Source organism: Callionymus lyra, chromosome 5 (assembly GCF_982586985.1).
Source record: "Callionymus lyra chromosome 5, fCalLyr1.hap1.1, whole genome shotgun sequence".
Classification (NCBI taxonomy): domain Eukaryota; kingdom Metazoa; phylum Chordata; class Actinopteri; order Syngnathiformes; family Callionymidae; genus Callionymus; species Callionymus lyra.
In genome coordinates, this window is record NC_141822.1 from 4,982,658 (window position 1) to 5,040,879 (window position 58,222).

Here is a 58,222-nt window from a genome sequence, read left to right on the forward strand (position 1 = left end):
TATTAAAATATAAAAAAAACGTTTTTTCTTTGTTTTTTTAAACCTGCTATTCCTATTTGACCATCTAAAAACATAATAAAGTTTTTGATGGTTTAAATGATTTTAAAACCCACTCTCTCGACCTTTGACCCCGGGGTCGACCGTCTTCTGCGGTGGAATCTCAGGGACACACTCGGGGCTCTGTGAGCGGCTCATTAGCATACAGCTGAGGACCCCGGCTGCCGGGACAGAAAAGAACCTTTGGTTTTCGGCGACACTGCCTCGCTCTCCCTTCATTGTCCTCGTCACGTGAACTCCATATGTCCCCCTAGTGGCAGGTGTCCCTCCGTGACCTTTGACCCGGCATGAGGTTGCATTGTGTGCAGCGAAGGCTGTTGTCTAGACACGTATCACAACAATAACTCGCAGTACTTTTGCTTCAATCATTGTTCAAAAAGTGAAAGTACTGCAGCTGTTGCTAATGTTAGCTCGTAGCGATAGCATTTGCAAAACAAAAAAATGTTTTAAAGATGTAAAAAAGTCGTGTCATAGTTGTACTAATGGTTACACATACAAAATAAATCTACTCAACTGCTACAATTATTCATTACTGGATTGATCATATAATATCATATAATGTTAAAAGTTACAAAATACACTGTCACAACACCAGAGACAAGTACTGGACAATACTACACATATATACTTGTTACTACACTATCACAACACCAGAGTCAAGTACTGGACAATACTACACATATATACTTGTCACTACACTATCACAACACCAGAGTCAAGTACTGGACAATACTACACATATATACTTGTTACTACACTATCACAACACCAGAGTCAAGTACTGGACAATACTACACATATATACTTGTTACTACACTATCACAACACCAGAGTCAAGTACTGGACAATACTACACACATATACTTGTTGCTACACTATCACAACACCAGAGTCAAGTACTTGACAATACTACACATATATAATTGTTACTATACTATCACAACACCAGAGTCAAGTACTGAACAATACTATACATATATACTTGTTACTACACTATCACAACACCAGAGTCAAGTACTGAACAATACTATACATATATACTTGTTACTACACTATCACAACACCAGAGTCAAGTACTTGACAATACTATACATATATACTTGTTACTACACTATCACAACACCAGAGTCAAGTACTTGACAATACTACACATATATACTTGTTAATACACTATCACAACACCAGAGTCAAGTACTTGACAATACTACACATATATACATGTTACTACACTATCACAACACCAGAGTCAAGTACTGGACAATACTACACATATATACATGTTACTACACTATCACAACACCAGAGTCAAGTACTGGACAATACTACACATATATACTTGTTACTTCACTATCACAACACCAGAGTCAAGTACTGTACAATACTACAAATATATACTTGTTACTTCACTATCACAACACCAGAGTCAAGTACTGGACAATACTACACATATGTACTTGTTGCTACACTATCACAACACCAGAGTCAAGTACTTGACAATACTACACATATATACTTGTTGCTACACTATCACAACACCAGAGTCAAGTACTGGACAATACTACACATATATACTTGTTACTACACTATCACAACACCAGAGTCAAGTACTTGACAATACTACACATATATACTTGTTACTACACTATCACAACACCAGAGTCAAGTACTGGACAATACTACACATATATACCTGTTGCTACACTATCACAACACCAGAGTCAAGTACTGGACAATACTACACATATATACTTGTTACTACACTCTCACAACACCAGAGTCAAGTACTGGACAATACTACACATATATACTTGTTAGTACACTATCACAACACCAGAGTCAAGTACTGGACAATACTACACATATATACTTGTTGCTACACTATCACAACACCAGAGTCAAGTACTGGACAATACTACACATATATACTTGTTACTACACTATCACAACACCAGAGTCAAGTACTTGACAATACTACACATATATACTTGTTACTACACTATCACAACACCAGAGTCAAGTACTGGACAATACTACACATATATACCTGTTGCTACACTATCACAACACCAGAGTCAAGTACTGGACAATACTACACATATATACTTGTTACTACACTCTCACAACACCAGAGTCAAGTACTGGACAATACTACACATATATACTTGTTACTACACTATCACAACACCAGAGTCAAGTACTGGACAATACTACACATATATACTTGTTACTACACTATCACAACACCAGAGTCAAGTACTGGACAATACTACACATATATACTTGTTACTACACTATCACAACACCAGAGTCAAGTACTGGACAATACTACACATATATACTTGTTACTACACTATCACAACACCAGAGTCAAGTACTGGACAATACTACACATATATACTTGTTACTACACTATCACAACACCAGAGTCAAGTACTGGACAATACTACACATATATACTTGTTACTACACTATCACAACACCAGAGTCAAGTACTGGACTGAACTTACATTTCTCCGATCCATAAAACTCAAGACATTCTTATTCGTGCTTTTTCGTGACTTACTAAGACTCCTGTGTTTGTCTTATGCGTTTTGATATTTTAAGTATATATTTTAACTGTGTATTGTTTGTGATTGTTAAAGCGCTTTGTGACCCTGGCTCTCTAGAAATAACCATGACTTACTTACTTACATATATCCTCGTTACTACACTATCACTGTACATGTATCGTGAGATACTTGATAATACACATCCATAGTATTCACACACGGTAGTAACTCAGTGAGTGTCGTGAACAAACGAGACAAGAAAAGTGTTTCATTAAATAATGTTCTATTTATTTCCTTTCAAAATATTTTTGTTCTACAGACATCATTTCCAGAAGGAGGAGGAGGAGGAGGAGGAGGAGGAGGAGGAGGAGGAGGAGGAGGAGGAGGAAGAGGAAGAGGAAGAGGAGGAGGAAGAGGAGGAGGAGGAGGAGGAGAAGGATCCACAGACGGTTAAATTAAAAACACTGATGGAGACGCTTTAAAACGGATGAAGCAAAAGAAGGCAAACGTTTGTGGAACCAGACACGAGGACGCACGACTACAACCAAACAGTAGTTTCAGAACCGTGGGTCGGAACCGTGGGTCGGAACCGCGGGTCAGAACACGCGTCCGGGTTAGAACGGATTAAATAAGTCCGGACGCTCAGAACTGGCCGGTCGAAATGTCGACTCAAAATATTGATGCTTAACAAAGTAGAGGATGAAAAAGAAAAGAGAGAAAGAACCTCTTCTAGACTTTGGTTTAGCAGTTTGTATTTAAGATGTTTCCCTTTTTCCGAGAGTCCGATGAGCAAACGTGACACCAGAACAACCAACAACAATTTAAAAAAAGGAAAATAAAACACAGATGATTAAACGTCTCTTCCGTCGCATCTTTTCACACGACATGGTCAGAGTCCACAGCGTCGTCAGGTACGAGAATAACGTCCTTAAAGACCTCAGTGCACATCAAGGCTCGCAGTGTCAGTGGAAGATACTTGTTATCAAGGAACCAGAGAGTCGTTCGTTCAGGGAGGAAAACATACAGAAGAACATCAGTGAGATTCAAACATTATCACTATTAACATTGAACTTTTCAAATGTTGAAACTTGCATTTTATTGAATTATTTAACGAATTTAAATTGTTTATTTTTTAATCAATTGAATAAATAAATGTTGAAACTTGCATTTTATTGATTTAACGATTTTTTTTTTTTAATAAATTGAATAAATGTTAAAACTTGCATTTTATTGAATTATTTAACAAATTTAAATTATTTATTTTTTAATAAATTGAATAAATAAATGTTGAAACTTGCATTTTACTGAATTATTTAACAAATTTAATATATATTTTTAATAAATTGAATAAACGTTGAAACTTGTATTTTATTGAATTAAACTAATTTAATTTTTTTTTTAATAAATTGAATAAATGTTAAAACTTGCATTTCATTGATATATTTAACGAATTAAAATATTTTCTTTATAAATAAATTGAAGAAATGTTGAAACTTGCATTTTATTGAATTATTTAAAGAATTTAAATTTTGAAAAAAATAAATTAAATAAATGTTGAATCTGTTTTTAATTTAATTTCTAATAATATATTTATATATATTTTCAATTAGTTTTTCTTTTGGATAGAGTTCAGTATTATAATTCAAATAATTAAAGAAAATAATGTTCTGAATTCAAAAATATTGAATTGGTAGCATCTTAAATTCAGTATAAAAAGACTTTACCAACAGAGAGTAATTGAACTTAAAATATATATTTACTTACATATATTTTCAAATAGTTTTTCTATTACATACAGTTCGGTATTCCAATTCAAATAATTCGCTAAATAATGTTCTAAATTCAAATATATTGAATTGGTAGCATCTTAAATTCAGTATAAAAAGACTTTACCAACAGAGCACCGAGCTAATTAAAAACATTTATTTAGTTATTAGAATGTTTAAGTGTAAAATATACTTTGAAATGATTTCAATTATTAAAAAAAATAAATAAATAAAAAAATCCATTTTCATATTAAAAAAAACATTGAATTACATTGATTTTATAATTTTATTTTAATTTCTAACAAAGTTTTAATATTTGAAATGTTGAAACTTGCATTGTATTGAATTATTTAACGAATATACATTTTGAAAAATAAATTGAATAATTTATATATATGTTAAATCTGTTTGTCATTGAATTTAAAATGTATATTTATTTGTATACATTTCTTTTAGATAGATCAGTATTCTAATTCAAATAATTAAAAAATAATGTTAAATTGGTAGCATCTTAAAATCAATACACAAATGTTGGTACAATAGAGTCACCAGACATCATGGTGACACTATTATAAAAAATGTTTTATATTGAATTTAAATGTTATTAAAATCAAATTAATAGCATTTATTTTGGAATTAGAATGTCAAAGTGTAAAATAAATTCAATTATTAAAAAAATGTATATATTTATATAAAAAAAACATTGAATTACATTGTTAAAAAAAAAAAAAAAAAAGGATAAAATCAAAGTTTTAACATTAGAAATGTAACATGTTCTGAAGACACTGATAAACTTCCACACAATAGTTTGCATTCATTCAGGAAAAAAGAACAAAGATCTGCAGGATCAGAAATTCACCGTCAAACCACTGAAGCGCAGAAGACGATCTGAAGCGTGAAACGCGAGCGAAGAGTCAGTAGTTTAGTTTAAAAACAAGAAAAAATACTGTAATATCGTCGTAACAGACGCCGGACGGATCGCGAGCCGTTGACCTGAACTACAGGCGGAACCAGTGGCGAGACTCGTACAAAAGTTCAACACAGCCATAGTCGTCCTCGTCTCCTGCGGATCCAATAATAAGATGTGGAACGCGGGTCATGCTGACCCGCTTTTAGCAGCATGTTTGATAGACAGCCTGCATGCACAACACTGACCCACTGCAGTGTGTGGTGGAGGGTGAGGGGGGTGGGGGGGGGTATTGCTATCAATAAAAGAGATTTAAGCTTCTTTCAAACGCGTGATTGTACAAAGTGTGTTAACTTAACTCGTGTGTGAAGGTACGTTTGGTTTGTGTTACGTGCATGATTATTGCGCAACACTTGGCCGCACTTTTCGGGGGAAACGTCGACGAGTCTTTGCATAGAAGTGATGAGAGACGGAAATCAAAATGTTTGCCGAGCCAGTGTTTCGTCTCAAAGACTCTGACGAGGGAAGAACTAGAAAAGGTCAAATCATCGTAAACAAATATTGTGACGTTGTAATGTGTGATATTGCTTCGAGCTGGCAATAAATAAGTGTTTGTCGAGGAGAAATCAGTGTGATTGGCGTTAATAATAATAATAATAATAATAATAATAGACGTTTGGTCGAAACCACCCGCATTTATTTGTTGGTTCACTACGAGCCATTTTCACGTCGCAATAATCATGCATTAACCAACCAGTCGTATGAAAGTACATCAGTGTCATCACAATATTGTGTACAATTTAATAAAGTTTTTTTGAAATGTTTCACATTTAATTGTTTTTATTTATTTATTATAGATTAAATTAATAAATAATTGAATCAAATGTTGTTTATTTTACATTAAAAGGTTGAATTCACTGTTTTTTTTGTTGTTTTTTTTACACAGTTTCAGATTTTATTTTCAATTATTTGAATTTATTTGTAGAATTTTGAATTTGCAACATGCAGACAATCACGTGACGCGTCACATGACTATTATACCAATGTTGAAACTTGATCATTTTCTACTGCTTTATCCCTTGTGGGGAGACTGGAGTCTATCCCAGTTTCATAGGGCGAGAGGCAGGGGACACCCTGGACAGGACGCCACAAAGACAGACAACCATTCACACACACACTCATATCTATCTGTATGTTTTTGGACTGTGGGAGGAAACCGGAGTGTCCGGAGTAAACCCACACAACACGGGGAGAACACACTAACTACACACAGAAAGGTCACAAGTTGACCTGGAAGCGAACCAGCAACCGTCTCGTCTCTGTTGTTTTTAACATTTATTTTTTGAATTCAGTCATTTGTATATTGAAAGGTTGATTTTTTAAAATTTTTATGATTGAATTAAGAAAAATTGAATATTTCAAAGTGAATTAATTTATTTACACAGAGTTTGATTTTCCAATAACACAAAAACACATTCTCTAAATTCAATACGTTTTAAATCCAATATAAAAGCGTTAATATTGAGCCAGTCTTGCGAAGGCTCACATGATTGAATGCAGGTCGCAAATTCAAACTGACAAATTTAAAAAAAAAAAAACTACAGCGTTTGTCAATTTTTGTGCTGCAATGAGACTTCTGCCCTCTAGATGGCAGCAGTCATGACGTCCTCTGTAGCAAAAAGAAACCTAACGAGCTCCAGGTCGATGACTGAGGACGAGAGGATACAGTGACTCCAGCATCTTTGCACAGCGAAGTGTTTGCAATGTTTTTTTTTCCCTACGATGCAGTATCATGCTGTATATTTTTAGTATTGTTCAAGTAAATATTAACTTTAGAAAACATATTTCTTAATTGTTGGAATTTGAATATAAAACTCTACCTATAAAAATAAATTACTTTTGAAATGTATATGTATATATATATACAAACACATTTTAAAATTAAAACATAGAAAAACAAATTCAACCTCTCAATAAAGAAATGACTGAATTTAATAATTAAAAAACATAATTATACAAAAACAAAACATGTTAAAATTGGTTGAATATTCTGACGACACTGATATACTTCGATATATTCTCTTCATATAATAATGGAAATATTGCGGTGGCATTAAAAACGTGTTTTTATCGTCACGACGAGGCTCATTCGACAGGAATATTGTTTTAAAAAGCGAGAAAGTAAAAAGGGCTTCGACACACGTGGGTCAAACATTCCTCTCGAGCGTCCGAGTGATTCAAACCAGTGCTGCTGAGTCCGGACGTGGAGGAGGAGGAGGCTTGGGTCGAGGCCGCTCAAAGAAGGTACTTCTGTCCGGCGTCCTCGTCCAGCGTCAGGTCCACCACCTCCGGGGGCGACGCCCAGTTGTGCTGCGGGGAGTCCGAGGTCCACAGTTGTGCCGGAGCTGTGCTGTTGAGAGGATCCGCCGACGGATCCTTCCAGGTGGACACGCTCTTGATGACGCCGCCGCACGGGTGAGCACATCTGGAGGGCGAGAAGTGAGTTCAGTCACACGAGAGCTGCAAGATATTGGAAATATGTACGATACTCGTGTCTTGATTTGCGATATTGCGAGTGATTACTGTAGTGAAGGTCCGGGGGTTTAAAGAAGGAAAATGTTATGATATTTCCTTTTTCGTTTATTTCCGCGCTTCCGTGTCGACATGAAGGTAGAAAAATATCTCTTATAACGCTCAGTCTCGCGGGACTTGCATCGGTTTGCCGCGTAAACTGAGCGACATCAGAGAGGAGCCGCCGGCGCGTCGCGATATCACCAAATCAATAATAAATCCTTGTACACGCACACATAACACTTTATAAATGACGCCAACAACTTAGCTCGTTAGCATACGGTGAAGACGCACACATAACACTTTATAAATGACGCTTACAACTTAGCTCGTTAGCATATGGTGAATACGCACACATAACACTTTATAAATGACGCTAACAACTTAGCTCGTTAGCATACGGTGAAGACGGACACATAACACTTTATAAATGACGCTAACAACTTAGCTCGTTAGCATACGGTGAAGACGCACACATAACACTTTATAAATGACGCTAACAACTTAGCTCGTTAGCATACGGTGAAGACGCACACATAACACTTTATAAAGACGCTAACAACTTAGCTCGTTAGCATACGGTGAAGACGCACACATAACACTTTATAAACGACGCTAACAACTTAGCTCGTTAACATACGGTGAAGACGCACACACAACACTTTATAAATGACGCTAACAACTTAGCTCGTTAGCATACGGTGAAGACGCACACATAACACTTTATAAATGACGCTAACAACTTAGCTCGTTAGCATACGGTGAAGACGCACACATAACATTTTATAAATGACGCTAACAACTTAGCTCGTTAGCATACGGTGAAGACGCACACATAACACTTTATAAATGACGCTAACAACTTAACTCGTTAGCATACGATGAAGACGCACACATATCACTTTATAAATGACGCTAACAACTTAGCTCGTTAGCATACGGTGAAGACGCACACATAACACTTTATAAATGACGCTAACAACTTAGCTCGTTAGCATACGGTGAAGACGCACACATAACACTTTATAAATGACGCTAACAACTTAGCTCGTTAGCATACGGTGAAGACGCACACATAACACTTTATAAATGACGCTAACAACTTAGCTCGTTAGCATACGGTGAAGACGCACACATAACACTTTATAAATGACGCTAACAACTTAGCTCGTTAGCATACGGTGAAGACGCACACATAACACTTTATAAATGACGCTAACAACTTAGCTCGTTAGCATACGGTGAAAACGGACAGGTTTGTTTGGAAGTTCACGATCTTATAAGAAAAAAACTGAGACGAGATGAAAAGTTCTTACAATATGTTGCTTTAACAAAGGAGGTTGAAAGAGACGAGTGACTGGATCACTAGTGTTTGACTAGATCATAAGTTAGTTTTACTTCCGTGGATATACCGAGCCGCGTCGCCATAGCAACCGAGCCTAACAAGAAGCGCCGCACAGTTCACAGACGGACGGAGACGTAAACAACAACGAGACATAGAAGTACAAACTGACAACTTTACAGAACGTGACACTGATTGATCAAAGTGCACATTTAAGAAATTCTTGATTTATACAATAAAAAATGATAAATTATCGACATGTTTTCTTTATGTATATCGCGATATTTTTCCGATATATCGTGCAGCCTCAGTTCACACAATCGGGGGGGAAACGAGGTCTGTTCGTACCTCGCCTTCTCCTGCACGCCCACGATCTCCACCTCGCTGTCCGAGGACGCGATGTTAATGGGGCCCTTGTGTTGACGGACGAGCTTCGCCTCCACTTGTCCTGAAACAAACATGTGAGAAGAACTCGTCACACACACTGTGAAGCCGCCGAGACAAAATGAAAGAATAAAAAAAACAAAAGGACAAATTCCAGAAGTGACCAAAGCAGAGAAAATAAGCCCACGCGGTTTGGATGGAAAACGATTATTCAATATTCTCGTTACAACCAAAATCAATTTTCCAAAAGAAACGGATGGTGCTCGTGGAGTGAAAGATGACAAGATGACAAAGCAGGTGTGTGTGTGTGTGTGTGTGTGTGTGTGTGTGTGTGTGTGGAGGGCAGAGAGCGAGAACCAGTTTGAGTGACGGTGCAGGAAGTCTACGACGCGAGCAAGGGTTCCTACATCTCAAGTTAATCTCATGACTTTTGAAGAAAAAAAAACACATTTAAAAATCAACCAAAGTTGAAAAAAAAAACTTTAAACTACATTACGTTTAAAAAAAATTCAACATTTTGGGGTTGACTAATTTAAACTACACCTGGCTTTTAAGTCCATCGAAAAACTGCCCTCGAATCCTATCGTTCTGATTCTGAAAAATATAGATTTGACCAAATGCTTTGACAAAAATGAATGATGAAATGTTCACATTTTTGACCAGTTTATAAATTTGACTCGAGATATTTGAACACCAATCAATGTCTTCTTTTTCAATTCACGGACGTCATGCCTTTTTTAAAGAATTTGCAGGAACCCTGGCAAGAAGTCCACAGTGACCTGTGGGATTTAAAACCAGTCCTGAAAATAGATTAAAACCAGAGGAAAAAAGAAGGAAAAGTGAGTCTCAAGAGCGGCTGAACCGTGAGGTGAAAAGGTTCGAGAGGATGAAACCCGGCACCGGTGAAGAGAGTCTTTGCACGAAGAGGTGGAATTTTTAGTTCCTCCGTTCGTTTGCGACTAACCTGCGATCTGGCTCAGCTCTCTTATGCAGCCAGAGTGAACCGTGTTACGCTCATGCTTTACGGCCGAGGGCTGGACGCTCTCCACACACATACTCTCCGGCTTAGAATCGGAGTCTGACATGTCATAGTGACCCACTACTGGAGGACCGTCTGCAGAGAACAAACACAAACACTGCATTACTCAAATTATGCCTCGAGTTCTGTCACCGACTCGTCGACGTGTGAACCTACTACGGATGTGAGACGACAGCATTGAAGAAACAGCTGATAGGAGAGTTAGAAATTATCGATATAGCGACGCATCATCGTTCTTTTATGGTTTGTGGTTCAATAAAGTGTGTATAAAACAAAACAATTCAATTTTTTTATGTTAAATTAATATGACAATATTCATAACGTTGTCGTTTTTTGTGGCAGTTAAACCTCCGGGCTCTAGGTGGCAGCAGTCATTACATCCTTCACAGCTACAGGAAAAAAACATTAAAAATTCTACGAGATAACGACGATGACTGAGGACGAGAGGATACAGCGACTCGGACATTTTTTGGTTTGATAACAAATGAAAGCAGTTACGACTACGTCAAGAGTCATGTGGTCTGTGAATTCTACAACACCAGAGTAAAGTACTCGACAATACTACACATATATCCTACAGTTTGCAATATATCATACAGTTTCCGCTGTATCGTGATACGACTGGGTATTGCCAGACTCTTGGCAATACAGCCAATCCTACCAACCATCAACTGAAACCATGTGAAAACTTTAAAGGGTGTGTATTGGCATGAATCTGATGATACGATACGCATCACGATACTGTAGGAGTGTAAATATATTGGATTCTTTTCATGAATATAATGATTGGAACACTATCATCGCTTTAATCTATAAACACACAAAACAGTTACATGACTAACATCAGCCCATTTAATTCAAAAATAAGGAAATACATTTGTAATTCACGAGATAAGAAATACAAGCTATATAAAAGGGAATATTTGATTTATTGTTAATTAAAAATGTTTTAAAATGAATCGATACAGTGCTAGTCAATACTATGTTGTGAAAAACCATATCGAATATATAATATTCAAGTGTATCGTTATTCAAGTACACCCCTGATAAGAATAAACATGACTTTGTGAAGTTTTTATAAACCATCAGCTGTGATTGTCAAACAATCCAGGAAGAGGCCAAAATAGTGAAATGCTCAAGGTCACGGTCTTTAACGGAAAAGTTGAGTGTAAATATTGTAGAAAGATAGATTTTTTTGTTAATCCTTTTGGAGGAAACGCCTCATCGAATATCATTCATGCTGATCAAGTTTTACTCTTAGAAGTATAATAGTTTACATGGAAAATATCTTTTCTCGACTTAAACTCTAGCATATTTATAGGTCACATTATTAACATGAACATTCATCTACTTTGATATTATCCAACCACACAAAAAGACTCCACATAGACCTTTTGTTCTTCACTTAATACGATATCAGGGAAAAAGTTTTTTGTTAAAAAGAGAAAAAAGGTATGCTGGGAGTGAACTTTTTCAGCATCATTTATTGCTTTCTAAAGTAACAGCCATTCACATAAAAACTACATTGGGATACAGTCGGTTACAAAACACTTGTAAAGAAACGTGTGATGAGAGAAGCCGATCTCTGAAGGAGTAGGTCTGGGTTTACCCTGTAAAAGGAATCCCTGGACGACACACACTGCCGTGCAAAGGTGTGTGTGTGTGTGTGTGTGTGAGGGTGAGAGAGGGATCACCATGTACCGGGACACATGGGGCTTACCTAGAGTTCCAGAGAATCAATTTTCGATCAAAAAGGCCGAGTTACAAAAATAGAAAAGGGAGACTAACGATGTAAACCGGGATACTCTCTTTGGTCTATGGTCACATAGACGGTCCACGATTGGCACGAGTGAAGAGCTTCTTTTGAGTCCCACGAACAAAACTAGTCAATCCAGAGGGTGTCGGATGCACTACAGCAGGTATGGGAACCGTTAATGGGTAGAATTGGCAGAAGAATGGGAGGGAAATTAAAACGAAAACACCAATATACACAAATAAAAACAAAAAAAAAATGTCACCATTTCTCAGCGTAAGCAAAGCGACTTGCAAACATGCCGCGGTAAAAACATCGAAATACTAATTACATGCACACGGGTGAGAAACGCTCAGCTTCGGGGTTCCATAAAACTCACAGCCATATGGCGTAATATGCACAAAAATCACAGTAGCTTACTTACTATAAATATGATTTGGACAAACTCCCTCGTCACAGCTTTTCATGACTACGTCGATAGTGTTAGCAGGGTTGGAGAAGGCCACTTGATCACACAGATCGCTCGGTAAACATCAACACCACCACCACCACTGTGGGGGTTCTCGGAAGAGTCCGGACAGACTCTCTAGGCCAACGTTTGTGTGTAGAGACTAAAATATGCAACTGGACTTGATTGAAAATAAACAAATATGCCATTAAAGTGACATGAAGCCATTTCTGACCAGTGATGCGAACGCCTGAGTCAGCACTTATGTTGGCACTAAAAAAACATATTTTGTGATCCTTCGTTTAAACCGCCATCTTTAGTGACTACTGCAATATATATAAATAAATGTAACATCTATAATTAGAGGTAGCATGATGAACTATACTGAGGAAATCAAGAAATAACCACTAAACGCAAGAAAACCAAAAAACTAGCCTTGCAAACCGTTGGCAAGGGATCTTGCAAAACCTTCATTACTACTGAAATATTTAAAAGAAACACGTTTATTTGGCTCAAAAGCAAGTCAAAACACTAATGGAATTTCAGTCGGGATTCTCAGTATGTTCAAATTAATGTCAAAATAAACCACAAACAGACATGTTAACTTTCTCTCCTTTTAACAGTTTCTGCGCCTTAAAACATAGAAAACTAAGAACACTAATAACATTTTAGTTGGCTTTAGGTAGAACTTTGTGAGAAAGAAAACGCATTAAAAGACCTCAATCAAGTCCAGTTACCCAAAATAGACCTTGAATTTAGTAAATGTGGACTTCCAACCATGCAGCTATTGGAGAAGGAATAGGCCAAGACGGTACGCCAGTGCAAATAATAGTGATATTAAAAAAATATAAAGTAGAGTATTATTGAATCTGACTAGTCTGTGGCAGTCACAGTACACACACACCAAGTCCTCTGAAAAGATACACAATTACAAATAAAATTGTTTTTTCTCTTGTCGCTGCACGTACAGCAGCGTTGGCAAAAAACAAAAAATGTAACAGAAAGGCAAGAAAACGATTCTCTGAACTTGTGTATCTGGGACGAGCATCGATTGCCTGAAGTTGATTCTGTCGAGTCGTTAGTAAAGCTTTGCCACCAGAGTCCACAGCTCGTACGCTAGCTGGAGATCTGTAACCAAACCAAGTGCAAAAACAGTCCAGAGCACGTTGTTGCGACGCGTGTCTTGAAAGAAAAAAAAAAAAAGCTCCGTCAACTCCAGAGTGAAATTGGAATGAGAAGGCACATGCTCTGATGCAGCAGCACTTGATCCAGCGCCGCACCCACGGCTGTCGCCGTGATGCACATCCTGACGGGATTTTCAAATCCAGTGGTTTCTGTGAATGTGGCGACCGTTCGTAAAGACAGGATTTGTTTGTTTTTTTTGTCCAGTTTCTGTGTCAATCAATGTCAAGTCTCACAGTGATTCAGAGCCAGCGGATGCTTTCTTCCAGGGGTCTGCAGAAACGTATCTTCGAGTCCAGCCACTGCAATTCGTTATTTGTGACATATTTTCTAACTAACTCCATTTATCTGCACAAACTACATCACGGAAGAACAGAGGGGTACTTAAACATTCAGGAGACTGGGGTCCGGGGAACCAAGATTTCCATTCTGAGGGACCGCTTCGGGTATAATGTTATTGTTGTTGATGGGAGTCGTGGTCAGACTATTATTCTCTCTGGTCAACATGTAGGCGGCCATCGTCTCGGCGGACTCCGAGGACGGCAGAAACGAGCTCGGCGGGGAAGGTCGCTGGCCCTGCGGACCGTCGGGCCCGTCGTCCGACCGCTTGGACGAGTCGTCCGAGTCAAGGTGCGCGAGCTTTTCCATCCAGACTCGAAAGCGCTCCTCGGTCTGGCGCTGCATCACGGCGATGCGAGTCATGGCCTCCTCCAGAACGCTGCCGATGCCGTTCCTGTCCCACGAGCCGGTGTCCAGCAGCCCATGAATCTGGGCGCCCACTCTGGATCTCTCCGAAGCACGTCTGAAGCCAGCTTTAAAGACATTGAGGCCAAGCCGTAAGACAATACAGTAGCATGTTCATGCTTCGGACGTGGACTTTTTTTGTAACAAAAAAAGAAAAGAAAAAATACAGTTTGTTTTTTGGTTACGTGCAGATCGACTCGCTCATGCTGATGGACTATATCATGCAACTGCAGCACTCACACCTCTGGAGTTGAATGTAAAATGGGGGAGATCATATAAGACAACACCTGAATGTCTACTACAACTATTTTAGTAGCCGACTAAAGATGAGTTAACGGTAAAATAAAAGGTTAAAGGCCTTCACACGCAGATGAAATTAATTACCAACAGTCAATAGACAACAGCATATAAAAATCAGAACTTAAAATAAAAATATATATTAGAACTTTGAGAAAGCTACATAAACACACACATCCAGCTCGTAGAAAAAAAGAAGAGGAAAACTGTTAACTAAATCCAGTAAGGAGTATTTAACCCAATCAAAAATGTTCAATATTTAACACTCAGAATGCCTACGCCAATGAGAAATAAGATCAGAGGAAACTTGACCCAGCATTCCAGGAGGGAGTTCACCATCTTGATTTTGGAAAGTATGAATAAAAATGCCAATCATACTTTAAGTATGGGCTGTGGTTCTAACTCTCAAAAGCATGACATCAAAAGTAAATTCCATATTGCCCATTATATCTACCAAAACCATTTAAAAAAGGATCATTGCCACGGTTATGTTTCTGTAGGATTAAACTATTTGATGCCAAAAGGTTGTTGAAAACAATGAGACACGAGGTACGTCAGAGTACACAACCATGTTCCTCAGAGTATGCCCTTGCTTCATTCGTTTAGCAACGCAATAACACTGGTACACAATGATGCGACTAAACCGACTTCAGATCAAGTTATAGAAAGAATAAAAGGGCACCAGACCGAGGCGACTCTTCTACAAAGACATGATACACCGACGTGTTGCTATCCTTAAAACTGATCGAGTTGAAAAATGTAAAAATATGAAGCAGATCAAATAAGTTGAAATGGGTCACCAAAATCTACCAACAAAGAATCAGAAAATGTATGCACTGATTTTTTAAAAGACAAGTTATGCAGGTTAGACTCATGAATGGAGAAAAGACTGCATGCGATCGGATATCCCAGAACACAAAGCAAAGCAACCGACCGTTGCTGGAAAACGCATGATCTACTGACACGATGAAAGTAGACAAGCAATGAGTGGAACTAATGTAGGTATGATTATTATTACAACTGAACCTGGATAGTATTGATCTAGCAAACATACAAAAAAAACAAACATTGAATGATGATGAAAAACAACAAAAACATCGTCTTGTGTTTTTACCTCGAACTACAACACTACTCGAGTGACACCATCTTAAACGGGACTCGGCTAGAGTTAGCATGACCGAGGTCTTTTCTAATGCGTCGTGAAGTTACCTGGAATATCTGTCTTGATTGTCTTGCTGCCTCCGGACGTGTCGTCGTCGTCGTCCTCGGAGGAGCTGGTGCTCGAGTCGCACGTGAGCTCGCTGTCGCTCGTACTGCTGTCCTGCAGCAAGTTGTACTTCTTCCTCGCCGCCGCCTCTCGCTTCTGCCTCAGCAGGCGCATGCGCTCTTTGTGTTTCTGGCTCCGCTGCCCTTTTACCTTCGACAGCTTCCCGTTGGTTTGCTTCTCCTGCCCGCCCGCCGCCTCGACCGCGTGGGGCTGGCAGCGGTTTTTCTTCGCCGCCATGGCATTGGGGGGCGTTTCGCTTTCGGAGCGAGACCGTCGGGACTTCCTCCCTCCTGATCCCACAGAGGAGGTTTGCCTAGCTCCCTTTTCAGAATAGTTAGAGACTTCCGTGTTGTCTCCTTCGTCCACCTCTGCAGCTGGAGCGCCACGTTCTTCCCCTGAAGAGAGCGTGTCTGAATCGGCCAGGTGCCCGCTGGACGACGGCGAGAGCATGCAGGGATTCGAGGAGTCGCTCTCGTAAACTTGTCGAGCCGCAGGTTTCTCACTTCCCGTGGAAGCCTGTTGCGACTCTTGAGAGTCTCTACGAAGCTCGTTCATCAAGCAGGGCATTGAGAGAAGGCTCTGTTCGCCCTCCGTGTTCAACGGGCTGTCTCCCTCTCGTTCCCTCGGTGGTGAGCTGGTGCTCGTGGTCGTTTCAGTCTTAAGGTGTTCGTCCTGAGGAGAAGCTGCGGCGGTCTGCGCGTAGTCTAGGCACTGTTGAGGGCCCTCGGCATCGATTAATTCCTCGGACTTTTCAGAATCGGCCATCTTCATGCCAGTCGAGCTCGAAGCCCAGTGGTCCAAGCAAACGTGGACCCAAGTCGGGACTCACCTATTCGAAGAAGAAGAAGAAACACCTTAAGCAAGTGTTGTCAAAGCAGCTCATTATTATTTTACTTGTTGTAGTTCGAACAATAATTAATAATATCTACTGGGAACATTGGTGATAATATTCATTGTATATTAAATTCAAATTAATTAAAGGAAGGGATATGCTATTGTAATCACTAATTCATTTACTGATTTTCCACCATTGCTTAATTGCATTGTTTAAGTCGGATTTTAGAAATAATTTAATTCAATAGACAATAACTGGGTCAATACAAGTCCGTTTTGGAGGAACCAGCATACGGCAGTTTCAAGTCACAGTATCATCATATTAAGCAAAAAGTATACACAGTACATCTATAATTATTTAGGTTAGGCAGAACTTTATTGATCCCTCAGGAGGTCTCCTTCGGGAAATTATTTATTTTTAGAATGAGGATGCATATTTCTGTAGATAAACCAGGACAGCAGTTGTTGGAAGTATTGAAAGGCTATTTAAATAAAAAATAAAACAAAAATATGAGGCATTCAAGTAAGGACTGTACGGAAAATAACTTGTATGATGCAAGTCATGTAGCTGGTCTTCCTCTAAACCAGACCTGGGTCCATGTGTTGCCCTGATGAGATCAAAATCATGCAGAAAGATGATTTTGGTTATTTTATTTGATATACGTTCTTCATATTTGTACTTTGTTCTTATTATTTGCACCTGTTTTTTATTAAATTATCGCCTGCTGTGAACTGGAAACTCAATTAATAAAGTCTAATCTAATCCATCTATAAGACAGTTTTTTAGGGCTTCTGTCCTCAGTTTCTTTTCATTTTTGTGAGCGTCTATGGCCCTTAGTAAGAGCTTATTGAATATCAAGAAATAAGTGGTTTATTTCAGATAAATACAAGTTGTATAAAATGCATTACAAATCATTTATATATATATCTAGCTTGACTTATTACATTTATTTTCCAACTTATCTTTTTTTATATACCTTTATATTTAGGCCTGTCGCTGGTCCCTTCACTGTGTAAAAAAGTGGCCCCTGAGGAAATGAAAAGTCACTGATCCAAGCACTAGGTCAGGTTAGCTCAGAGTGCACTGCAGACACAGGCTGCGCCGGGAGAAGCTAATCTCGGTCATAACCTTCCAGCTCCGCAAACTTGACGAGAAGGCCGAGTCATGGAAAATATTCGCACTGCACGACAGCTGTCGTCCTAAAGGCCCAAAAATGGAAGCGATATCCAGCGGGCGACGTTGCTAACCGGCGGTTTACCGCACGGAGCTAACGTTATTCCCAATGCTAGGTTAGCATTGAAATATGTTACGTTGGTAACAACTTACCGCGGCTTTACTTTTCTTCTTCCGTCGTCACATTAAACTGCGAAACATCTTCGTCGTCTGCTCCTCCTCAGTCGTGCGGCGCGCACACGCTGCGCATTTATCGTCGCTTTAACGGAAAAGCGATTTCGATAAATGCGTATTTTTGGCGCAGTCGACTCGCAGCGTTGCGAGCTCGTTTAGCAATTAGCCGTTAGCCGTGTTTATTTTAAAATGTCGTTCACGAAGCTAGCAGCGCCACTTCCGGTTGTGGAAAAACGCCACAGCGCCCTCAATGGGAGGGTGTTTGAAACTGCTGATTTATTTTTCTGGTTAAAAAAGATATTTTTGAATAATTTAACAATTGTGTGAAATTCTCAATGGAAGTATTTTTTTTTAGTATTCAATAAACAAGTAGCGTCAATAAATAGAGAATGTTCTTCGATCCAAAAAATATGTTTTCAATAAAAACGCTTCATTAAAAGGATTCGACTAAAAATAAAGTAGCTTCAATAATAATACAAAGGTTGCTTTAAATAAATATATATATATTTTCTACTGTAAAGATATTTTTTAAAAGATTTCTTTCACGGAAGTATTCTTTTGTGACGGGCGGTCTAAGTTGTTAATTTCCAAAATGTTCAAAAGAATTCAATAAAAAAAAGTTGCTTCAATTTAAGTTTAACTACTTTCTTTAATGATTTCATTGTGTGTGTTAAGTCCATAATATTATTATTCAACCACAAAGAAATTTCCTAAACACTTTCAATAACGAAAAAGGTAAGTGGTGCTTGAATAATAATAATTTGAATTAAAAAGTTCCTTCAGAAAGAATAATATTAAATATAAATATTAATATACAATAAAGAAAATAGTTACTTCAGTAAACATAATATAACAAAAAAAATTGAAAAAACTTTTGAAACTGTTTTCTTTGATTGAATTAATCTTTTTTGTGTTTGAGCCATATTATAGGTAAGATATTCCACCAAAACGGTGCATCAGTTGAAGAAAAATTAATAAATATAATATTCTCCATAATTCTAATAACTCATAAGTAGGTCAACGTTCGTTTGCATTTATTTTAAATGGTAACATTTAAATTTAAATTAAAACATCTTAAGGGTCTGTCTCATAATACATGTAAGTATTTGTATATCTCGCTCAAAAATTATCCGTAATTAAAAATAGAAAATAAAAATCTCCCAGAACGCTTTAAGAAGTACTTCCGGGTCAGCGTGACCTTTCTAGCAGCAGCCGCCGCCTCCATCATCCTTCTAGCTTCTCTCCCGGAGCAGGACACACATCTCCGGCCAAACATGCTGTCAGTGCGCGTCGCAGCGGCTCTTGCCCGCACTCTCCCCCGTCGTGCAGGATTCGTAAGTGAACAAAGAATGTATTTAATTCATCATAACTTGCTTAGCTTTGGATTAAAGACGTTTTAATGCTCGAGAAGCGGCGTCGGTGTCATTGCATGCGGACGACTTTAGCTCTGGAGGACACAGGCCTTCACTTCCTGCTGGAATAACACGCAACTGCAGAAACGACATTATTCTTCCCCTTCATTCTTACTATACTTTTAATTATGTTAACGTCATATTTTCACGGTATTTCGTAAAAGCGCAGGGGTGACTCTTGAAAGGTAGAATTGAAGGTCATGTTTGCTGAACTGCGCATGCTCGCGTAACCTATCAATCTTAACTTTTGCACAGCTTTGACCCAACAAAGAATAAAACTTGGATACTATGCTTCCTTTTAAAATGTATTTTAAAGTCTTTAATTTAGTTATTCAATGCATTCTGTTCAGACGAAGTACCTCATGGTTTGTAAGTGCGTGCATTTAATGATAAATAAATGAGCCGAAATGAAAATTATTATTTATCTTTATTTAATGTTTTTCAATCATTCATCAACTGTTACATTTGAATGAACTTTATTTTTTTATTTTTTTAAATGCAAAACATGTCAAGTGCAAGAATCAACAAAATGTAAAGTCTTTGTATTATAACTAAAGTTTCTATTTTATAACTTAAACTTACGCTATCCATGCATTAACATGCTCTGTTCCAAGTATGACCAATTGTCCTTGACCGATCCAAAATAACTTTTGAAGACTGCATGCGCTCAATTTACCTAAACAGTAGGTTCAATTAAAATAAAAATATTTAAATACACCAATATTATCTTGCACCACTTGTGTTAAATGGGGGGATTTATTGTCAAGAATCTGACAAGTTTGCATATCAAGATACAGAGGCAACTGGACAATATACTTATATACTTGTTACTACAGTATCAATATATATGTAATATTGTCCTGTATCCTCTCGTCCTCAGTCAACGCTGAGGTCATGCAGGATTTCATTGTTCCTTTTAGTGGTGGAGGATGTATAAGAAGTTTAATTGTAAAACTAATTGAACCAAAGTTTTTTCATTTAACTTCAATATTTACGTGAAGGTATAAAATAAATCCTCAGTTACATCATTACTACTTATTTGAAATCTTAGTTGTATAACTTATTTAAAGTCTTATGCATGAATGCACTCTGTGCCAAGTCTGCAAATCGTCCTTGACCCATGAATCCAAAATAACTCCAGGACTACTGTGTTGGAAATGGAGCTTGAGTGTAAATACCATCCATCGTGTTCCAATAATGTACATGAATATTTATATGTTTCGCATTTGACTGGGAAGTAAGCAATAATAATATAAGATGCACCTTTTATTCTTCCAACATTTGGAAAATTTGAGGTTTCACAGCAGTTCATAAATATTAAATGTACATATAAGTTATACTAAACAATCAGTACACATATTCAAAAGAACAAAAATTGGACAAATCAAGAAGAATAAAGAAACTATTATTAAATAAAATGAACACTTATTAATAAGATAATGGTGAATAAATAACAATAAACATAACTACTGGGGGAGATATGAACACTAATGAAAAACCTATTTTTAATATTAATAACGCCTGGTCTCAATGATTAAGTGGTTAAAAAAAAGGCAGTTTGTTGAAGGTCGGAAAACGACTAATTCATGTTTTACTGGGTTATTTAAACTTTTGTTTTTGTTGTTTTTCTTTTTTTAAAGGTGTCCAAAAATGTTGCTGCGGCATGTGTCGGAGTCAGGAACCTCCACACCACCGCACCATGGATGCAGAAAACCGGTGATTATTGTCATCGTTGCTGTCATTTAAAAAAATGAAAAGTTCTAACTTGTATCTTATCTTTTCTGCTGGTGAACGACAGGCACCGCCGAGGTGTCCTCCATCCTGGAAGAGAAGATCTTGGGAGCCGACACCAGCGCTGACCTGGAGGAGACCGGTCGTGTCCTGTCCATCGGTGACGGTATCGCTCGAGTGTACGGTCTGAGGAACGTGCAGGCCGAGGAGATGGTGGAGTTCTCGTCTGGACTCAAGGTGAGTTCAAGGTTTTCTTTAAATATAGAAAATATAAAACTATGTTGTAAAAACATCTAAACACCGTCTATTCGTCGCAGGGAATGTCTCTGAACTTGGAGCCCGACAATGTCGGTGTGGTCGTGTTTGGTAACGACAAGCTGATCAAGGAGGGAGATATTGTCAAGAGAACCGGAGCCATCGTCGACGTGCCAGTCGGTGAAGAACTCCTCGGACGTGTCGTCGACGCTCTGGGAAACGCCATCGATGGAAAGGTTTTTACATTTCTGTTTATTTTGTCAAAAAATCGATATTTTTTTAGGGGAACTATTTATCATGAACATGATGTTGTTAATATATAAAAAGGTTCATTTGTATCCTTAAGTCTTAAAAAGCATTACAGTTGTAAATCATGATAAGTGACAGTTATTTACAAACCTCAAAATATAATTTAACATTTATTTGTTTATTGAAGTTTAATTAAATTAATTCATGGCTGAAATTTTTTTTGTACAGAAAATCTTTTGAAATCTGCATCGTGGGCTTCAAGGAAGATTTTTCGGGACTTATCAAATGTTTTAAAACAAACATTTGTGTAAATTTGACCCTTTACATATGTTTTTATTTTCATTGTCTTGTGTTGTTAAATTACAAATGGTTTAAAAAGTCTCGTGTTAAACTTGCTTTGAGCTGTAGGAACACAAATGGTTAAAAACACTTTCTAATCCTGGATACCTTTTTCCCCTTTTTTTCAAAGGGTCCACTCGGCTCCAAGATCCGTCGCCGTGTGGGCCTGAAGGCCCCTGGCATCATCCCCCGCATCTCTGTGAGGGAGCCCATGCAGACCGGCATCAAAGCCGTGGACAGTCTGGTTCCTATCGGTCGTGGCCAGCGTGAGCTGATCATCGGAGACCGGCAGACCGGGTGAGACCGACGATAATATCCTTCTTGAGCTCGTCTACATTCAGACCTGGTTTAGAAGATGGAGAAAACATGGATGGATAGATGGATCAAAGAAAAGGATACAAAGATTAACATGGAATATCATCTTTTCACTCCTGCCCCCAAACTCAGAATTAAACAATATAATAGCACGAGGAACAAATGAGACCCTGGCTGTGTCTCAAATCGCATACTAGCGTACTAAAAGTTAGTATTTTTAGTGCGTTAGTGCGTCTCAATTCTTAGTATGCGAAATTTAGTGCGCCATGCACACTAAATTGGCATACTAACACGCCCACAAAACTGAGCATGGTTCGATGGACACTAACCACCCTAAACAGCCGCCATCTTAGTGACGTTTTAAACGGAAGTAATGTCATGTATAAATGCATATATATTCATATACTTACAGGTGTATTTTCAGCAGCAGTAGGAGGATAAACACGTCTTCGCTGCTGATACCAGCTTAAATATCTCGCGATTATTTAGATTCTCATATTTTTTCTTTATTTCTTTTTTCAAAGTTGCAATACGTGCTGCCAGCAGGTGGCGATAGCGTTCAAACAGCTGGTTGAAACATCGTTAAATAGAAGTAGAAGAAGAAGCTGTCATGTGATTTCCTGTTAGTGTGTAGCAGCAGAGTTTGATTAGAGACATACTATCTGTGGAGGACTTGCTTACTAGTTAGTACGTACACTAAATTGATGCATACTAACTTCTAGCATACTAAGAGTAGTATGCGATTTGAGACACAGCACCTGAGTCTAGTGTTGCATCATGGGAGGAGCATTCGTGCTGCACCTGCGTCTCTGTTCACTGATGACAGTGTTCAATGAGCCGTTTCTGTTTTAGAACCAAACTTTATGTTCTGATAACCTTGATAATAACATTTATTTGTTTCTTTATGGAAGTGTATCAGTGACATCGGAACTTTCAACAGTTGAATATAACATTTTGTGTAAAATTATTTAATTTAAATATTAATTTGAAGCATTGAATACTTTTTTTTAAACTATTTTATTTATATATTAAGTTTGTTTTTGAATATTTCTTCTAATTTGAAATAATCATTTCTCACTGAATTTATTTTTTTACTCGCTTTTATATTATAATTCCGAAACATTAAAAAATGTTGTCAATATTCTTTAACTGTTCGCCTTTAAAATGATATCTTTTCATTCAAGATTACAATAATTCTAATTACATGGTTGAATTTAAAATGTTTTATCTTTATTTTTATATTGTTTTAATTTTTTAATTGTTCATTCAATAACTTGTGTTGAATTGTTGTTGTTTTCCTTTATAATTGCATTGAAAATATTAATATTTTCCAGATTATTTTTCTTCACACATGGAGCTTAATATTGTTATTCCAATAATTAATAAAAGAAAATCTATATAAAATATATTTAAATTTGTAGCCTTTTAAAATTAATCTTAAACTTAGCAAATTGTATTAAAAAATTTTAAATTCAGTTGTAAAAAAAAAACAAGTCTAACCATTCAAAATAGAAATTGTTGAATTAAATGATTAAGCGATGCTTAAAAAAAAATGGAATAAATAAAGTTTCATTTGAAATGTTGAATTAAATCAACACAATACTAATGATTTATTAACTTCATGATTCATCTTTTTTTTTAAATGCGTTTTCTAGCAAAACCGCCATCGCCATCGACACCATCATCAACCAGAAGCGCTTCAACGAAGGAACCGACGAGAAGAAGAAGCTCTACTGCATCTACGTCGCCATCGGCCAGAAGAGGTCCACCGTGGCTCAGCTGGTGAAGCGTCTGACCGACGCCGACGCCATGAAGTACACCATCGTGGTCTCGGCCACCGCCTCCGATGCCGCCCCCCTGCAGTACCTGGCCCCCTACTCCGGCTGCTCCATGGGCGAGTACTTCAGAGACAACGGGAAGCACGCCCTGATCATCTACGACGATCTGTCCAAGCAGGTGAGCCTCCAGGCTGAGCTGAACATCTGAGATCATCTCTCAACCCTCATCGTTGCGTCCGCAGGCCGTGGCCTACCGTCAGATGTCGCTGCTGCTCCGCCGGCCCCCCGGTCGCGAGGCCTACCCCGGAGACGTCTTCTACCTGCATTCCCGTCTGCTGGAGAGAGCGGCCAAGATGAACGACAACTTCGGCGGCGGCTCCCTGACCGCGCTGCCCGTCATCGAGACCCAGGCTGGTGACGTGTCTGCCTACATTCCAACCAACGTCATCTCCATCACTGACGGACAGGTAACCTTGAACCGAGACCAACACCTGAAGGTCTGATGGCCTTTTAATATAGTTGACTTGGGTTTATTTGCTGACATGAGTCAAACGTTACTGTTGTTTCAAAGCAAAGATACTATAATACTGCGGTCCTGTAGTAACAAGTATATATGTGTAGTATTGTCGGGTACTTGACTCTGGTGTTGTGATAGTGTAGTAACAAGGATATATGTGTAGTATTGTCCAGTACTTGACTCTGGTGTTGTGATAGTGTAGTAACAAGGATATATGTGTAGTATTGTCCAGTACTTGACTCTGGTGTTGTGATAGTGTAGTAACAAGTATATATGTGTAGTATTGTCGGGTACTTGACTCTGGTGTTGTGATAGTGTAGTAACAAGTATATATGTGTAGTATTGTCGGGTACTTGACTCTGGTGTTTTGATAGTGTAGTAACAAGTATATATGTGTAGTATTGTCCAGTACTTGACCCTGGTGTTGTGATAGTGTAGTAACAAGTATATATGTGTAGTATTGTCGGGTACTTGACTCTGGTGTTGTGATAGTGTAGTAACAAGGATATATGTGTAGTATTGTCCAGTACTTGACTCTGGTGTTGTGATAGTGTAGTAACAAGTATATATGTGTAGTATTGTCGGGTACTTGACTCTGGTGTTGTGATAGTGTAGTAACAAGTATATATGTGTAGTATTGTCGGGTACTTGACTCTGGTGTTTTGATATTGTAGTAACAAGTATATATGTGTAGTATTGTCCAGTACTTGACCCTGGTGTTGTGATAGTGTAGTAACAAGTATATATGTGTAGTATTGTGCAGTACTTGACTCTGGTGTTTTGATAGTGTAGTAACAAGGATATATTTGTAGTATTGTCCTCTCATCCTCAGTCGTCACAGTACTATCACAGAATTTAATTTTTTCTTTACCTGCAGAGGATGCAATGACTGCTGCCATCTAGTGGCTGGGAGTTTAATTGCAACATTGAAGAAAAAAACCCTGAATATTTTCAACTGTAAATAAACAATATGTACAGTATTGTGAAAATATTTTTGATACTTAAGTGATTAGATATTTTCTGGGGATGTTTAAGATGAGAAACAAGGTTTATAGATGTTAACCATTACTCCAGATCACCAGTGAGAGCTAACGGATGTTAAAAGAAGGTCTGGATTGAAGCGTTTCTTGAAGGGGAACAAACGATGGATCCAAGAATCTTAAAATGATATAAACTTTTACTTCCTGTAATAAGCTAAAATATTTTGGCACCCGGTCCTCATTGAGTTTGACGTCCATCTCCTAGATCTTCTTGGAGACCGAGCTCTTCTACAAGGGAATCCGTCCCGCCATCAACGTGGGTCTGTCTGTGTCTCGTGTGGGATCTGCTGCTCAGACCAGAGCCATGAAGCAGGTCAGTGTTCTTTGAGCCGCCGCCGGTTCCGTCGCCCGTCGTGACGCTCGCCTCCCCGTCCTCCTGCAGGTGGCCGGCACCATGAAGCTGGAGCTGGCTCAGTACCGTGAGGTCGCCGCCTTCGCCCAGTTCGGGTCCGACCTGGACGCGGCCACGCAGCAGCTGCTGAACCGGGGCGTCCGTCTGACCGAGCTCCTGAAGCAGGGCCAGTACTGTGAGTGTCTTATCGCCGTCCCTCCCTCGTCCACGTTGGTCTCAACCTCCTCGTCCGCCCCGCAGCTCCCATGGCCATCGAGGAGCAGGTGACGGTCATCTACGCCGGGGTCAGAGGTCACCTGGACAAGATGGAGCCCAGCAAGATCACGCGGTTCGAGAAGGCCTTCCTGCAGCACATCCTGAGTCAGCACCAGGACCTGCTGACCGCCATCAAGTGAGTCCAGCCGATGTCACGTGACCTTCATCCACGGTCGCGTGACCTTCATATTGACCTTCTCTCCTCCTCCCTCAGGGCCGACGGAAAGATCTCCGAGGCGTCCGACGCTAAACTGAAAGCAGTCGTGTTGACCTTCCTCTCCAGCTTTGAGTAACTTGATCAAGTTTGTCTTCGTGTTCGCATCTGTCAGTCAAAACCTCTATGGACTTCAAACAAGTGGCACTTGATCTTTAATGTACAGATATCTGTGGAAAATAAAAGTATTCCAACGACGACCTTTGAGCTTTTTGTTTCCATCTGTTGTGACGATATTTAGTCGAGCAACGTTGACACGTGTTTGAAGAGAAGAAAAATAAAACATTAAAACTTTAAAAGTTTATTCTCACAAGGAGTTGATATCTTTCATTCTTTGAGACTTGATCCATTATTGACTTGACTTGACTTGATCCATTATTGTCCTCATTCATCCTCTTTTCTTTCAAATCCCTTCTTCATTCACACTTTTTTAAAATGTTTGTTTTAATAACCGAAACAATAGTTTACAGACGTGCATCAGGATATATATTTGTTAATGCATTTAATTTAATTCCATAGTTAAAGATGTATTGTTTGAATTGAATATATCAATATCAATCAATATCAAATATTTTTACATATAATTTCAACAATTAAAAAAAATACATTTTCTAAACTATTTGTAGTTTTAAAAGTTGGTATAGTATCACTGATTGGCTGACAGTTCGGTCAAGTAGCTCCGGGCTCGTTTCGTATTGTCTGACAGTCTCCAACTATTCAGAGATGACACAAGGGATACCACAAACACATTTGTTTTCAGGGCGTCGGGTCACCTTGACCCAGAGACACACACCTTGGATGGTTTAGAAAGCATCTGTGTGAAGCTACATGGAACACTCATGTCGTTCAGAGGTCAGTAGGTGGCGCCATCAGTTTAAAAATGATGTGAAGTTTCTTCATAGTACATGTTTAAAACAAACAAAAATGGTGCAGAGATGCCATCTAGTGGACGCTGAAGATAATGACACTGTTTCATGAAGCTTCATCAACACATCACTACCATCTAGTGGACGCTGAAGATAATGACACAATTTCATGAAGCTTCATCAACACATCAATACCATCTAGTGGACTCTGAAGATAATGACACTGTTTCATGAAGCTTCATCAACACATCACTACCATCTAGTGGACTCTGAAGATAATGACACTGTTTCATGAAGCTTCATCAACACATCACTACCATCTAGTGGACTCTGAAGATAATGACACTGTTTCATGAAGCTTCATCAACACATCACTACCATCTAGTGGACTCTGAAGATAATGACACTGTTTCATGAAGCTTCATCAACACATCACTACCATCTAGTGGAATCTGAAGATAATGACACTGTTTCATGAAGCTTCATCAACACATCACTACCATCTAGTGGACTCTGAAGATAATGACACTGTTTCGTGAAGCTTCATCAACACATCACTACCATCTAGTGGCCTCTGAAGATAATGACACTGTTTCGTGAAGCTTCATCAACACATCACTACCATCTAGTCGACTCTGAAGATAATGACACTGTTTCATGAAGCTTCATCAACACATCACTACCATCTAGTCGACTCTGAAGATAATGACACTGTTTCATGAAGCTTCATCAACACATCACTACCATCTAGTCGACTCTGAAGATAATGACACTGTTTCATGAAGCTTCATCAACACATCACTACCATCTAGTCGACTCTGAAGATAATGACACCGTTTCGTGAAGCTTCATCAACACGTCACTACCATCTAGTGGACTCTGAAGATAATGACACTGTTTCGTGAAGCTTCATCAACACATCACTACCATCTAGTGGACTCTGAAGATAATGACACTGTTTCATGAAGCTTCATCAACACATCACTACCATTTAGTGGACTCTGAAGATAATGACACTGTTTCATGAAGCTTAATCAACACATCACTACCATCTAGTGGACACTGAAGATAATGACACTGTTTCATGAAGCTTCATCAACACATCACTACCATCTAGTGGACTCTGAAGATAATGACACCGTTTCATGAAGCTTCATCAACACATCACTACCATCTAGTGGACTCTGAAGATAATGACACCGTTTCATGAAGCTTCAACACATCACTATTGTAAAGATATTTAAAATAACTAAATTTTGTATTTATATTATTCATAACTAGTCACTAAATATGACTAAGGTGACTCTTGGCATTTTTGTGTGGATTTTTGCACCTTAAAAATATTTAAGTGAATATAAAAATATATTTTGGGGAAAATAAGACGAGGGTTGAGGCAAAAAAGAAATACTTTTATACCAGCAAAAATAATTTAAAAATCAAGTCAAATATACTCGAAATATTGTTTTTACGTATTTTATTGAACTGGTGTTTGTGCTTCTGAGTGTTTATTGATGCAGGCGAACAAACAAGACTGATGTGACGACGTGAGTGGAATCAACGGAAGAGAAAACTGTGTCGTAACATTTGAAGTGACATCAACAAAATAAAGTGACGCGTGTGTCGGTGACAACATGTGGAAACAAGTGTGTGACGCACAAAATATAAATGACAAATAAAATCACATAAGTTAATTAAATAAATAAAACACTTAAAAACTCATGATTTTTTCTTTTTCTTCTACACCCAGTACTGCCGGGTGTGGATCACCGGCCTGTGGTGCTTGTGTTTGGGCAGATGGTTCTGTTTGACGTAACACGGGTCGTAATAATCCCACTCCAGCGCCGACGACACCACGCCGTTGGACAGACCGTCGCTGTCGGCCGACAGGATCCGCAGAGACACACCTGGACATCATCATTTAAAAAGATATAATTGTGTTTTGAGTGAAGATCTGAAACACACCTGCACTCGCCCCGAAGTCGCTGTCCAGCCCTGACCCCGCGGGAGGGTCGTCCAGACAGGACATCTCCGAGGGAAGCTCAGAGTACTCCAGGTCCACCTGATCCACCAGGTGAACGGCCGCCGCCGGGTTCATGTCCGTCAGCCTCTCGAACGCACTGCTGCGACGAAGACTCGCGAACTCCTGCTGTGAGACAGAGAGAGAAAACAAATGCGTTTGTGGTATCCCTTGTGTCGTCTCTGGGTCAAGACGACAAGATGGCCTGAAAAAAAAAAAAAAAAAAGTCCATGGAAGTATATCAGAACTTTTTCTTTTGTTGAACTTTTAATTTATTATTATTATTTTTTTAAATATTCAATTTAATTATTTAAATTAATCTATCTCAAGGTTAAATGTGTTGTTATTTTAAAACAATTAAATTACAAAAAATTATTTACGTTTTTTTTAATTTTACATAGAGTTTCATATTCTAATTCCAATAATTCAAAAATAAATGATTGGGTAAAATATCAATAAAGATTTTTAAAACAATGAGGTAAAAATTAAATGTAATGACCACTTAATAGTCATCAATAAATTACCCAAGACCTGCTATTAAAAAAGATCGTACTATTTAATAATAAGTACAAAAAGGTTAATACTACAAAAAAATTATATTTTTTGTTTACGTCAGGGGTCGCCAACATTTTTTTCCACTATCGTTTTAATATTATTTTCATGGACAGATCTTCAGAAAAAAGCCAACACAAATGGCAAAAAATTAACGGAACTTACCGTTTTCTGCAAAAAAATTGCGCATAAGGTTTGTGTTTCACTCATTTTCACTAGTTTACTGGATTATTTTTCAAGTGAATTAAACTCGAACAAGTTTATTTACTTGTCAAGAGTCACCGATTGATATTATTTCCTCCCCATGAGTGTCCTATAGTCCTCCTCACGGTCCTTAAATCTCGTCTTAAAACACACTTTTATTCTCTTTTAACACAGCATGAGACTCTGAGCTGTTTTTAGTGCTTTTGACTTTTATTTGATATTGTTTTATCTTTGTGTGTTTAACCTTCTTAACACTTTCATGTCATTGTTCAACACTTTGTATCCACTGTTGTTTCTAAAGTGCTTTATAAATAAAGTTGAGTTTCTTAGAATTTTTTTTTTTTTTTTTCAAAATAAAATAACAAATGGCAAAAAAACTAACGGAACCAGTGTTTTTCTTCAACAACATTTCTCATAAAAGTTTGTGTTTGACTGATTTTCATTACTGGATTATTCAAGTTAATTTAACTCAAACAAGTTTATTCACCTGTCAAGAGTCGCAGATTCATGTTATTTCATAGAAAAATGTAGTATTCTTTCAAAATAAAACAAAAATGGCAAAATAACAGAACCTAAGTTATTCTGTTTCACTGATTTCCACTAGTTTACTGGATTATTTTTCAAGTTAATTTAACTCAAACAAGTTTATTCACCTGTCAAGAGTCGCAGATTCATGTTATTTCATAGAACAATGTTTGTATTTTTTCAAAATAAAACAAATGGCATACAAAGTAACAGAACTAGTGTTTTTCTGCAATAAATGTCTCATACATTTGATGTTTCACTGATTTTCACTAGTTCACTGGATTATTTTTCAAGTTAATTTAACTCAAACCAGTTTATTTACTTGTCAAGACAGATTCATATTCTTCAAAATAAAACGCCTCTCAGCTCTTCTACTGTAAGGCACGAGAAAGACCAGTATCTTCGGGGCCGCAGCTGAAGTGGTTCTGGTTCTGCTCACCATGGGAGAGTTGGGCGGCACCAGATCCAGTCTGGTCTCGGAGAAGTCACTGGGCCGCGTCAGAACCGGGGCGCTCCTGCACCACTCCACCCCGGGCGAGTTGGCCCGGATGCTGCTGGGCAGCTTCAGGGACCCGGACCCGGTGGCGCCGTCCGGCCTCAGGAGCCGAACCCTGTGGTCCGGCTCGGCCCGGGACGAGGACAGCAGGACGGGCTCGGACATGAACGCCCGCCCGCTTTCCAGGGTCACCGCCGTGGACCCCCTGCGGGCTCTGTGCAGCGTGGACTGCAGCAGCAGCTCCTCCATGGCTCCTCTGCTGCCCCTCCTGGTCCTCCTGCTCCTCCGGACCAGGGTCAGCTTGTAGACCAGGAAGAAGCAGTTGAGCAGCAGCAGCAGGACCACGCAGGGGATCAGAAGAAGGACCACCAGGGTCAGGTTCGTCACCGGGACGCCTGCGCCCGCAGCTGAGCTCTGGCCTGCCTGCGACATGTCATCTCAGACCACATGAAGGTTCTTCTGGTCCCGGGTCCAGGAGAGAAGCTCATTAGACCCGCCTCGCGCAGGTGACGTCACTCCTGCCAATCAACTGATCGAACATTAAGGATCGTCCTGAGGAAGGAGCAGGAACCTCAGCGTCCTCGTCCCCAGAACCTTTCATTGTGGACTCAAACCAGTCCGTGAGACTCGAACCTGGACCTGCAGATCCACAGGTGATTCCAATTAATCTCTGCACTGCGACTCGTGGCCACGCGGTGGAAGCAGAGAGTCGATAATAAACGCGTCACTGATCCAAGAAACAAATTGTTTATCTTTTATTTAGTCAAACTTGACTGTTTAATTTAACGTTTCATATTTTTAAACCTTTATTGAGATGTGTTGTTAATTATTATTGTGTTAATTAATTGGACTAAATAATGTATGTATTGAAAGATTGAATCTGTTTTCACAGAATTATTGAATTCAATAATTTAATAATGGAATTAATAATAATTTCTAATCTATCTATCTATCTATCTATCTATCTATCTATCTATCTATCTATCTATCTATCTATCTATCTATCTATCTATCTATCTATCTATCTATCTATCTATTTGTTGCTTAATGATTGGATTAAGAAAATCAATTTCGATGTTAAAAATCTGATTCAATTCATTCAAGATTAATATGAAAATATTCGAATTTTTAATTAAATTATTCATTATTATTATTTTTCAATTCAACTTTTCAACGTATAAACTGTAGAAATTCAGTTATTGAATAGAAACTATTTCAACCATTGAATTACATCATTAGAAAAATTCAACCATTAAATATTCTAATGACACTGATATATTACATACCTAATGCTTCACACTGCGACAATAGAATCTAAAGTTAAAACTAAAAATCACTTTTTCTGGAGATTGAATCTTGTTTGACCATAACCACTCTGCTGGGATTTTTCAATCATGGAGGTTTGTCACCGCGCGTCATCAATACCGGAAGTCTTCACCTCCAAGGATCTTGTTGTATAAACAAAGCGGACGTGATTACAGCTGGAGGAGGAGTGAAGCCATTATTACATCATAATGGACTCTCGTAACCTCTCGTTCGTCCAGATTTCAGAGCAACTTTATAAAGTAATAAAGTGTAAAACATGGTCATGATGAGAAGTTACTGCGTCTTGGAGAAGAAGATTCAACAATACAGTGTTTGTTTGCATATATTTGTACATTTTAAGAAGTTTCAGAATAAAGACATTTTCCTTTGCGCAGGAATTTTTTTTTGGTTACATATTTTGTGATGATATATCGTCGATGAAATGTCTTTTAATTTATTAAATATTTCAGACAATGTGTATCGTGATATTATCATCATCATGGGACGATATCTTCCCAGTATGGAATCGTCAGTTACACGTCTAGTTCCTCCATGAACAGAGTGAAGGCTGATTGGAGATCTGGACGTGTTGCCCTGATCTGGATCATCTGCCATGGTTTGACGGCCCCGACTGTGAGTCGTGATGTACCAGGAGCTCTGTGGGCAGGTATGACCTGGTCTTCATTACGTTGACTAATGTGTGGCGACATGACTGAGGCACTAGGGTGTGTGAAGGTCAGCGTCTCATCAGTCATGACACCCTCCGTGTGAGTGGATGATTTGACCAGTGAGGTGGTGCACAGTGAAAACAGCAGGGGCCCCAGCACTGACCCTTGGAGTACCACTGTGACAGGTAAGGGTGTAAGAAAAAATGTATACACTTAAATATGTCTTTATTTTTTTCATGGTACTTATTATATATAATAATAATATTTAACAACACTGTATCAATGTAAACATTTTTATTCATTACTTGACTCTAAATATTTAAAAAATATATTTTGTTTTTAAGTTATTATGATTTATATTTCAATAAATTGTGTATACATTTATTTTTCCATTTAGAACGTATATTTGTTAATTAAACTTCCGGCCTCTAGATGGCAGCAGTGATTTCGTCCTCCGCAGTTAAAGTGAAATCCCAGGGATGACGTTTGGACATATTTTAGTACTATATAGTACTGGAGAATACTACACATATATACTTGTTACTACACTATCACAACACCAGAGTCAAGTACTGGACAATACTACACATATATACTTGTTACTACACTATCACAACACCAGAGTCAAGTAATGTACAATACTACACATATATACTTGTTACTAAACTATCACAACACCAGAGTCAAGTACTGGATAATACTAAGTAAGTAATATTTGTAGAGCGCTTTTCCAGCCCAGGGTCAAATCAAAACAATACTCAATCAAATATATGCTAAAAGGTCAATACTACACATATATCCTTGTTACTTCAGTATCACTATATACTATATACTGTATTGTATCGTTGTACTTCATTACATGTACTTTCTTTTTGGCTTTCAAATAATAGTTGTTATTATGGTTATATTTTCTATATAAATAGTGTATACGATGAAATTATTAACCTTTTTTTTTACAGTTAACTTTTTAGTTTAACTATTCATGGAATTTGTTCATTTTTGTATTGCAATTAAACTTCCGGCCTCTAGATGGCAGCAGTCATTATGTCCTCTGAAGCTAAAGGAATAATGAGATCCTGATGAGGACTGAGGACGAGAGGATACAGTGAGTCCAGCAGCTTTTAAAGCTGATGTTTGGACATATTTTGGTTTGAAAACAAATGAAAGCAGTTACGACTTCATTGTGGTCAAGGTGGTCTTGGGCAGATGTGTTACCAGGAAACAACAATGACAAATAACAAAAAGAGGAAGAAAAAGTTCAGTAACCATTTTTCTTTATTTTCCATGCTTGCAAATATAATATAGTCGTTTACATCAACGATAGACGTGTATATACAGAGCTGTCAAACAATTCAATAGAACATTTGAACCCATGGATCTCTCTTAGAGACAACAGTTTAGCGTTTTGCACACAAAGTAGATCTTTGTACACAAGTGCACGAGGCTACTGTAAGAAATCAATGCAAAGATTGGTCACATGATTACCATGTGACTTTGATCAAGTTTCCCACGTTAGATTGTTTTTTAAGGAAAGTCTATACAGACTTGAATAGCACACTGGTATTCTGCGGTTGGTCTGTGCAGGTATAACAGTTTCAATCATCTGCTCTTTTAAGGACAAATGGTTCACCCCGTTTCCTTGCCTACAGCTGGCGTGGCATCGATGATGTTGTGCGTGATGCACACGAGCGTAGCAAGTCACCTCTGGTCAGGCTCCAAACACAAGGCTGTGGTTGGTAGAGATAGCACCTCGGACAACAAGGCTCGGTGAATCGAGGACACTGGTGGCAGGAACCACCGCAGGTGGTCTAGCACTGACCCAGGCTGTGCTTGATGATCTCCCGGGACTGCGGCGGGATGCGGTCCGGGAAGACCACCTGGAACTCCACCACCAGGTCTCCGCGCTTCGACGGGCTCTTGGGCAGAGGCAGACCCTCGCCCCTCAATCGCCGGATGGCCCCGGGTTTGATGACGTCGCTGCAGGGCAAAGGCATCATGCGGTTGTCCAGCGTCGGGACGTTGACGGTGCAGCCGCAGAGAGCCTGGAAGAAAAACGCCAAAGCCGTCAGTTCCCTTGCCTCGTAATGGCTTTTCTGAATGAATGTGATGTGTGAAATGAGATAGCCCGTAAATGTGGAGCGTCTGATTTCATGCGTTATGCAAGCGGCAGCGCGACAGATGATATAACCCGGTCTCGTGTGTAGGAGTGAACTGCTTCGGTGAGCGACGGGAAGATGGGGGGGCAGCTTTGAAATGCCACTCTGCGCTACACTGCTAATCTGCGCGTGGGTTGGCAGAAGTGGAAGCCGGCCAAAGAAACAGCACGGCTTGTCGAAGGCAGAGGAGTCTGCAGCGCACACATAGTGGCTGAGAAGGAGCTCGAAGTGCAAGTTCGTGGGGGCAGTCGGTGCCGAGGCTAAAAATAGGCTCTGGCTCTGCATGGGTTGGTGAGGTAACTGAGGCATCACTGCTGCTTGTGTTAGTGGGCCCTTTGTCAAGCCTTTTGAATCCTCGATGAAAAGAGGAAACGGATGTACGCTTCGGCTTGTCAATACATTGAATAAGCCTCGGAGGAAGTGAAGGATTGTAGGTGTAAATTGGGCGCATTTCATAATCTGGCCAATAATAGTTGGTATTGATTGAGTTTTTTCTGTTGCCTTTATATTAGTGACGAGGCATCATGATGCAGTGTCGTGGCTAGTTCTTAAAGATCCAGATGGTCGCCCCCTGACCGTGATTATGGAATGTGTTCTGTGGTGTTGCAAGTCGCCCACATCAACTCACCTCTTTAAGGGTAATCTGGGCGGTGTAAACGATGTTGGACCCGCTCCGCTTGTACTGCGGGTGCTTCTGGTCCTTAAGGACGAAGGTGATGTCAGCGGGAGTGTTGTCGGGCGACTCGTCGCCCTCTCTCGGGAAGGTGATCTTCGTCCCGGCCTTCCAGCCCTTCTTCACCACCACGTTGAGCACCTTGTCCTCGGATCGGAGGCTGCGGCCGTCGGCGTTGAGGCGCCGGCGCGACACCTTCACGTGCTTGGTGCAGCCGAGCATCACCTCCTCCAGCGTCACCAGGAGGTCGTGCAGCACGGCCTTGGTCTGCAGGCGCCGCCGGCCCCGCCGGAGGCCGTCGTCGTAGCTGGCGAACCCGCCCACGTGGCTGAAGGGGAACTGCCTGAACGGGTTGAAGAGGTCTTCTTCGGCGTCCAAGTCGTTGCCGAAGAAGATGTCGAAATGGTCGGAGCCGTGGAAGAAGGAGGCTTGGGGGTCGCTCTGGAAATTGTTGCGGAAAACTTTGGCGGACATCCCGTTTTTAAGACCTGCAGGCAACAGGAAGAACATCGGTCAGATCTCTATCCAAAGACTTCGATCCACTCTCGCTATCGTCATGACACTGACCTTCTTCTCCAAACTGGTCGTAGATGCTCTTCTTCTTGGGGTCGTTCAGGATCTCGTAAGCCTCGGCGATCTCCTTGAACTTGTCCTCAGCGTCTGCGTCGCTGTTCTTGTCCGGGTGGAACTTGAGCGCCAACTTCCTGTAGGCCTTCTTGATCTCGTCCTCGTTGGAGTCCTGCGCCACACCCAGGACTTTGTAGAAGTCCTTGCCGGTGGGCTTGGCGGTCAGACAGGGCGTGTCGGGTTCAGACTTGACACTTTCCTATAAAGGAGAACATGATAAAGACATTTAGACAACAGTGTTCTCTGCATGTTACAGTTTACATTTTGTTCAAGATGAAACACACGATCACGGTTGTAAAGGGATTTTTGTTATTACTGAAGAGTCAGACAATCTCGGCTCAGAGTCGAAACATATGTAAGTGTCAGTGTCGTCAGAATATTGTTTATATTTAACATTTAAAATGTTGAAACTATGAATTTCTATTGAAATGTCGAACAGTCACATCGGCTGAAAGTTCGATCAAGTAGATCTGTACTCTATTGGTATTGTCTGGTGACAATATTATACCAATATTTTTTTTATACTGAATTTAAAAGGATACGAGGTAAAGAATGAAAATCTTTTTTGAATTATTGGATTTACAATATTTAAACATCTATGTGTAAAACAAAATTCAATTTAAAACAACTTAATTTTTAAAATGCAATTATAAATGAAAAACGCATTCAACCTTTCAATATACAACTAATTTAATTCGATTATAAAGAACATATTAAATTCAATCATTCAACATCCTGGTTGCACTGATATACTTCCATAAAAACACATTTGTGGTTAATTTTACATTCAAGAAAATTCCCTTTTCACCATTTTCTGCTGACGTTAGAAACATCTGCATGCAAATAAAAACGAACTGCTTATTGTTCACATTTCGTTAGTATTTCATCTGATCTGATGCAAACATGTAGTTTAACATGCATATATATCAAAGATAAACTGCTGAATCCTACATCGTGCGCATTTCAACGTAATAAACTTGATTTAAATGATAATTGTCTCCTCCACACGCACAGATTTACGTCACAATTCCGTCACTATTGAAGCTCCTGCGTCTGTTCTATGGATTCCTTGACAGCTTGACTGACACCTCCTGTCATGAGGGAGACCCTCGTCGCTGGGATGCGTCTCAAGACTCTGAGCTGTGATTGGCTGAAGCCTCGAGACCCCCTTCAAAGACCCCCCTTAGCAACAGAACCCATGTTTAAAGTGAGACCCCAAAAAAAGAAAAAAAAAAAAGTCCAACTCACCGCTGAGGACGAGGATCCGGAGCTGTCTCCTCTGTGCATGACGCGCACTTTGCACTTGACATTGACGTTTTTGTGCTTCATTCCGAACTGGGTCCAGATCAGAACCATGTTGCTGAGCTGAGAGTGTGAGGCTGAGAAGATGCTACTGGTCCAGGGGAGGCTGCGCCGGTGCTGATGCTTCGCCGTCTCTGCGAGTCTGTGCTTTTATAGCTGCAGGTCCAGGTCTTACTACGCTCGTCACCCACGCAGCGTGACTCTCCCGCACACGCCCCCCGCGTCACGCGCACCGAAGGGATGCCGGAGTCCTGGTTCTGATTGGTGCGGGTCTGACGCGGGCTCGGATGTTGCTGCCTTCCCTCTCCATCTCAAGACTTGCTTCCGGAGATCTTGAGACAGACAGTCACGACACAGACATGATGGAGTGTTTGTTCAGACGAGAGTGTTGTCTGAGGGTCTGCGCTTCTGTCTGAGGGTCTGTGCTTCTGTCTGAGGGTCTGTGCTTCTGTCTGAGGGTCTGTGCTTCTGTCTGAGGGTCTGTGCTTCTGTCTGAGGGTCTGTGCTTCTGTCTGAGGGTCTGTGCTTCTGTCTGAGGGTCTGTACTTCTGTATGAGGGTCTGTGCTTCTGTCTGAGGGTCTGTGCTTCTGTCTGAGGGTCTGTTGTCTGAGGGTCTGTGCTTCTGTCTGAGGGTCTGTGCTTCTGTCTGAGGGTCTGTGCTTCTGTCTGAGGGTCTGTGCTTCTGTCTAGGGGTCTGTGCTTCTGTCTGAGGGTCTGTGCTTCTGTCTAGGGGTCTGTGCTTCTGTCTGAGGGTCTGTGCTTCTGACTGAGGGTCTGTGCTTCTGTCTGAGGGTCTGTCCTTCTGTCTGAGGGTCTGTGCTTCTGTCTGAGGGTCTGTGCTTCTGACTGAGGGTCTGTGCTTCTGTCTGAGGGTCTGTGCTTCTGTCTGAGGGTCTGTGCTTCTGTCTGAGGGTCTGTGCTTCTGTCTGAGGGTCTGTGCTTCTGTCTGAGGGTCTGTGCTTCTGTCTGAGGGTCTGTGCTTCTGTCTGAGGGTCTGTGCTTCTGTCTGAGGGTCTGTACTTCTGTATGAGGGTCTGTGCTTCTGTCTGAGGGTCTGTGCTTCTGTCTGAGGGTCTGTGCTTCTGTCTGAGGGTCTGTGCTTCTGTCTGAGGGTCTGTACTTCTGTATGAGGGTCTGTGCTTCTGTCTGAGGGTCTGTGCTTCTGTCTGAGGGTCTGTGCTTCTGTCTGAGGGTCTGTGCTTCTGTCTAGGGGTCTGTGCTTCTGTCTGAGGGTCTGTGCTTCTGTCTGAGGGTCTGTGCTTCTGTCTGAGGGTCTGTTGTCTGAGGGTCTGTACTTCTGTCTGAGGGTCTGTTGTCTGAGGGTCTGTGCTTCTGTCTGAGGGTCTGTTGTCTGAGGGTCTGTACTTCTGTCTGAGGGTCTGTGCTTCTGTCTGAGGGTCTGTCCTTCTGTTTGAGGGTCTGTGCTTCTGTCTGAGGGTCTGTGCTTCTGTCTGAGGGTCTGTGCTTCTGTCTGAGGGTCTGTGCTTCTGTCTGAGGGTCAGTCCAGGACACGGACGCGTTGAAAACAAGGATGGACTCCTAAGGGGCCACGGATGCTGTGAGGGGCCATCACGCAAAAATGAAGCAGTGAAAAGTATAAAATCAAGTAACAAAATCAAGATAAATGTGTTAAAATTACAATTATTATTATTATTAAACACCTTATATAACTTGATATATCATTTCAATCTTCTATATATATTTTATTATATTTCACTTACATATTTTTACAGGAGCAATAAATTCTCCCCACAAATACTTAAATCCTAAAACAAAACAAAAAAGCCTATAGTCATATTTAGAGACGAGCAATGAAAAAATACACATAAATACAAAATGCAATTGTTAGTTTCTACAGTATCTTGTGGAGCAGACCTGGGCAAAGTATGGCCCTTTGACTGTATTTATTTGGCCCTCATAATGTCAAAGTATTACCATGTATAAATGGTTCTAATGCATTTAAAAAGGTGTAATTTGTATTTATTATTCATTTACATTTTCACTCAACACTTATTTACTTTTTTCCCTAATTTAATTTTTGGAGTATATATTAATCCTTCAAAATATGTTTTTAAAGTTAGTTGAAGAATTTTTTTGAAAAAAACTCATATACACAAGAATAAAATTGCAGTAGCTTAATAAAAGTCACGGCCTAATGACGAATGTCCTTTTTTTTTTTTTAGGGATTTTCTCGTCTTTCTTTTTGCTCGACGGCCCCTAAGAACATTCATATACACAATAATAAAATTGCAGTAGCTTAATAAAAGTCACGGCCTAATGACGAATGTCCTTTTTTTTTTTTTAGGGATTTTCTCGTCTTTCTTTTTGCTCGACGGCCCCTAAGAACATTCACAGAATTGAATGTGGCCCTTGAAGATTTTTGATTGCCCACCCCTGGTGTAGAGTATCATATAAATATAAATATACTACAGAAATATTACGACTCTTGACTTATTAGTTGGATGGTAAATACTGTAGTGAACAACAGTTGCGATTCGTTGTCTGTGCGGCAAAGCATCATGGGAGCTGTTTATGTTTATTTCAGGGTCACAGTCTCTCTTTTGGTAAAGTTGACTTTTATATTAATTTATTTTCTGATGTTATTTCACTTCATAGATGACAAGGATAACAACATTATTTTATGGAAATTTACCGGATTTGTAGTTTTAACCTTTTTCTTAATGTTTCGACTGATACGTTGAATTTATTGATAAAAATACACAACACAAAGTGTCCTAACCTAGTTAGGTAGTTATACTTCTTTTTAATTCATTGACAAGGTTTCTTGTACTCGCTACACAAACTGAAAAGTATGGACATTTGAATAACTGTATAAACTGGCTAAGCTGATTAGCTGTACTTTTCAATGCTATGCTATCTTCAACTTTGCTATGCCATGCTAGGCTACCAGTATTATGCTATTCAATGCTATTGACTGTAAACTGTACTAATGTATGCTATGCTATACTTGACTATTCAATGCTATTTTACAATACTTTATACTGTTCTATCCTTTGCTACATTCTAGTACGCTAAACTGTATTACGCTATACTACTACTTTTTTTGCTTGATGAGCACACTTCAGCCATACATGTTATTTTTTTTCCTTTCGGGTGCAAATGAAACACATCAATCCATCACTAACTGAGCAAATACTAGTCAAACAGTAGCTGTAGGTTCATTGTATTTGTTTATCCTGATCATCACTAGACTAGTATTTACAATACTATTTACATCACAGGCATGACAAGTGCAATACTGTTCTGTTCTTGCCCATAAAAAATGGTTTAATTCAATAGTTTTCTGAGATCATTTTAATGTACTGTTTATCTTCAGTACACACGACAAGAAGACTGACTCTGGTCCGTGTTCATGTCCGGCGTTCATCTTTCCTTCCCTCCTGCTCTTCGTCAGCTCGGTCAGCTGAGGACACCGTCCTGTTGTCCTCAGTTAACTGTGGCTGCAGACTCGCAGACGCTAGTGCGTCGAAAACACAAACCATCGGTGTAGAGAGGTAAACACAACAATGGATAAGAAAATAGAAAAATAAATCAACGATGACAACAACTGCAAACATAATCTCACACATACAAATACTTGTTTAGCAGATGTTGATTTATTTGATTGTTTGATTTTAAAGGTCACTACACATCTTCCATACTACACACATCTACAACTACAACATGCACTGAAGATACTAAATACTATTCTCTACTTTCTTTTAAGAAGCAGTTGAATTCTATCCCGACCACATACCTATCTTTTCCAGAAGACGCCATCATGTCCATCAGGTTCTTCAGTGACTTCATTTAGATTTAGCTTTATAGCGAAGTGCAGAAGTATGAGTTTGGGGCGACTGTATTTGCTTTCTCGGCTTTATTCTGAGCCACAGCAGGATTAAGGCTGATCTGGCTGAGGCAGGAAGGAAGTGTACTAGAGTATTTTAGCTTCATGGAAGCAGCTCTAGGAGGTTTTGCTCATTTCTATAGATGTTTTATTCAAGTGTTACCGGCAAGGTCGCTACGCCTCTGACAGGACATACTGCCACCAAACTACCCTTTGTTTGGTCCCCTGTAAGTGACGCTGCCTTCAGCAAGCTTTGTCAGCTGTTTTCCACAGTAACCATCATTCAATATCCTGATCCTAGTCTCTAGTTTTCGGAAGTAGCCATCATCTCCTGGTGAGACCCCGAGGATGGTGGTGGTGGCTCCTCAGGAGGCACTGGTTGGAAGGGTCGGAAGTTTCTAGCCTGGCATTGCTCACAAGAACCTTTTTAATCTACGCAAAGCCACAAGCAGGTATGACTAGCATTTTAACTGCTGCTGATTGAAGATTTTCCACTTTTAGAGACCGCTGACTTGCTCGTAACCATCTGCCGGCAAACAGACATTGTGTTCCATCTCCAGACTACCAACCTGGTCAGAAAGTCTGGCTCTCCACCTGCAATCCAGGGAAAGCCTAGGGAGCTGGCTCCCAGATTCATCAGTCCCTACGAAATCGAGTACCCAACAAATCCAACCGCTGTGTGCCTCAAAGTGCCAGCGTCCCACCAAGTCCACCCAACCATCCATGTCTCCTTCCTTGCCACCAGCAACCCGAGCCCTACCATGGACCCACCTCAGGAGTACGTCATTTTTAACAATCATCTTGCCAATACGGTCCATAAGATCCTTGACGTTCTGGCTTTGAACTTATACCTCAACCACCCTGTCGAGCTTGGTGAGACGCAAAGGGGCATTTCTTTTAGAGGTAGGCCTTGGGGTCTTGTCTTGTGTCGTTGTTTAAATTTGACACATCCTGTTCGCACCACTTTGTTTACAGAGTTTGTTCAGGTCCTGTTGCTACGGCTCCTCACCTAGTCAACTTGACAGCTGCAGAGCTTAAAATCCAACTCTTCCCCAGCAACAGGCGCCAGATTGTAACCTTCACGGTACTTCACTGTACGTGAAGCTTGAATTTGTGTTTTTCTACTGCTTTTTATTGTTCACGTCGTACTGAGTTTAATCTCCAACCGTTTCATGGTGCGTGTTCAGTTTACGTTTCGGACTCTGATATGAACACTTGAGATTTTGGATGCTTCTTAATTTTATTGTATGTATTTTTTAATTTTAACATTTGAAGTAAACCTGTGTCCATTTTTTTAGTTTTGGTTTGTTTGAATCGTAAATTTTCGACCACCTACACTGTTTGTCTTCAGCTCATCTCACTTTAATCTACTCTTGTATATAAGAAATACACTTTTCACAAGATTCATTCATTCATTTTCTGCCGCTTATTATCTTATGGGGGTCCCAGTTCCTTCAAGCAAGACACGGGGGACACCCTGGACAGGAGGCCAGTCTCAGGACACACAAAGAAACACACACACACTCATACCTATGGACAATTTCCCCAAGTTCTCAATCAACCTTTGTATGTTTTTGGAGGAAACCGGAGTGCCCGGAGTAAATACACTCCACACAGAAAGGTCAAAAGTTGCCTTCCGTCATACCAGGGAAGTGAACCCACAACCTTCTTGCGTGAGGCGACCACACTAAACACCATGCGCCCCACTTTAAATGACAAACATGAAAAATAAACGACTATATTGTTAAGTAACATGTTGACCTACATTCAATGGATTTTACAATAATTCTAATGATGTTTTTGCTCTAGTTTTGTTCGAAAGTGTGCGACAGTGTGTTGTTCCCATGAGTGCGATGTCCAATTATGCTTCACGCCGAATGTCCGACCGGCCGATCATGGACGTGTTAAACTGCATAAATAAACAAGACTCTTACGTAAAAGTGTGGAACATGCAGATCGGTTGACTTCAGAACAGGAACACAAGCATCTTTTATTTTGCCAGCCTGTCAATCAAAGATCTGTGGAAGCGTCGCACAATCAACCCAGCGTCCTGCCGAGTGTGAAGCTTGTTGCTCTTCAAAGTGGGTCACGAGCGACTGGCAATCTGTCGCCCAGAAAAGAAACTTTCTGAAGCGGCAAAATAAATCAGCTGATGAATCATACGGTACATCTATTGTTCGAGTATTAAACCAGTTAGTTATTCAACCACCAGACGCTCTTGACTCCGAACAACAGTGTTGTATTTGAGGACCATTACATAAGTTTATTTATAGACGCAATATTACAAATCAACTGCACAATCGAGAAGATCGAAAATATCTTTATTGCACTTTGTTTGTGGTTTAACTGACCCTGAGCAAGTATGGCACGTATGACCTTCTGAATCTATTCTTGCAGCCCTCCCAAGGTCATTTGAACAGACATCTCTCAGAAATGGTAAATTAATCATATCATATAATCTATCATATAACTGCTTTAGACCTTGGCTCCTGCAGGGGTTTGAGTCATATAAAGCGCTGAGTTTGATGGCACTTAAGGAAACATTGTGTATGTAGCCAGACTTATTATTATTATTATTTTATATTTCAGTTTTATTAATCACCATTATTAATAGTATCTTTATTTATTATAGTTGTAATGTGTTAAATATATGTCCTAGTATGTGTATGTTCTGCTGAAACAACTAAAACTTTCCCAATGTAGATTTTTATGTAATACATTTAACTTATACGGCGACTGCTGTACCTGGACATGGATCAATTGTCCATGTCTTTGGAACAAATGACCACAATTGTGTAGATTTATTCATACAATGGTATTGAAACATCTATTATGTCGTTCAAAACACTAACACAACTATTTTGATGCTTTAAAAACTTTTTGAAACATATTCACAAACTCATGAAATTCAAAGTCACATCAGATTCGAAGATTATTCGTTCATTCATTAATTTTCTGTGCTTCTTAATCTCTTATGGGGGTCACTTAGGGGCTGGAGTCTATCCCAGTTTCTTCAGGCGATACGCGGGGGACACCCTGGACAGGAAGCTAGTCCGTCTCAGGACACACAAAGACAGACAACCATTCACACACACACTCATACCTATGGACAAAAGTTCTCAATCTACCTCTGTATGTTTTTGGACTGTGGGAGGAAACCGGAGTGCCCGGAGTAAATACACTCCACACAGAAAGGTCAAAAGTTGCCTTCCGCCATACCAGGGAAGTGAACCCACAACCTTCTTGCGTGAGGCGACCACACTAAACACCATGCTGAGGCACTTTAAATGACAAACATGTAAACCCACGCAAAAGGTCACAAGTTTGCTTGACCTGGAAGCAAACCAGCATACATTTAAAATAAAGTTAAATTAAATTTAAATTTATTTTGTAGTTATTGTGTAGAATTTATCACAACTTCTAATATGAAAACAACTCAGTTTCCGTTTGTTTATCAGACCTTTTTCTGTGGGAAATTATTGTCCCTCAATATAATATAGAAATATTCAAACTGTTATTTGGAAAATAGCTTTTTTTTTGTAATGGTTGAATTAATAAAAACATATACTAATACTAATATAAACTTATTTTGATGTTTGCACCACTTTGTTTACGGAGTTTGTTCAGGTCCATTGCGCCTGTTGCTACGGCTCCTCAGCTAGTTAACTCGACAGCTGCAGAGCTCAAAACCCAACTCTTCCCCAGCAACAGGCGCCAGATTGTTACCTCCAAGGTACTGAAGCTTGAATTAATTCATTGTGCGTGTCATGTTTTTTTACATTTTGGACTCTTATATGGACACTTGAAAGTTAGGACGTTTCTTCTTTGAATTTGTATGTATTTTTTAATTTTTAACATTTGTAGTAAACCTTTGTCCATTTTCAATTTTTGGTTTGTTTTAATTGCAAATTTTCAACCACTTACACTGTTTGTCTTCAGCTCATCTCACTTTAATCTAAAAACATATACTAATAATAATCTAAACGTATTTAGATAGTGTATAAATATATGATCGAATGGCATATATTTTTTTCCTTATTATTCATCTTTTATTTATTCATTGATCTTCTCGTCACATTTAGTCTCTTTTATCTTTTAGCTTCTAGAGACTATAAAGCGGATCATTGGGACAAAAGGTTAAAAACCACCTGTTTAATCACTGTTGCTTCTGAAAAAACTATTCAACCTGATTAAACAAAAGATCAACTTTATCTACGATGCAAAAATGAACCTCTCAATCCGACAATGAACCTCTCGATGCAACAAGAACCTCTCGATCCGACAACGAACCTCTTGATCCGAGAAGGAACCTCTAGATCCGACAATGAACCTCTCGATCCGACAACGAACCTCTTGATCCGACAAGGAACCTCTCGATCCGACAAGGAACCTCTCGATCCGACAAGGAACCTCTCGATCCAACAATGAACCTCTCGATCCTACAATAAACCTCTCGATCCAACTAGAACCTCTCGATCCGACAACGAACCTCTTGATCCGACAAGGAACCTCTGTATCCGACAACAAACCTCTTGATCCGACAATGAACCTTGATCTAACAATTAACCTCTCGATCCAACAACGAACCTCTCGATCCAAAAATTAACCTCTAGATCCAAAAATGAACCTCTCGATTCAACAATGAACCTCTTGATCCGACAATGAACTTCTGGATCCGACAATGAACCTATTGATCCAAAAACGAACCTCTTGATCCAACAAGTAACCTCTCGATGCGACAATGAACCTCTTGATTCAACAATGAACCTCTCGATCGGACAATGAACCTCTCGATCCGACAATGAACCTCTCGATCCGACAATGAACTTCTGGATCCGACAATGAACCTCTTGATCCGAAAACGAACCTCTTGATCCAACAAGTAACCTCTCGATGCGACAATGAACCTCTCGATTCAACAATGAACCTCTCGATCGGACAATGAACCTCTCGATCCGACAATGAACCTCTTGATCCAACAATGAACCTCTCGATCCAACAACGAACCTCTCGATCCAAAAATTAACCTCTAGATCCAAAAATGAACCTCTCGATTCAACAATGAACCTCTCGATCCGACAATGAACTTCTGGATCCGACAATGAACCTCTTGATCCAAAAACGAACCTCTTGATCCAACAAGTAACCTCTCGATGCGACAATGAACCTCTCGATGCGACAATGAACCTCTCGATTCAACAATGAACCTCTCGATCGGACAATGAACCTCTCGATCCGACAATGAACCTCTTGATCCAACAACGAACCTCTCGATCGGACAATGAACCTCTCGATCCGACAACGAACCTCTCGATCCGACAACGAACCTCTCGATCCAACAACGAACCTCTCGATCCGACAACGAACCTCTCGATCCAACAATTAACCTCTCGATCCGAAAATGAACCTCTCGATCCGACAACGAACCTCTCGATCCAACAATTAACCTCTCGTTCCGACAATGAACCCCTCGACCCGACAACGAACCTCTCGATCCAACAACGAACCTCTCGATCCGACAACGAACCTCTCGACCCGTCAACGAACCTCTCGATTCCAACAATGAACCTCTTGATGCGACGCAGCATCTGGATGTGACGCCGCGCGAGCTGTTCTGTTCTCAAGTGAGAACTGTGTTGTCGGTTCTAAATAAAGCAGCTCCAGCCTGTGGCTGCTCATGACACGTCTTATGTAATCACTGTCACTTGTTCTTGGCCAGTACGAGCTGATGTTAGTTCCAGACGTGATGACTCAATTGTTTGGCGCGATGATAATAACAAGAAAGAAAATGATCAAATGAATATTCTCTGAAAAACAACACAGAAGAATTTGGATTTATGTAAGTGTAGAGTCTGCAGTCCTGACCCCACCACTATTCACTTATATGAGGGCAGCGCTGTGAGAAGATAAAAATCTTATTATGACGGGAAAATTAGAGTCAAAATAGAAAAAAGTCTCAATAAAAATCGACTTCAATTGTTATTTTATTGAACAGAAACTAATTCAACAATCACAGTCATGTTTCATACAAAGGTCCGTCGTCTATATTTATTTAACTCTTGAGTTGTCTCTGGGTCAAGGTGACCCGAAGGCCCGAAACAAATGGATGGATGGATGGATGGATGGATGGATGGATGGATGGATGGATGGATGGATGGATGGATGGTTGGATGGATGAATAAACTTAATTGATCCCTCTGAAGGTCTCCTTCGTGAAATTGTTTTACCAACTCACAACAACACAGATGATAGATTCATGAAACAGGAAAAAGGTGCAATAAAAAAATAAAAATAAAAACGACCGAAATCTAGGCATAAAGAACATAGATCAAAGAAAAATAACACAAATATCTCCCCCCGGCCCCAAACTCAGAATTAAACAATCTAATAGCACAAGGAGTCCCTGAGTCTATTAGATAGATAGATAGATACTTTATTCATCTCCTTAGAGAAATTTACGTAGTGTTGCATCATGGGAGGAGCATTCGTTTTGTCTCTGGGGTCAAGGTGAATGACCTCCCTGCCTTTCATAAATACTTATGCAGTGTTGGAGGTCGTTCACCTTGACCCTGAGACAACACAAGGGATACCACAAACACATTTGTTTTCAGGCCTCTGGGCCACCTGGACCCTGAGACAACACAAGGGATACCCCAAACACATTTGTTTTCAGGCCTCTCGTTCACTTTGACCCTGAGACAACACAAGGGATACCACAAACACATTTGTTTTCAGGCCTCTGGGCCACCTGGACCCTGAGACAACACAAGGGATACCACAAAAACGTTTGTTTTCAGCTTGTCGGGTCACCTTGACCCTGAGATAACACAAGGGATACCTCAAACATATTTGTTTTCAGGCCTCAGGGTCACCTGGACCCTGAGACACCACAAGGGATACCACAAACACATTAGTTTTCAGCCTGCTGGGTCACCTTGACCCTGAGATAACACAAGGGATGCCACAAACACATTTGTTTTCAGGCCTCAGGGTCACCTGGACCCTGAGACAACACAAGGGATACCTCAAACAGGTTTGTTTTCAGGCCTCTGGGCCACCTGGACCCTGAGACAACACAAGGGATACCACAAAAACGTTTGTTTTCGGGCCTCTGGGTCACCTGGACCCTGAGACAACACAAGGATTACCACAAACACATTAGTTTTCAGCCTGCCGGGTCACCTTGACCCTGAGATAACACAAGGGATGCCACAAACACATTTGTTTTCAGGCCTCAGGGTCACCTGGACCCTGAGATAACACAAGGGATACCTCAAACATATTTATTTCCGGGCCTCTGGGTCACCTTGACACTGCTGAATGTTCTATCTTTATCAAGGTCGGATGGACTGCTGAGGCTCAATGTTCTCTCTGGAGATAAAAGCTGCTGCAACAATGAAACTCACTGACGCTGCTCATGTAACATCTACCCAGTGAGCAGCAGAAAGTGTGTCACACACTCTCTGCTCATACATGGCAACACTTCCTGGCCGTCACGCTCCAGGCAGCCAATGGTGCTCGGAACTCCCGGGGATCCTCTGCTGGCAGGAAGAGTGCGAGCGATCGGGACGAAGGTGTGGATGGAGGAGCGTCATGTTGCTCATGGAAGCGTGAATCAGATCATCCTCGGCCCACGGTCTGACTGCGGTTCTGCACAGAAGTTCTATAGTTAGACCCGCGGGCCGACACATGACACCGACTCCATTATGTTCTGACGGATCAGACACACTCTCATAGTGTTGCTGCAAAGGAAAGTGTTTTTGCTCTTTTGGTTAAAAACACCCACTTTTACAATTATCCTCGTCCATTAGAGACGTCGAGCCGTTGGACGCGAGTGGATGATTCAATGTTTCTATTTCCACTGTTGAGTTTTATTTTATTAATTACATTTAAAAGTTACATGAAAACTCTGGTGTCAGTAAGTTCCTCATCATGACCACGTTTTACACTTTATTACTTTATAAAGTTGCTCTGAAATCTGGGCGAACAAGAGGTTACGAGAGTCCATTATGATGTAATAATGGCTTCACTCCTCCAGCTGTAATCGCGCCCCGCTTTGTTTATACAACGAGTCGCTTAGAGGTGGAGACTTCTGGGATGGATGACGCTTGACATATCCCAGCAGAGTGAAAGCCTTTCAAATTCAATGTAAAAATGTTGGTATCATATCTCGATCATGATTGGCTGAGAGTTTGATATAGTAGCCACGTCCTCTTTTGGTATTTTTTAGGTAAACAAAATAAAAATACATTTGAAAAGGTATTTTTTAAGAGGAATTATGAGGAACTTACTGCATCTTAAAGAACATTTACTACTTTGACAGGAAACTTCTCCTCACTTTATTTTTACTGAGAACCATGGACACGGATTTGGAGGTCGGAGCGAAACCCCCCAAACAGGACACGCCCCCTAACACCCAGGCTGCGTCTAGGAATTATTTCCCCCCCGAAAATGAGCGGATTCGGTTATTATTTATCTTTAATTACATCACTCGTCATCTCAAAAGAGTTTACACTTTAAATAACACATTAAAGTAAAGAAAAACAGGTCACAGAGTAACACAATAATACGACAATAATGTAACAATAATATTAAAATAATATTAAAATAAAATGAAAATAATAGGACAATAATGTAACAATACTATGACAATAATATTAAAATAAAATATGACAATAATATTAAAATATAATGAAAATAATATTAAAATAAAATGACAATAATACGACAATGATGTAACAATAATATGACAATAATATTCAAATAAAATATGACAATAATATTAAAATATAATGAAAATAATATTAAAATAAAATGACGATAGTATTAAAATAAAATGACGATAATATTAAAATAAAATGACAATAATACGACAATGATGTAACAATAATATGACAATAATATTCAAATAATATGACAATAATATTCAAATAAAATGACGATAATATGAAATAAAATGACAATAATATGACAATAATGTAACAATAATATGACAATAATATGACAATAATATGACAATAATATTCAAATAAAATGACGATAATATGAAATAAAATGACAATAATATGACAATAATGTAACAATAATATGACAATAATATTCAAATAAAATGACGATAATATGAAATAAAATGACAATAATATGACAATAATGTAACAATAATATGACAATAATATTCAAATAAAATGACGATAATATGAAATAAAATGACAGTAATACGACAATAATGTAACAATAATATGACAATGTTAGGAAAATACTACAGTGAATCTTATATCAGTCCTATAATAAACAGATATTACATTCATGTGATTCATATCAAAGTACACTTCAGAGAAATCAAAAATAAAACAGGTTTAAAAAAGAAAATCAATTTTCTGTGCTCACTAAGAGGGTCAAGTGGCAGCAGCTCCGAGTGTTTTCTCTCCACTTATTATTGTCATGTTCTTTTGAAAGTCAAGTGATTTGACATTTTGAGCCTGAAAACACTTTTGTTTCAGTCGCTGTGACTCTCGCCTGCAGCACCAGTGAGTCACAAACTGTTACATCAGCGTCTGAACTCACCTGTCAATCAGTGTCCATCTCAAGAACTGATAGAAACGCTCAGACGCTCACGGTTACATAAGAAGGATGTTCTGATCGTGATTGACTTGTTATGAAATAATGTTCAACGCAAGAAGGACATAATGTTTTATGAGGACAATAATATGACAATAATAACAATAATATAACAATATAATGACAATAATATAACAATAATATGACAATAATAACAATAATATAACAATATAATGACAATAATAAGACACTAATAACAATAATATGACAATAATATGACAATAATAACAATAATATAACAATATAATGACAATAATAAGACACTAATAACAATAATATAACAATAAAATGACAATAATATAACAATATAATGACAATAATATAACAATAATATGACAATAATAACAATAATATAACAATATAATGACAATAATAAGACACTAATAACAATAATATAACAATAAAATGACAATAATATAACAATAATATGGCAATAATTGAACAATAATATGACACTAATAACAATAATATAACAATAAAATGACAATAATATAACAATAATATGACAATAATAACAATAATATTACAATAAAATGACAATAATATAACAATAATATGACAATAATAACAATATAATGAAAATAATATAACAATAAAATGACAATAATATAACAATAATATGAAAATAATTATAATATAATGACAATAGTTTAACAATAATATGACAATAATAAAAAATAAAATGACAATAATTTAACAATAATATGACAATAATACAACAATAAAATGACAATAATATAACAATAATACATCAATAAAATGACATTAATATATCAATAATATGAGAATAATAACAATAAAATGACAATATAACAATAACATGACAATAATATATCAATAATATTACAATAATATTACAATAAAATGACAATAATATTACAATAAAATGACATTAATATATCAATAATATGACAATAATAAGAATAACATGACAATAATAACAATAAAATGACAATAATATAACAATAACATAATGACAAAAATATAACAATAATATAACAATATTACAATATATAAACACAAATTCAACAAAGGGAATCAGTAAAAATAATTTAATAACAAAAGACAACAAGGTGACCCAAAGGCCAGACCTAGAAACATCACAAGGTATGCCACAAACACATTTGTTTTCAGGCCTTCGGGTCACCTTGACCCAGAGACAACACACAGGTTAACCCACTGACAGATCACATTCTACCATGAAAGAAAAATACTTTGATTCACTTCAACCAAAGATATGTTGAGATTATTTTCAGAGTAACCTGTTCTCTTTAGAGTTATTGACATAAATGTTTGTTCATTTTAATGTAGCGACTGGAGCTCAGTCGTCGTCGTCTTCATCTTATGTAAAATAGTCAAAATCCCACCTGAGCATCTCAGTCCATATTTCATCGACTGTTCTGTTCTTTTTGACATTTCCCCCCCGCCTCGTCTCGCACCTTTGCCTCCCTGATGTCCCTGCACTCCCACTCGTCTGAGAGTCTTATGTAAGCCTCGCCTCCATTGGTCCAGACGTGGTTACATGTGAAGTACAGATGGTTCACACTCTCTCTGACTGACAGACTCGTCTGAGCACATCGTGGACGGAGGGAAGAAGTGGGGGATGAAGGGATGAAGAAAGAAAAACACAGACAGAAGGTGACGCAGGAAAGTCTGGCAGTGAGTATTTGACAAGAGTCTTTGTCTGAGACCAGATCCTGTTTTTAACACTTTTCTTCTCCTCCTGGACCAAAATATCTTCTTGTACTCGGAGGAAAACTTGATTAACAAATCAATGTGCAGTCGCTCAATGTGTTATATAACAACACAACATCTCAGGACACTGTGTAGTCTTTTACTCGTACATATATCAGTGTAATGAGAACACAAATATTGAAACATTTTAACTAAAATACATATATATATGTAATTTTGTTTTTAAAGCATTACACATTGTTTTATGATAATGGCATTCAATGATTTCTATATTGAAATGTTTTTTAAATTATATTCAAACAAATGCAATAATATGACACTAATATAACAATAATATGACACTAATATAACAGTAATATGACACTTATGTAACAATAATAACAATAAAATGACCATTATATAACAATTAAATGACAATAATAACAATAATATGACAATAATATAACAATAATATGACAATAATATAACAACAATATGACAATAATAACAATAATATGAAAATAATAACAATAATATGACACTAATATAACAATAATATGACACTAATATAACAATAATATGACAATAATAACAATAAAATGAGAATAATAACAATAACATGACAATAATATAACAACAATATGACAATAATAACAATAAAATGAGAATAATAACAATAACATGACAATAATATAACAACAATATGGCAATAATAAAAATTATATGACAATAATACAAATTATATGACAATAATAACAATAATATAACAATAATATGACACTAATATAACAATAATATGACACTAATATAACAATAATAACAATAAAATGACCATTATATAACAATTAAATGACAATAATATAACAACAATATGACAATAATAACAATAATATGAAAATAATAACAATAATATGACACTAATATAACAATAATATAACAATAATATAACAATAATATGACACCAATATAACAATAATATAACAATAATATAACAATAATATGACAATAATAACAATAATGTGACAATAATGTGACAATAATATTACAATAATATAACAATAATACTCAGAAATATAACAGAGGGACAGAGGGACTCACTACATTTAATATTTCTTCATTCGTAGTCTTTTAAGTTCAATATAAAATGTTGGTGTTTTAGTTACTTCTAACCAGACTAAACTAATCGAGCCACTCGAGCTGTTAAACTATCATTAGTCACAAAAGCTGAAGATATTATTGTTCTATATGAATGAATACAGGATAGTTTGTGGCACCAGTGTCAGCACAAAAGATAGATTCACTTTAAATAAAGATACTATTCGTTCACATTGAAAATGAATCCTGAGAGTTTTTCTGCTGCAGTTTTGAACAGAAAACCATGTCTGGGGAAACACTGCCCCCTGCTGGGGAGAACGAGCCACACAAGAAAGTTTGTGAAGACGATTTGTTTATGTTTATGTAACATTTACGTAAGAGATTAAATCTCAGATTATACCTGACAGAGAGAGAAACATCCGGTTCTAATCCCTTCACACAAGACATGTTCGGATCTTCAGGAACATTCTCTCGCTCCGAGGCCTGGAATCCTCTCTTGAGGCGATGGTTCCATATTCTTCGACAGAGATAGACATGTATAGAGATATACAGGGCGGCCATCTTGCTACAGTGTCACTCACTCCTACAGTGCATCACGTCTATAGAGGAACGATGTGTTTACACTATAAAAGTCATCATAAATCACTTATTTGTCAAGATTTTTTCGCAGGGTTTGTTTTTAAAACCTCAGACCAGATAGACAGAAATTATTAGAAGGAATATTTTACTCTAAAATCTATAAGAAAGATAATCATTTTGAAGTGATAGATGAAACAAATATGAAAGTAAGCTGAGGATAATGTCACAATATTACATAATGTTTTAAAATAAAGTATTCTATTGAGAAAACATGACCTCGGTCATAGATTTTTAAATAAAACCCTCTTAGAAATTAAATAATTTGACAGAAGTTACTTCTGATGCACGTGGACTTGAATAGATTTACAAAAACAATTGAATACAAAAGAGCTAAACATTAGTTCAAAGATTACACACATTCACAGACCGCATGTCAAGGATTCAATAATAACTATTTACAACCTAACAAAACGTACTAAACTAAAACCCCGTAAAGATCCCACGAGATCTCGTTCGTATATATTATGCTCATTAGATCCATAGACGACACACAAGTCCAGCATCTTCTGACAGTTGCTCGTCGGTTGATAAAATTTCTAGTAAAACCAACTTTTAAAAAAAAATATCCAAGCACATGTATCATAGCTACATGTATGATGTTTTGAACGGACCAAACCGTTTGAAAATCGGTCCAAAATTCAGCGAATTTTAAGATAGAGAAGTACCTTCTTCCCTGTAGTTGTTAATGCTGCCTCTGATGACACTGAACCAAGATGGCGGCGCTTTATACACGTCCGTCTACAGTCGACGCGGCGTCTATGTGTACATGTATATGGTGCCAACAAGTAAGTCAGTAAATTCCCATGATGCCTTTCTACACGCTGCTCTATTGAGTGACGGCTGGATGGTCGCTACTGTATTCACTGCGTTTAAATGTAGCCTCTATGTTGCTTTTTTAAAGGTAATTAACAGCTGCCATTGTTTGGCTGGGCGGCAAAGTATTATGGGAAATGTTCAGGTCGAGGTTTATTAAGAGCAGTGGGAGAAATATGAGGCATATTTGGAAATGAAACTACTTAAACTACGCCTGCAGTAATGTATTTATAGCAAAAATGCTCAAAACATTTTAACGTATTAACAGATCAGTTGATAACAGGAGAAGAAACTGATGCTGGTGATCCATCTGGATCCACAATTCTTTTTGAAGGTTTTGTCTCTTTCTGCATGAGTTGTGCAAGCAAGTTTTGAAACGCTACTGCCCCCTGCTGATATTAGGTTAAAAGAAACAATAATAATAATAATAATAATAATACATTTTAATACCAATGTAATGCAGAACTTAAAAAGGCTACGAATTAATAAATAAAGAATTTAAAAGAAAAAAAAGAATTTTGAATATCAAACTATATGTGTAAAACAAACTACAAAATTTGTTTTTAATGAAATAAACACCAGATAAATAAATGCTTCAAATATATTCTGAATAAAAAAAACAAAACACATTTGATATATAAAATATAGAGAGTAATAGATAAGAGTATGGAAGTATATTAGTGTCAAAATATTGAATAGTTACATTTTACATTTAAAATGTTGAAACCTTTGTTTCTTTTATTGAAGTGTTAGTGTTTTAAGCATAGAATATATCTATACAGTATATATATATATATAGATAATTAAATTAAATCATATGTATTTTTTAAGGTTGTGTTTTATTTAATAATTCCATTACTTATTACCAATAGAGTTAGATTTTCTAATTCCAGTAAATAAAACAAAAAACCACAATGTTTTTAAAATAAATGTTTAAAAATGTGCTGACCTATAAATTCTATGTTAATCTTTGTATCCCTTTCTTTGTATTATTTCCTTTTATCTATGTTTTTTATATTTGCACTTTGTCATCCCTTTTACTTTGTTCTTTTATTTGAACTTTGTTCTTGTTTTCATGAAACTATCGTCTGCTGTGAACTGGAAACACAATTTCCTGAAGGAGAAATATTAGATTTTCAAAATTCAATTATTAATATAACAACCTAATAAAACTAATATAAAACCTGATAAAACTAACATAAAAAGAATTATTCAATAAAAAATAGTTAACAATCCCATCAACATGTCAGTAAAACAATTCAAAGTTTCAACAATTCAAATATTGACCTTTATTTACTTCTGTATTTATTAACTTTGACGAGAAACTCTTACTGTGTCTCGAACAAACCAATCATTGACTCACTGATTACAAATGTCTTCACAGCAGTAGTTTCTCCTGCCGACACGAACTCTATTAAATCATTGAACAGAAATAACTTCTTCAGATCACGTCCTGCTGCTTTAATCAACGCTGTGAGTCACACATCTCTGCAGGACCATCAGGAGGTTCAGGAGGTTCAGGAGGATCAGGAGGTTCAGGAGATTCAGGAGGTTCAGGACGTTCAGGAGGTTCAGGAGGTTCAGGAGGATCAGGAGGTTCAGGAGGTTCAGGAGGTTCAGGAGGATCAGGACCATCAGGAGGTTCAGGAGGTTCAGGACCATCAGGAGGTTCAGGAGGTTCAGGAGGTTCAGGACCATCAGGAGGTTCAGGAGGTTCAGGAGGATCAGGAGGTTCAGGAGGTTCAGGACGTTCAGGACGTTCAGGAGGTTCAGGAGGTTCAGGAGGATCAGGAGGTTCAGGAGGTTCAGGAGGTTCAGGAGGATCAGGACCATCAGGAGGTTCAGGAGGTTCAGGACCATCAGGAGGTTCAGGAGGTTCAGGACCATCAGGAGGTTCAGGAGGATCATGAGGTTCAGGAGGTTCAGGACCATCAGGAGGTTCAGGACCATCAGGAGGTTCAGGACCATCAGGAGGTTCAGGAGGTTCAGGACCATCAGGAGGTTCAGGAGGTTCAGGAGGTTCAGGAGGTTCAGGAGGTTCAGGAGGTTCAGGAGGTTCAAGAGGTTTCAAAGACGACAACATAGACTTGTTCCATCCGTCATGAGAACTTTTTCGTCATTAAAATATATTATTATTTTTTATTATGATATATTATTCTAATTATAGTTGTTTTATGGTTTTAGTAATAATGAAGGGTG

The 58,222-nt window shown here is 38.6% G+C and overlaps 4 protein-coding genes across 6 annotated transcripts; 1 reads left to right on the forward strand and 3 right to left on the reverse strand.

Moving 5' to 3' along the window:
• Positions 1-6,664: 6,664 nt before the first annotated feature.
• ark2n (arkadia (rnf111) N-terminal like PKA signaling regulator 2n) lies at positions 6,665-18,695 on the reverse strand. 3 transcript variants are annotated; one of them, XM_087790564.1, is made up of 5 exons: positions 18,468-18,695; positions 16,249-17,135; positions 10,541-10,690; positions 9,541-9,640; positions 6,665-7,764 (listed from the first exon to the last, which is right to left on the reverse strand). In XM_087790564.1, exons 2-5 carry the CDS (start codon positions 17,075-17,077, stop codon positions 7,575-7,577), a joined length of 1,269 nt encoding a protein of 422 aa, XP_087646690.1. In that variant the 5' UTR covers positions 17,078-17,135; positions 18,468-18,695; the 3' UTR covers positions 6,665-7,574. The 3 variants fall into 3 exon arrangements, with proteins under 3 accessions (XP_087646690.1, XP_087646692.1, XP_087646691.1); XM_087790566.1 differs by lacking the exon at positions 10,541-10,690; XM_087790565.1 differs by lacking the exons at positions 6,665-7,764; positions 9,541-9,640; positions 10,541-10,690 and adding an exon at positions 12,080-14,810 and having other exon boundaries at positions 18,468-18,691.
• Positions 18,696-19,681: 986 nt separating this feature from the next.
• atp5f1a (ATP synthase F1 subunit alpha) lies at positions 19,682-27,145 on the forward strand. Its single transcript, XM_087790561.1, has 11 exons — positions 19,682-19,822; positions 21,541-21,616; positions 21,699-21,868; positions 21,949-22,122; positions 22,605-22,771; positions 24,445-24,745; positions 24,810-25,034; positions 26,330-26,437; positions 26,507-26,651; positions 26,717-26,867; positions 26,946-27,145. The coding sequence occupies exons 1-11, from the start codon at positions 19,763-19,765 to the stop codon at positions 27,022-27,024; spliced, it is 1,656 nt and encodes a 551-aa protein (XP_087646687.1). The 5' UTR covers positions 19,682-19,762; the 3' UTR covers positions 27,025-27,145.
• Positions 27,146-29,548: 2,403 nt separating this feature from the next.
• Positions 29,549-32,037, reverse strand: hwa (huluwa). Its single transcript, XM_087792503.1, has 3 exons — positions 31,549-32,037; positions 29,774-29,957; positions 29,549-29,715 (listed from the first exon to the last, which is right to left on the reverse strand). Exons 1-3 carry the CDS (start codon positions 32,035-32,037, stop codon positions 29,549-29,551), a joined length of 840 nt encoding a protein of 279 aa, XP_087648629.1.
• A 2,827-nt stretch (positions 32,038-34,864) lies between these two features.
• LOC148079100 (dnaJ homolog subfamily B member 5) lies at positions 34,865-38,441 on the reverse strand. The gene is made up of 4 exons (XM_087790562.1): positions 38,283-38,441; positions 36,975-37,233; positions 36,363-36,895; positions 34,865-35,620 (listed from the first exon to the last, which is right to left on the reverse strand). Exons 1-4 carry the CDS (start codon positions 38,388-38,390, stop codon positions 35,387-35,389), a joined length of 1,134 nt encoding a protein of 377 aa, XP_087646688.1. The 5' UTR covers positions 38,391-38,441; the 3' UTR covers positions 34,865-35,386.
• Between the last annotated feature and the right edge of the window lie 19,781 nt (positions 38,442-58,222).

Coding starts and splice junctions, on each gene's coding strand:
- hwa (XM_087792503.1), bottom strand. CDS start 32,037: ATGTCGCAGGCAGGCCAGAGCTCAGCTGCGGGCGCAGGCGTCCCGGTG. Junction 29,958..31,548: donor TGCCGCCCAACTCTCCCATG/GTGAGCAGAACC, acceptor TCTGTCTCACAG/CAGGAGTTCGCGAGTCTTCG. Junction 29,716..29,773: donor CGACTTCGGGGCGAGTGCAG/GTGTGTTTCAGA, acceptor GATGATGTCCAG/GTGTGTCTCTGCGGATCCTG.
- atp5f1a (XM_087790561.1), top strand. CDS start 19,763: ATGCTGTCAGTGCGCGTCGCAGCGGCTCTTGCCCGCACTCTCCCCCGT. Junction 19,823..21,540: donor TCCCCCGTCGTGCAGGATTC/GTAAGTGAACAA, acceptor CTTTTTTTAAAG/GTGTCCAAAAATGTTGCTGC. Junction 21,869..21,948: donor AGTTCTCGTCTGGACTCAAG/GTGAGTTCAAGG, acceptor TATTCGTCGCAG/GGAATGTCTCTGAACTTGGA.
- LOC148079100 (XM_087790562.1), bottom strand. CDS start 38,390: ATGGTTCTGATCTGGACCCAGTTCGGAATGAAGCACAAAAACGTCAAT. Junction 37,234..38,282: donor CCGGATCCTCGTCCTCAGCG/GTGAGTTGGACT, acceptor TCTCCTTTATAG/GAAAGTGTCAAGTCTGAACC. Junction 36,896..36,974: donor CGACCAGTTTGGAGAAGAAG/GTCAGTGTCATG, acceptor TGTTGCCTGCAG/GTCTTAAAAACGGGATGTCC.
- ark2n (XM_087790564.1), bottom strand. CDS start 17,077: ATGAAGATGGCCGATTCTGAAAAGTCCGAGGAATTAATCGATGCCGAG. Junction 9,641..10,540: donor AGAGCTGAGCCAGATCGCAG/GTTAGTCGCAAA, acceptor TGTTTGTTTCAG/GACAAGTGGAGGCGAAGCTC. Junction 7,765..9,540: donor GGCGTGCAGGAGAAGGCGAG/GTACGAACAGAC, acceptor CTCGCCCTCCAG/ATGTGCTCACCCGTGCGGCG.